This window comes from Coregonus clupeaformis, chromosome 37 (assembly GCF_020615455.1).
Source record: "Coregonus clupeaformis isolate EN_2021a chromosome 37, ASM2061545v1, whole genome shotgun sequence".
NCBI lineage: Eukaryota > Metazoa > Chordata > Actinopteri > Salmoniformes > Salmonidae > Coregonus > Coregonus clupeaformis.
Window position 1 is genome coordinate 7,345,365 of NC_059228.1, and position 72,089 is coordinate 7,417,453.

At 42.0% G+C, this 72,089-nt stretch overlaps 1 protein-coding gene across 1 annotated transcript; it reads left to right on the plus strand.

Moving 5' to 3' along the window:
• The first annotated feature begins 1,448 nt into the window (after positions 1-1,448).
• On the plus strand, positions 1,449-25,151 carry LOC121553544 (brorin-like). Its single transcript, XM_041866729.2, has 4 exons — positions 1,449-1,719; positions 7,960-8,720; positions 10,488-10,617; positions 24,054-25,151. Exons 2-4 carry the CDS (start codon positions 8,040-8,042, stop codon positions 24,203-24,205), a joined length of 963 nt encoding a protein of 320 aa, XP_041722663.1. The 5' UTR covers positions 1,449-1,719; positions 7,960-8,039; the 3' UTR covers positions 24,206-25,151.
• The last annotated feature ends 46,938 nt before the right edge of the window (positions 25,152-72,089 follow it).

Consider the following 72,089-nt stretch of genomic DNA (forward strand, 5'->3'; position numbering starts at 1 on the left):
AATCAATTTAATTGACGACAGGTGGACTCCAAGCAAGTTGTAGAAACATCTCAAGGATGATCAATGGAAACAGGATGCACCTGAGCTCAATTTCGAGTCTCATAGCAAAAGGTCTGAATACTTATGTAAATAAGGTATTTCAGTTTTTTATTTTTAATACCTTTGCAAAAAAACAAAACTGTTTCCGCTTTGTCATTCTGTGGTATTGTGTGTAGATTGATGAGGATTTATTTTATTGTATCTATTTTCGGATAAGGCTGTAACGTAACAAAATGTGGAAAATGTCAAGGGATCTGAATACTTTCCGAATGCTCTGTGCCTTCAGAAAGTATTCACACCTCTTGACTTTTTTCACATTTTGTTGTGTTACAGAATGAATTTGAAATAGATTCAATTAAACATTTTTGTCACTGGCCTACACACAATAGCCCATAATATCAAAGTGGAATTGTTTTTCAACATTTCTACAAATTCATAAAAAATGAAAAGGTGAAATGTCTTCAGTCAATAAGTATTCAACCCCTTTTTTTATGGCAAGCCTGTGCTGTGTGCCCTGGGCAGTTAGGAGTTCACAGACGTTTGTTTAATGCTATAGCAATGATTTCCCTTCTCACCCTGTCACAGGGGGAAAATGAATGGGCACTCAATTACTCTATTGATCAATTATATTAATGTAGTACACACAGTGTTGGGAATTAAAAAGATTTTAAGGGCTTAATCACTCTGCAGCGCTACTCTATGACATTGCATATTGCCATACTCTGATCATTTCCTAGAATTTCCAACAGTGAGCACGGAGTAAGACATTGACCAAATAGCTTAATTATGGTACTGGAAAGCTTTATGAATTAAATTATTTTTTCTTGTGGTAAAAGGGTAAGGGGTCCTAAAGTTTATGAGGGATGCGTGTGTGTGTGTGTGTGTGCGTGTGTGTGTGTGCCTTCCAAAGGCAAACATGAATTTGTAATTTTACACAACAAGTTTTTCAAATTCAGGTCACTTCGAGCAGACTTTGTATGTTGAGTGGGCCGACTTGGTTACGTTTGTGTGTTTGTGTGTGTGTGTGTGTGTGTGTGTGCATGCATGTGTGTGTGTCTGTTATTTGACTTTAGCATTGATCCGTCTGGGCACAGTCTCAGTTCACTATGCTTTTCTCATATCAGCCAAATTAAATTACTGTAGTGAAACATTACATTAGGGACCCTCAAAGAACAGGATAACCTGCTATAATCAATATCTTTGTTGGTTAGTTAACCTGAGTGTCTTCACAGACTCCACTCATGCTTTATTTGTTTAATTTTCTATAAAGAAGCCATACATAGCCCTTCTAGTGGTCAAGTCAACGCTCCTATTTAATTGAACACATGAATATGTGACGTAAGGACCCTAATGTTTTTTTTTTGTCACCCATACGAAAAAAGTGCCAATGTAGACCAGGGAGAGCATTGGCGCCACACTCTCCTCACGGTGTATCGAACGAACGACAGAACAGTTGTTATAGAAACGAAGACCATAACTTGCGCAAGACACATCTAGACAATGTGTCTGCAATAGTGTTTGTATTATTGGTTTGTTGTAGGCTATAAACGATCGTTTCTCTGTCTCTATAGGGATATGTTGTTACCGTGGGCATCTTAAAGCCTGCAATAAAAAAGCTTCGACTTCTACCTCAACCCAACCGTCACCCAACGGATAAAGGACACATGCAGAAGCTTACAGGTAACATGCATTTATATTCTCTGCCACTTTCAATTGTTTCTCAATTTAAGAGGTGAATACTTCACCAATTAATCCAATATGAAAGCTTCATTCATACCAATTTACTTTGTTGCAATAGGAGATAGTTGTGTAAATATCTGATGATTCGTAGCATCACGCCCCTGACATCTATAGTATACGGAATGGATTTAAAGGTAGTAAATGCACATGAAATGTTCATGCAAATATGCACAGATTGGAAACCAGTGAGGTAGCAATAAGATAATAAAACATTCGAAGACATTCTACCTGCGTAAAGACTGTTGCGCTCTAATCTGCCGATCAATCTAATAAACTAATTGTGTATGACGCTATAATCAGAATAATGAAAGGTTTTATTTTTATTTTGAATTGGGCAACAATGTGAATTCGCTGCCAAATAACATTCGTGCCTCCTGTTTTGAGATGTCTGGCAATGTCTGAAGTGCATTTAATAGCTGAGAGGCTATAGGGCTGTAACAGGTGCTGGAAACTGAATAAACATGTTGAGGTGGGGATGTTAAGACTAAGCGTAATCTATTTGATCATACTGCAAATGCACTTCTTGGAATAAGCAATTGCAATATAAAACATTGTATTCTCCTATCACATGCATCATTTGTCATCAAGTCATATTGAAAGATATGAACCATAAAAACCTCATATGCTCATTGACAACCAATAGGTCAGTGTGCTTAGTAAACATCTCTCAAACAATCCGTTCTGAAAATGGTGTGTCTGTCTCTTCCCAGCTTACCCTGCTATGGTCTGTTATAAACTGTTGATGATATTCAACCTCGGTGGTAAGGGCAGACTCCACTACATTCCCATTTGCATAAGACTACATTTGATCATTTGGACACTCCCAGACAAAGGAGGCTGAACAGCATAGTGTAGAGAAGAGAATCATGAATAAACAATTGTGGTCATTATTCTCTAATTTCCCCCAGAAGATTTTGGCCTGAAATGAGAACACTCAAGAATAAGAGATTGCCCCTTCATAGATGAGAGTTGGACCAACAAGAGCATTAGAGCAATCAGCCACGGAACAACCCTAGGCTCACAACAAAGAAGGAAGGAAGGATGAGGAAGATCAGGTCCCCAAAAGTGCTCATTTGAGCAGTCATCCTCTGAATCTAAATCATTTGTATTGGCCAGCCAGCCCTTGGCCAGCCAGCCCTTGCCAAACCAGTCCAATTAAAGTATGATACATTAATCTATAAAGCAACAACTATACAGTCTTCACATTTTATTAGAGCGCCCATCATCACTATGACATATAGTTAAGTTATGATGTAGCCTTCCTTGCCAGGCTGGCTGATGAATAAGACTATAATATAACATATGTCACAATTTCAGTGTCTGATTGAGTGTTATTGAACCTGGCAGTCTCACACTCTTAAATAGCTTGGCCAGATGAAATGTTGCCGAGCCCGATTTAAATGTTCAGACATTGCATTGTTCAGTCAGATAGGCACTTTGAGATGTGAAGACAACCTCGACTGAACCTCGACTGAATTACAACTCAGTCAACAGTAACAACTAGCCTAAACCTGCCCTCCTTAAAAGACAAAACCTGTTCATTCATTCTAAAGCGGTAGAGTACTACACCTTTAAATGTCACTGGAAACATTGATAGTCTTCTCTCATTCAGACAGGCATCAATAAACTATTCATTCTGTGCTGATACAACCACTATTGTTGTACTGTGTTATACAGAAATAGCTAATAACAACTGTTTGATAATCATTGGGATTATTTCCACATATGCCATTGACTTCCACATGCAAAACAAAGATGAACATACAGCTGACTGTCAGCTGAAGGTTATGGTTGATGATTAGCCTGAGGGCCTACCAGAGTCCAGAAGGAGGGGAAGACGACAGCTAGCAGGCAGCAGTAGCAGTGGGACTGTGACAGCCAGGCACTAGCAGCTTTTAAGGTGGTGAGGTTACGGCAAACCGAGCCAAATGATGTCCTTTTACTAATGAACCACTGGCTCTGTCTGCTGCGGCACTATCGGTATGCACCTCGTTCTGCCACCTCTCAGAGCCCAGTCTCAGCCTTGCTTCTTGGATTTTGCCTCTAGGCTCATACACAACAATTTAACAGAACAGAATCACCTCACAAATACCAAACGCCACTGGCATACCATACCATTCATTTTCAATTCAAGTCTGTTCTGTGAATAGATTGGAATGGTTTTCGGGCATTGCAAAATTATCATTATTTTAAATGCAGATTTTGAAGTAACCTTGTCCCCAGGCTGGACGTCTGGGTCTGTTGTGTCGAGACTACACATTAAGTGACTTTCAATTTATGTTTAGAATTGTCTAGAATTGAGTTTGAATTCACCACAGCCCTTATCTCAATATATACTTCCCTGAGGTGCCAGGACCATCCATGTATTAGTGTGGTATATCCTAAGAAATGACATTGTTATGTTGTTACTGATAACATAAGTTTCTTGTTCCCTTTATATTACCGTAAAGCATTTTTTGAAAGGCTGACGTGCTAAGGGAAAGCTTCAAGTATTTATAAAGCTTCTATTCTTTCATGAAAATCCTAATTCGGAAACGGCAGTTGCACCTACTCTGTTGAAAACTAATTCAGTGCCTGTGGAGTTGATATATTAATCAATACTGCATGGACTCTTTTTAAATGGTCCAGATACACGTCTACAGCTCATTGTTAGGTCAAAGTCAATACAGGGGAATCTCACCTTTTTACACAAAGATAGACATATCCTTTCCAATGCAGTGTCGAAAACAAAACACAGAAAGGCATTAAAACACAAAAATAACACGTTATGATAGTTTAGTAAATCAAATAATTTGATTAGTAATGAAACAAAAAATGTCTTCATCTCTGTCACAAGACATTGCATAAGGGTGTCATCAACATGACCTCATCAACTCAATGCATTAATTGACGTCTGTCCTACTTACCTAGGACCAACATTGTGGTTAGAGTGTCCACCCTGATATTGGAAGGTTGGGAGTTAGATCCCTGGCTAAGTCATACCAAAGACTATAAAAATGGGACCCGATGGCGGTAAGGACCTGTGATAGACTAACGTCCTGTCCAGGAGGTGTACTTGAACACTGCAGAAACAGCAGATAGGCTCATGCGCCTATGAGCTGTTCCATCTTGCACAAGCTGAATGTATTCACACCCCTTGACTTTTTTCAAATGTTGATGTGTTACAGTCTGAATTTAAAATGTATTCAATTGAGATGTTTTGTCACTGGCCTACACACAATACCCCATAATGTAAAAGTGGAATTATGTTTTATTTTTATTTTTACACATTAATTAAAAACACAAAGCTGAAATGTTTTGGGTCAATAAGTATTTAACCCCTTTTTTTGGCAAGCCTAAATAAATTCAGTAGTAAAAAATTGCTTAACAAGTCACATAATAAATTGCATGGACTCACTCTGTGTGCAATAATATTGTTTAACATTATTTTAGAATGACTACCTCATATCTGTACCCCACATATATAATTATCTGTAAGGTCCTCAGTCGAGCAGTGAATTGCAAACACAGATTCAACCACAAAGACCAGGGAGGTTTTCCAATGCCTCGCAAAGCGCACTTATTGGTAGATGGATACAAATAAAACAAGCAGACATTGAATATCCCTTTGAGCATGGTGAAGTTATTAATTACATGTTGGATGGTGTATCAATACACCCAGTCACTACAAAGATGCAGACGTCCTTCCTAACTCAGTTGCCGGAGAGGAAAGAAACCACTCAGAGATTTCACCATGAGCCCAATGGTGAGTTTAAAACAGTTACAGAGTTTAATGGCTGTGATAGGAGATAACTGAGGATGGATCAACAACATTTTAGTTACTTCACAGTACTAACCTAATTGACAGCGTGAAAAGAAGGAAGCCTGTACAGAATAAAAATATTCCAAAACATGCATCCTGTTTGCAACAAGGCAATAAAGTAATACTGCAAAAGATGTGGCAAAGCAATTAACTTTTTGTCCTGAATACAAAGTGTTATGTTAGGGGCAAATCCAATACAACACATGAATTAGTACCACTCTCCATATGTTCAAGCATAGTGGTGGCTGCATCATGTTATGGGTATGCTTGTAATCGTTACGGACTGGGGAGTATTTCAGGATAAAAAATAAACGGAATGGAGCTAAGCACTGGCAAAATCCTAGAGGAAAACTTGGTTCAGTCTGCTTTACAGCAGACACTGCGAGATTATATCACCTTTCAGCAGGACAATAACCTAAAACACAAGGCCAAATCTACACTGGAGTTTCTTACCAAGAAGATAGTGAATGTTCCTGAGTGGCTGAGTAACAGTTTTGACTTAAATCTATTTGAACATCTATGGCAACACCTGAAAATGGTCTTTAGAAAAGAATTATGGGCAAATGTTGCACAATCCAGGTGTGGAAAGCTCTTAGAGTCTTACCCAGAAAGACTCACAGTTGTAATCACTGCCAAAGGTGCTTCTACAAAGTAGAAGGAGTGTGAATATTTATGTAAATGATATATTCAATACATTTGCACACATTTCTAAAAATATGTTTTCACTTTGTCATTATGGGGTATTGTGTGTAGATGGGTGAATTATTTTTTAATTGTAATCCATTTTGAATTCAGGCTGTAACACAACAAAATAATAAGTCAAGGGGTATGAATACTTTCTGAAGGCACTGTACTTACCTAGGATGGTGGTGTCATGATAAGGTCCTAGCAAATGTCATACAGTAAATAGTCATGACAGTTGGTGTCTGTTATGACAACTGAACACTGTCATGACACAACCATTGTTTGAATATTGAATTTGGTAGATCATGATTACTGAATTTGGCAGATATGGCCATTGTTTGACAAATATAAATAATGAATCCAAAGGCTTGATTTGGATTCCCTTTACATTAGTAGTGTCAAACTCCTGGCCAGCGGGGCACATCAGATCCGTAAGCCGCAGTTTGGTGGCCCCGTGTCTGGAGTATTGAGACCACTGCACCAAACAGGAGCCAAAGTTATAGAATATATAATGGCACACTTCATTTTTATGTTCTTTACAACACTGTTCACTGATCTAAGTTGGTCTGGTCATTTCTTCAAGCTATTGTAAATTCATTCTTCCTGAAGAGAATCATGATCTCTTTTCTAATCAATTTCTCCCTGTATACAGTTCTCTGATTTATTACAACTGTAATCCATTGATTATTTTTCCTTTGTTCCGAGTTGGGAGTGAGAGTGTTAGATTCAAGTTATTTTTTGGCCATTTTCTCCTCAGTCTATCTCTGCTGGAAGTATTTGATGCAAGGAAGCGTTAATGTAAGAAAGCCTATTGATTTCCTGACATAGGCCATATGAATACAGTCCAAGTCAATAGGCTTTTCTTTAGATCATGTGAGGTGTTTCTTTGATAGGATCTGACATTGCAATGAAAAAACAGAATTCTTACCATTATTGGGGCTAACATGGAGACAATTAGTCATATCTGTTTATGCTGTATAGCCAACTCCTATGTTTGGCCGTGACAACGACCAGAGGAGTTGGTTCTAGATGCGCAAAGAGGTCAATGGAACTCGACCAAAACAATGAAAATGTCATGGAAACACGTGGGGGAAAGATCCCGAATCTCTTTATTGCCCCCTGCAAAATTAGCCAACAAGTAGTCTATTGTTTATATGTGTATTTCACACTATGTTGAGGTAAACATCAGAGTATAATGCTTGTATGGATGTCAACCCCAATACATGTTAATGTCATTGTCAACAATAAACTGCATTACAGTTAAAAACGACTTTGACTACCACCACTAATTTCTGTATGCTAGCTATGCTACCAGCTTATACGAATGGGAGTTAGCGTTTAGCAGTCACTTCTTCTAAACCTGAAAAAGGACAACTTCTAAATGTTATGCAGCGAAAACAGCCAAATACCCTGTATATCCAAATCGGACTTTAGTAACCACACTGTGGGCCTGTTACAATACATAAATCATGACGGATTTGAAGAATATCCACTTTGTTAAATCAGATTTCTTGAAACGTGCGCCAATCCAGCATCCTTCTTCTATCCCCCACGGTATGTGTTCCATTGACCTCTTTACCGCATCTATACAGCACAAACTGATTTTGGACCAGGCTAGGAGACAATATCAATGTCTATACTAAATGTGACAATACTGTCAAATACTTAATTCCGGTTTCATTCTCTTTTTCCAGATGGACTGGCTCACACCGGAGATGTGAAGTGTGTTATGTGAAGCCAAGGTGTCATCCCACCTTGCAGGTGGTGGGGAGAGATGCTGCACTCTGTTGCCATGACAGCAGAAGTCCTGTTTGTTATGTGGTTTCTCATGACCAGTACTCAGTGTAATCCCGTGGCAAACTTGTTGGTGAGCCGGGAACACTTTGAGCGCGTCCTGACCCAGGCCAGAGAGGACAAGCATGAAAGGCAGCAGGCCTCGGAGGGGGTGCTCAGTTACAGCACCCAACAACGGCTGGAGGAAATCAGCTTCATGGGCCTGGAGGCCAACAGAGGGGCCAGCAATAGAACCTCTGTCAACAAATCCAGGCCAAACTCCAGCTCCCAGAAACGTGGGGGATCCAAGGGTGGAAAGGCATCACAGGAGTTGTGGGGAGAGCAAGAGGGGGGCCTGAGTCGAGTAGACGAGGGCCCCACGAGTGAAACAAACCTCTCTCTTGACGCTATCGACGAGTACGCATATCCAGATTACAGAGGGAAGGGCTGCATTGATGAGAGTGGCTTTGTGTTTGCCATCGGGGAGAAATTTACTCCGGGGTCCTCCACGTGCCCTTGCCTCTGCACGGACGAAGGACCCCTGTGTGCCAAGCCTGAATGTCCCAAAGTTCACCCTCGCTGCATCCGGGTGGACACCAGCCAGTGCTGTCCAGAGTGCAAGGAGAAGAAGAACTACTGTGAGTTCAGGGGAAAGGTCTACACAACGCTACAAGAGTTTAAGGTGAGTCAGGAAATTAGGTCTTTAAAGATTTACAGGGTAGTATTCTCTAGGAACCAAACGAAAGCAAACGAGCCAAAACGGGACGGGATTACCTGAACGTGTCCAATAAGAAATGCTTGTGTTTGTTATCCGTTGCAAAACGTTTGGCTACATGAATACAACCCATGTGATGTTGACACACCAATCCATAGGCAGCTTTTTTTCATGGTGCTGTTTATTTTCAGTGTGTTAAATAGGGTTTCTTTGACAGTCTGTGCTTCACGAGATCAACCTCTGAATTGAAAAGAAACTCCAGCACACTGGTGATCTACATGCGCCACAGATTGAATGTATCTTGTTACCAACGTTTCGATCTCAGTAGACCTTCATCAGGGAAACTGTTGATAGCCTGCCAGTTGTATACTGGGTTCATCGTGAGCACTATACCAAGACAAATATACTTTTCAATGCAGCAAGTAAACAAGCAGCCAAGCACATTTAAAATGGCAAAAATCAGCATTTATTTTATTCACACAAAGCTTGAATATTACTTGGGGCTGCTGAATTGAATAGTACTGTTTAAGCTTTTTTTCTTCATATTCTTATCTTGATACACTTGCTAGTCTTTGTGGAGTTATCTATTTTAAGCCAAGCTCAGGGGACCTCAAAAGGCCTTATCTCTTGATTTCTCGTAGAAGCACCTTCCACAACTATACCATCAGCTTTCTATTCTATATTTGATAAAACATTTATTATATGTGGCTGTTTAATGCGTCCCTTTGTGCTAGCACTGGAGGGTCACACCAGGAGGTTAGGTCTAAAATGGGATTTATTTCTGCTAACGCGGAGTGATACAAGCAGCTCTGTATTGAGAGGCACAGCTTGTTGCTCTGCTGGGAGAAGTCTGTGGAAAGAGAGAGACAGACAGAGAGAGAGAAGAGAGAGAGAGAGAGAGACCGACTTCCACTAAAGTAAATGGCACTATCCTCCGTGGATGCCTGCCTTGGGGATTAGAAGCAAAGCAACAGGCAGAGCCTTCTGGTTGATTGCTGTGTTCTGCGGTAGTACAGTAAGTGGCGTCTCTCTCTCGACGGTTTTCACAGTGGAATGCCAAGCCGAAGCTCGAGACGCTCTGCAATCAACTTGATCCATGCTGTTAGGATAAACCTATGGTCTCTCATTAAAAGGAAAGGCTCACATGGTCACGAGTGGCTTCAGACTGAAACCTACAGCGGTAGCATCTCCAGTCGAGGGGGGTGACTTGCTTGAAGGTGTATTGTCGACACAAGCTGCATCAGACAGTCTTTCGGACCTGTTTTTCTCCAATACTTTCAGAAATGGAAAGCTCCATTAAACAAACAAACTGTTCTCTCTACAAACTGTTCTCTCTTGTTCACAAAGCAACAAAATTGGAAGCTTCTATCTTCTGTTCCCCACTGAGCACACAATCAGCACATTGATTTCCCCATTTTCGGTTGATTGTGCATGCACTGAAGTTCATTTCTAGTCTCCTTCAAATTAAGTATTTATTTCCAATAATGTTCTGTAAGATAGGACCTTCCTGTGTTCTAAGCTTTGTGGCTGAATGTTCGATGTTCAATGTCATTATGTTGGCTTGTGGCCGGGCAGGTGTGTGTGAGTGTGTGTGTGAGTGTGTGTGTGAGTGTGTGTGTGTGTGTGTGTGTGTGTGTGTGTGTGTGTGTGTGTGTGTGTGTGTGTGTGTGCGAGTGAGTGCTTGCATGAAAGAGAGATTTTTTAAACAAATAGTCTTTCTCTCTCTGCCCCCAGGTGTCTCCGTGTGAGAAGTGTCGCTGTGAGGGGAGTGGAGAGGTGTTGTGCTCTGTGTCAGCATGCCCTCAGACAGAGTGTGTGGACCCAGAGTATGAGCCCGATCAGTGCTGCCCCATCTGTAAGACCGGTGAGGGATCATGCTTGTCTCAAAACACTTACGGTACCCGTCATACCGAACACACAGCATGCACACGTGCAGCACTGAGCCATTTCATTTACCATTTGGATTTTAGTGTATGTCTTTGAGAAATCATACGTGATTGCCCAGAAAAGTCATGCCTTATCATAGTTTGTTGCAGTGCTGTTCATTGATATGATAGTGTGTAAGTGAACATGTCTCTTTATTACCCAGCCCTATTTGTTTCCAATGTGAACAGATGCTCCTGGTAAGTTGCCACTATGTGCTGGTGTGAATAAAAGGCGAATCAGGGTTTGAGAATCCTGGGTTAGTGTGTGAGAGCCCTCTGATTTGAAAGCATTACACTGTCTTATAGGAGCACTTCTCTGGCTCACTGTGGATTATCTGAAGTTGTTTCAGATGATTTTAGACAGCATGTCCTAGATTGTGTCCCCTTGTTTTTCTTGGCGTGACTCTAATGCAACTTGGCAATGTCAGCAACGTTGCCTCCTTCAGCAGAAATAATGATGACTGGTGATATGTATCTCGGATGTGGCCTCTTAAAGCGATGCTGTACCACAAACAAGGGAAATGCAATCAACATGAAATTAAATATCTTCATATTTACCCTATTGCTGCAAACACTCAAAGATAAGTGGTACCAACAAAAAGTAACCAAATATATAAATATATATATATATATATATATATATTTATTGATACACATAAATAACCAGTGTTGGTGTGGTATTTCAAGTGAAGTTGACAAAGGTGACTATGAACCTTGTCAACATCACCTGACCTTTGTCATCTTCACTTGTGAAATACCACCATTTAATATTAGTACTGCATTTTTTTCTTGAAAATACATTTAATTGCTACTGCTATTTTTCCAATAGCTATTATTGCGTACATGTGCATCCTGTCTCTTCAGCAGTAGCACTCTCTCTCTGAAGTCAGTACAAGTTCCTTGGTGCCGAGATTTGAACTACTCAGTGTTTACCCCAAAGTCAGGATTTGGTGGGTTCCATTTTCGGAGTTAAGAATCTGCAGAGAAGAGTCACAAGGACCTGCACTAGCAGAAATACGGCATACTGTATGTAGTGTCCATGTATATCAAAGATCCAAACCAATCTATGCGCTCATTCAGGCAATAAGAGCTTTGTAGTGTTATGGTTTTAAAATTAATCAAGGCCAGGTTCAGTCTCTCTATTACCATAAGATGACCACATTACAATTTTTTCCTGTTTTAGAGTAGCACTGTAAAAATGTCAAGTGGTACTTGACTGTACATTTGACACAAATTTTGTCATGGCTCCATTGAGAAGTACTTGGGTCAGTAGATTGTTACATGGGTCTCCTCCACATGGGATTGGGTGTCTTCATTGTTTCATTATGTTCCATAGGCTACATTTACGCTGTCTTGTAACAAAAATACATGTTACTCATTTTCTGGAGTCTGTAAAGGCCACTTATATCTGAATCAAGCTGAGAAGTTAACCTTTTTCTCATACGTCTCTGTTAATGTTGCGCTTCCAGCTGCTTTAAGGGACTATGCAAAAAAAACATGGGTGCTTCCCAATAATGATCTCCTTTCTCCTGAAGTGTACACTCATTCACTACTTGCCACAGAGCTAAAAGCATTGGATTGGTGGAGGAATTGGCTAGAGGGAGTTTCCACCCTATTTCTTATACCAATTATTTCCTTTCAAATCAGTGGTCAAGTGAACAAGTGCACACCTTGGGAGGAGGGAGACATAATTGGGAGTGTTGATGCAGGAAGTTGTGTTACTGGGCCAGTAGGCAGCATCTTCATTCTGATCTCAATGTCCCAGTGTTGCGCCATCATGGACACTAAGCAGTTTTGGTTCTCATGTATTTGATACCCTATCAAAGAGATGGAAATACATGAACACATGTTTGGTTGAGCTCATTTGCTTCCCTTGATGGTCCCTTCCCGCTGGGCACAGACATCAATTCAATGTCTATTCCACGTTGGTTCAACATGATTTCATTGAAATGACGTGGAAACAACGTCGGCTCAACCAGTGTGTGCCCAGTGGGTTGCCACCTCATTCACATTTCTTACATTTTGTGTCCTTGTATGTTAACGTGTAGGTAGACAACACGACTTTTCATATTTTCTTGCTTACAGTACTTTGTTGCTTACAGCAAGTGATCTTTACTTCCCTGTTCACTTCAATGTTGATTATAGATCAACCAATATTAAACAGCTTACCCATTCTCCAATGAGTTTGATTCAGGTAGTCTCTTGAGTTTTTCACTGTATCGTAGGAGTGTCAGGCTCACATACAGATGTTGTTTGAGGGGGAAACAGCTGTTGCAACCTCCTGAGAGCTCCATGCATCTGAAGTATGACATCAAAGCACCTCTCATTGCTAATGGCCATCATGATGCAGACAGGATGGGATACTCACATAAAAAGATTGTCTAGTCGTGGAAAATACCTTGTATTACTCTTTCCTTACTGACATGTTCACTATACATTATGTTTTTAGAAGAACATCTGAGAAATAGAAGTTGGTCAATTAACAAGTCATAGCCTACTTGACAAAAATGCTGTCATTTTCTTATCTCATTTTCACACACATTACATTACTATAATTAATTATGATAGTAGGCATTGTATTAACATAGTAAAAAACCTATGTGTTGGCAAGTTTGATAACTTCATCTATTATGCAGAAAGATAATTTTGGCCTTTCAGGCATGCAAAATAATTTGTGATCGTCAGCGAGAGCACCATGTCTCAGATGTGTTGTTCACGCTGTATGCAAAGAGACACTTGAGGAAGACCCAGGGGGAGAGATGAAAGTGAGAGGTATCGCTAGCATCCAACCCAGGCAGTTGTTCATGAATATCAAAGAACATCTGTGGCATTGCAACTTTGTGAAATTAAAACAGGTTCACATCAGGTTTTTACCAGTTCATTTAACCAGGGTAATCTATAATGAAGATACAATCATCACATTATATTTGGTTTCACATAACAACTAAAATACAGATGGCAGAATGCATGCACAGGTGCAGTCAATTTAAGTGTGGAAGAAAGAGAAAAACAACTTTCTCATCCTCTTAATACTTCTAAAGATTCCATTCCCATGTTTTATGCACATTTTCAATTATACCTGTCTACACAATGTATTAAAAGTATGCTGAGGAAATTCAGCATCACTTTTGTACGTTTTAAGTTTCCTGCTGCCTCCAAGAAGGCATGAAGAAGAAAGTCAATCCAGTAGTTGATTTGACTGACTCGCAATCCCTCTGTCCTCAATATCTCAGTTGTGGTACTGGTAGCCCCTCCTTCTCGACTTCTGCTTGTGCAGACCATTGCCTTGGCAACACTCGAGGAAACAAGTGGTGCTATCGAAGGCTCAGACATTGGGGTCGACTCATCTGAGGAGGTTGTAATAAACCGGAGCCAAAACCACTTCAAATTGCACAACACAAGAGGAAGAATCCTGGCCGCTGGGCGGGAACAGCAACTTTCTCATTTAAAATGAGGGAGGTATTGGTAAAAATATTCATTGAAGAGGTTTAGATATATTTAAGAGCACTTTCAAAATGGCAGGGGTAGGAGACATACATGGCAGTGGGGATATTAGACTGCATTGATTTCCCGCTTCGAAGCAGCTCTCGACCACCCTTGATTATGAAGGAAAGAAATGTCTTGCATGATCGACAATATGACTCCTACTCATTAAATGCAAATGCTCAGATGTCCATAACCATTCAACTGTGCACCAATTTGCTATTTTTATTTCAATAATGCTCCCCGCAGACTCTATTAGACTACTTGCAAGACTATTACGATGGCAATATTTGTAGGTTTATTTCAGGCACTTTTGATTTAGCTTATTTTTTACTGTATCTGATGGTATAATTGATTGGACAATGACAGCTTGTGAGATAAACAAGAATGGAAAATGCTCTACTACTAGATAAACACTAAAACCAAACATACCCTGTCGCTTCACAGAAGGTAAAACCTGGCACTGTCTTACACCGTTGACTGTTCCAAAATAAAAATATGACTTTTAGATGTGGCAGCATATATTCAAGACGGCACACTCATTCTAGTGCCAGATGTTGGGAAGTCAATTAATCATAGCATAGAAAATCACTGCTCCAAAGGCTCACCCCCACCCCAAACAATTTCACTTAACATTTTCACAAAGCCAAGGCATTTTGCTGCATTCATAATGCATATGTACTAAACAACTACATTACGGGAAGTGATTTCTCGCTATTCTGCTATTTCCCTTACCTCAACTCTCAGAGCCAGTAAAGTGGAGCATTAAGGATGTGTACATTATAAGGAGGTTTCCCTGATTTATTTATATCTCTCGTCTACCACCAGTAGTGTTTAGCCACAGGTGCTAATGGCTGTTTCTTTCACACGCAGCCCACCTGCTCAGTGTTCAGTACCTGCATATTACACAAGCACATTTTGGACTGTCCATTTGTGTTACAGGAGGGGGTCGCAGTTCCGGAGCGACCCACTAGGTGTCATCCTCCAACCACCTTAGGCACCTCCTCACTCACAGTTTGGACTAATCATTATCTTATTGGTGTCACTTGTGTCTACCTGTTCACCTGTGTATTTATGCCCTCACTTCCCTGTGTTCCCTTGCTCAGTTTTCTCTGCTAGTTCTCGATGCCAAACAGTACTAATCAGTGTCTGATCGCGAGACGTATGTACAGGTACTTGAGAAGTGTTCTCCCTGTTTCATTGTTGTTTTCAGTCATAGTTAGTATTTCGTATGTTTGCTGTCAGCCTGTTTTTGGAGACCAATTAGCTCCTCCTTTATTTTTTCGTGACAAGTCCGTTATTTTGTATCCTGGTTTTGGGACCACCAGTAAAGATCCTTGTTTCACCATCTCTGCCTACTGCCTACTGTCTATCCTGCACTGCACCTGGGTCACACCTCACACCAACCCTTACACATTTGTGTTTTCTGATATAGTCTGATGCTGGAGGTTATTAATGGTGGATAATGCTATTTTGAGGCCCATTTAATGTTTTTGGATAAAACCACTTTCTACTGTCAGAGAGAAGAGAGATGTTGTGTTAATGAAGCCATGGTAACTAAAAGGTTGGTATTCAAGTGATAAGCAGAAAGAAAGAGTGACAGCAATGAGAAAGCACAGTAGAGAGGCACATAATGGGTGCATAAATTAATAAGAATGAGTGTCATGCCAGACATTCTGTGCACAAATGGATGACAGGCTGTCTGTCGCTCAAGTCTTGGCAGCATAATAACTTTTCTCCTGATTTGTATTGGGGTGAAGTCTACCTCTTTATAGCATCACACTTATGATTATTTGCCAGTTTGTTCATTTATAAGCGCGTCTCAATCATTTTGATAGACTATCCTTGAGGAAATATTTTGCCTAATGTTATTAATGAATCAATTGCGACAGCAGACGGGGACATGTGGTGAGTTGTTATTCAGGGAGGGTTTCTTCAGTCTTCATCTAAAGAGTTATAAATGTGTGAGTGCTCAGATTTTGACAGCCCCAGCAAACTATTCACTATAGATTGATGCTCCAGCATGCTTCTCCTCAGTGCTTCTGTCCAGTGAAGATTACTTTGCTTCAGCTGAAAGACTCGCAATTTATCAGTGGCAGCAGCATCTTAATACCAGAATAGTTTGCTCAAGCTCATGTTTTTTTTTAAAGAAGAAACCATTCCCTGCAGCTGTATGTCATGTTGTGGTTGCAGCTCCAGGAATGGGTATTTGGGTCCATGCTGCTTGAACGAGAATGGATGATTTATGTGAATATCCTTTTAGCCAGTTGTGGAAGACGGATGGGGCTTCTTGAGACAATATCCATCGTTTCACACTAGGAACCAGAGCTAAGTAGGTTATAATGTAGGTTACATGTACACTACCAGTCAAAGGTTTGGACAGACCTACTCATTCAAAGGTTTTTCTTTATATATATAAAAAAGTACATTGTAGAATAATAGTGAAGACATCAAAACTATGAAATAACACATATGGAATCATGTAGTAAAAAAGTGTTAAACAAATCAAAATATATTTTATATTTGAGATTCTTCAAATAGCCACCCTTTGCCTTGATGACAGCTTTGCACATTCTTGGCATTCTCTCAGCAAGCTTCATGAGGTAGTCACATGGAATGCATTTCAATTAACAGGTGTGCCTTCTTAAAAGTTAATTTATGGAATGTATTTCCTTCTTAATGCGTTTGAGCCAATCAGTTGTGTTGTGACAAGGTAGGGGGTGTGTTCAGAAGATAGCCCTATTTGGTAAAAGACCAAGTCCATATTATGACAAGAACAGCTCAAATAAGCAAAGAGAAATGACAGCCCATCGTTACTTTAAGACATGAAGGTCAGTCAATACGGAACATTTCAAGAACTTTGAAAGTTTCTTCAAGTGCAGTCGCAAAAACCATCAAGCGCTATGATGAATCTGGCTCTCATGAGGACCGCCATAGGAATGGAAGACCCAGAGTTACCTCTGCTGCAGAGGATAAGTTCATTAGAGTTACCAGCCTCAGAAATTGCAGCCCAAATAAATGCTTCACAGAGTTCAAGTAACAGACACAGCTCAACATCAACTGTGCAGAGGGGACTGTGTGAATCAGGCCTTCATGGTCGAATTGCTGCAAAGAAACCACTACTAAAGGACACCAATAAGAAGAGGAGACCTGTTTGGGCCAAGAAACACGAGCAATGGACATTAGACTGGTGGAAATGTGTCCTTTGGTCTGGAGTCCAAATTTGAGATTTTGGGTTCTAACCGCCGTGTCTTTGTGAGACGCGGTGAGGGTGAACGGATAATCTACGCATGTGTAGTTCCCACCGTAAAGCATGGAGGAGGAGGTGTTATGGTGTGGGGGTGCTTTGCTGGTGACACTGTCTGTGATTTATTTAGAATTCAAGCCACACTTAACCGGCATGGCTACCACAGCATTCTGCAGCGATACGCCATCCCATCTGGTTTGGGCTTAGTGGGACTATCATTTGTTTTTCAATGACCCAACACACTTCCGGGCTGTGTAAGGGCTGCAAAAGATGACCTGGCCTCCACAATCCCCCGACCTCAACCCAATTGAGATGGTTTGAGATGAGTCGGACGGCAGAATGTTGGAAAAGCAGCCAACAAGTGCTCAGCATATGTGGGAACTACTTCAAGACTGTTGGAAAAGCATTCCAGGTGAAGCTGGTTGAGAGAATGCCAAGAGTGTGCAAAGCTGTCATCAAGCCAAAGGGTGTCTATTTGAAGAATCTCAAATATAAAATGTATTTTGATTTGTTTAACACTTTGTTGGTTACTACATGATTGCATAAGTTTTATTCCATAGTTTTGATGTCTTCACTATTATTCTACAATGTAAAAATAGTTTAAAAAAAGAAAGAACCTTGAATGAGTAGGTGTGTCCAAACTTTTGACTGGTACTGTATCTGAAGATTGATGAACAGAGATTTTAAATTTCAGTGCAACTGCATTTATTAATTGAATATCGATGTTTTACAAAGTTTTATGTCTGATTTAATAATGATGTTGAAATGGTTTTGTTTGGATAATCCCTCAACTATAACATATTTTTGGTTAATGATCATATGTGCATCAGTAACATCATTTTTAATCGGAGAGACAATCCAATGAAGGTCAATGAATTTGAGCATGTCTTCCCTTTTACCACCTGTTCAGGGTTTCGGCACCATGAAACTTGTCACGGTTTCGGCCGAGGCTGCGCCTCCTCCTTGTTCGGGCAGGCTTCGGCGGTCGTCGTCCCCGGAGTACTAGCTGCCACCGTTCGATGTTTCATGTTTGTTTGGTTTTGTCTGTTTGTACACCTGTCCCTTGTTAGTGTTTGATTTTGTTTCCTATTTAGTTATCGTGTGTTGGGTCAGGTGTTATGTGTGATTATTATTGTCAGCTGTTGCCATTGTTGGGTTTTCGCTCTCGTGTTGTTTGTATTCGAGAGTCCGCACTGCGTGCGCCTTTTCTTGTTTTTGCGCACTGTTGGTTGTGTGCGTAATTTGTTCATGCCTCCCGGTCGGGTTGGCTATTTCACCTGTGTGGAGCTACTATTTTTGGATTACTAAAGTCTGTTGACGAACACCCTTGTTCCTGCGCTTGATTCCCTGCACCACATCCACACTCAGCGCTCTGACAGAATCACACATCCGCTATGGAATCAGCAGGAGCAACCGCGCCAACGGACATTATGGAGGACCGTCTTCGTGGGCAGGAGGACAGGATCAACCAGATCGGTCACGCCCTGGATCGGGTGATGAACACTCTCCACCGATGGGAGAGCAGCGGGGTACCCACGCCCCCACCTACCGGACCATCCCCATCGGTCAGTCCTCCTGTCTCCCTTCCGGAACCCAGCGGGATTCGGCTCTCGCTCCCGAGGGCGTACGACGGCTCCGCTGCCGGGTGTCAAGGGTTCCTGCTGCAAGTGGAGCTCTACCTCGCCACCGTACACCCGGCGCCCTCGGGACACGAGAGCGTCTCCGCCCTCATCTCCTGTCTCACCGGCAAGGCGTTGGAGTGGGCCAACGCCGAATGGAGGAGAATAGACGCCGCTACTATTACCTATGCGGAGTTCTCCCGCCGCTTCCGTGCCGTGTTTGACCATCCACCAGAAGGGAAGGCGGCGGGGGAGCGTCTGTTCTACCTCCGACAGGGGATGAGGAGCGCACAGGATTTTGCTTTGGAGTTCCGGACTCTAGCGGCAGATGCAGGGTGGAATGAGCGGGCCCTCATAGACCACTTCCGCTGCAGCCTCCGGGAGGACGTCCAGAGAGAGTTGGCGTGCAGGGATACCACGTTGTCGTTTGACCAACTGGTCGACATGGCCATTCGGCTGGACACCCTGCTCGCCACCCGTGGACGTCCCCGGGTGGGGGTTGCCCATTCCACCTTCCGGCACCTCCGAGCCGAGCCCTATGGAGCTCGGAGGTGCTGGCGCTAGAGAACGGAGGAGTAGGAACCCAAGGGGGGGCCGTTCCCTGCACCAACTGTGGCCGTGGAGGGCACACCGCGGCTAGGTGTTGGGGAAGGTCCCCCGGTGGAGGTGAAGGCAGGCCACGCATTGGGGAGTCCTCCCAGGTGAGTAGGCGCCCTACTTACCCAGAGCTTTCTGTCGTTCACATAACCTTGCCTGTTTGTTTCCCACAGGTTGCACCTCGTTCCCAGCATAAGGCGCTCGTAGATTCAGGCGCAGCTGGGAATTTTGTAGATCGCCAGTTCTGTGTAGAGTTAGGGATTCCTCTCCTTCCCGTTGATAAGCCTTTCCCTGTACATGCCCTAGATAGCCGTCCGTTAGGATCTGGGTTGATTAGGGAGGTCACAGCGCCCGTAGGGATGAAGACGCAGGGGGGTCATGAGGAGACGATTCAGCTCTATCTGATTGACTCTCCTGCGTATCCGGTGATGCTGGGGCTTCCCTGGTTAGTTACCCATGATCCTACTATTTCGTGGCGAGAGAAAGCTCTTAAAGGGTGGTCTGTTCAGTGTGAGGGGCTATGTCTGGGTGTTTCCATAGGGGCGACATCGGTGGAGAGTCCAAATCAAATGCCCGCACTGCATATTCCCCCCGAGTATGAGGATTTGACACTGGTGTTTAGTAAGACAAGGGCGGCGCAGCTGCCGCCTCATAGACAGGGGGATTGTGCGATAGATCTCCAGTTAGGAGCAGCACTCCCCGCGGAGCCATGTGTATCCCTTGTCTCAAGAGGAGAGGAAAGCGATGGAAACTTACATCGCCGAGTCTCTGAGACAGGGATACATACGGGCCTCCACTTCACCCGCTTCCTCAAGCTTCTTTTTGTGAAGAAAAAAGATGGAGGTTTGCGCCCGTGTATTGATTACCGCGGTCTCAATCAGATTACGGTGAAGTACAGTTATCCACTTCCTCTGATTGCGACTATGACGGAGTCATTACACGGTGCTCAGTTCTTCACAAAATTGGATCTCAGGAGCGCATATAACTTGAGTGCGCATTAGAGAGGGCGATGAATGGAAGACAGCATTTAGCACGACCTCCGGTCATTACGAGTATCTCGTCATGCCATATGGGTTAATGAATGCTCCCTCAGTCTTCCAATCCTTTGTAGATGAGATTTTCCGGGACATGCAGGGGCAGGGAGTAGTCGTGTACATAGACGATATTCTGGTGTACAGTTCTACCCGAGCTGAGCATGTAGCCCTGGTGCGCCGAGTGTTGAGGAGACTGTTGGAGCATGACCTATATGTCAAGGCAGAGAAATGCCTGTTCTTTCAGAAGTCGGTCTCCTTTTTGGGTTATCAGTTGTCTGCGTCAGGGGTGAAGATGGAGGTTGACCGGGTGTCAGCTGTGCGTAATTGGCAAACCCCAACCACTGTGAAAGAGGTGCAACAGTTATTGGGTTTTGCGAATTATTACCGGAGGTTTATCCGGGGTCTTGGACAGGTGGCAGCTCCCATAACGTCTCTGTTGAAGGGGGGTCCGGTGCGCTTGCGGTGGTCAGCTGAGGCGGACAGGGCTTTTGGGAGACTGAAGGACCTGTTTACCTCGGCGCCGGTGTTGGCGCATCCGGATCCCGCTTTACCATTCCAGGTAGAGGTAGACGCGTCCGAGGCCGGTATTGGGGCCGTCCTCTCACAACGGTCTGGCACACCACCTAAGCTCCGCCCCTGTGCCTTTTATTCTAAGAAGCTCAGTCCGGCGGAGCGGAATTATGACGTAGGGGACAGGGAGCTGTTAGCCGTGGTACAGGCCCTAAAGGTGTGGAGGCATTGGCTTGAGGGGGCTCAACACCCTTTCCTCATTTTGACGGACCACCGTAACCTGGAGTACATCCGGGCAGCTAGGAGACTGAATCCTCGCCAGGCCCGCTGGACTATGTTTCTAGCCCGGTTTGTGTTTAAAATCACTTACATCCCTGGGTCCCAGAACGGGAAGGCAGATGCCCTGTCTCGGTGGTATGACACGGAGGAGAGGTCCGTTGAGCCCACTCCCATACTACCAAAGTCTTGTCTGGTGGCACCGGTGGTATGGGAGGTCGATGCAGAGATCGAGCGGGCGTTACGCACCGACCCAAGTCCTCCACAGTGTCCAGTGGGTCGGACGTACGTTCCGCTCGAGGTACGCGATCGCCTCATTTATTGGGCTCATACGTCCCCCCTCCTCTGGACATCCAGGTATCGGCCGGACAGTTCACTGCCTTAGCACTAAGTACTGGTGGCCAACGTTAGCCAGGGATGTGAGGGTTTATGTCTCCTCCTGTTCGGTGTGTGCACAGTGTAAGGCGCCCAGACATTTGCCCAGGGGTAAGCTACAACCCCTGCCCGTTCCACAACGACCCTGGTCCCACCTCTCGGTGGACTTTGTTACAGACCTTCCCCCTCACAGGGGAATACTACCATCCTGGTCGTTGTGGATCGGTTCTCGAAGGCCTGTCGTCTCCTTCCCATGCCGGGTCTCCCTACTGCCCTACAGACCGCTGAGGCTCTGTTTACCCATGTCTTCCGGCATTACGGGGTACCCGAGGATATAGTGTCTGATCGAGGCCCCCAGTTCACCTCCAGAGTGTGGAGAGCCTTTATGGAACGGTTGGGGGTTTCGGTGAGCCTTACCTCGGGTTACCACCCGGAGAGTAATGGGCAGGTTGAACGTGTCAACCAGGATGTGGGTAGGTTTCTGAGGTCTTATTGCCAGGGCCGGCCGGAGGAGTGGGCGAGATACGTTCCGTGGGCCGAGATGGCGCAGAACTCTCTCCGCCACTCCTCCACCCAACTAACCCCTTTCCAGTGTGTGTTAGGGTACCAGCCGGTTCTGGCACCTTGGCACGAGAGCCAGATCGAGGCCCCTGCGGTGGATGAGTGGGTGCGGCGCTCGGAGGAGACATGGAACGCTGCCCACGTCCATCTGCAGCGGGCCATCCGTCGGCATAAGACGAGCGCCGATCTCCACCGCAGTGAGGGGCCTGTATACGCACCTGGAGATCGAGTCTGGCTCTCGACCAGAAACCTGCCCCTCCGCCTGCCCTGCCGGAAGCTGGGTCGGCGGTTTGTGGGGCCATTCAAAGTCCTGAGGAGGTTGAACGAGGTGTGTTACAGGTTAGAATTGCCTATTGATTACAGTAATATTAACCCCTCGTTCCATGTGTCTCTCCTCAGGCCGGTGGTAGCTGGTCCACTCCAGGATTATGAGATAGAGGAGATTCCTCCGCCCCGTTGGACATCGAGGGGGCTCCGGCGTACACTGTGAGGTCCATCCTTGATTCGAGACGCCGGATGGGGGTCTCCAATATCTCGTGGAGTGGGAGGGGTACGGCCCGGAGGAGCGGTGCTGGGTGCCGAGGAGGGACATATTAGACCTGTCCCTGCTGACCGAGTTCCATCGGGGTCATCCTACGCGCCCTGCTCCGCGTCGTCCTGGTCGTCCCCCGAGGCCGGGATCGGCGCACGGCTGGAGCCGCCGCGTCAAGGGGGGTACTGTCACGGTTTCGGCCGAGGCTGCGCCTCCTCCTTGTTCGGGCAGGCTTCGGCGGTCGTCGTTCCCGGAGTACTAGCTGCCACCGTTCGATGTTTCATGTTTGTTTGGTTTTGTCTGTTTGTACACCTGTCCCTTGTTAGTGTTTGATTTTGTTTCCTATTTAGTTATCGTGTGTTGGGTCAGGTGTTATGTGTGAATATTATTGTCAGCTGTTGCCATTGTTGGGTTTTCTCTCTCGTGTTGTTTGTATTCGAGAGTCCGCACTGCGTGCGCCTTTTCTTGTTTTTGCGCACTGTTGGTTGTGTGCGTAATTTGTTCATGCCTCCCGGTCGGGTTGGCTATTTCACCTGTGTGGAGCTACTATTTTTGGATTACTAAAGTCTGTTGACGAACACCCTTGTTCCTGCGCTTGATTCCCTGCACCACATCCACACTCAGCGCTCTGACAAAACTGCTCAGTGGGACCGTTGTTGGAGTGGGTGGAATTCTAATACATCAGGGTGTCGGCATCTCAACTCTCCAGTGTTCTTACCGATATTCTACTGTGTTAAGGCGTCCGCATGCTTACCATCCGAAACAGTTTGGAACAGTTTGTGCATATATTATGACAACATTTGGTGACGTTCTGGTTTGTTTTGGTCTTCAGCAAGGTTTTTTTTGGTTGTTCATGCACACATTTTTTCAGTGAGGCAAGCCGAATTTGGCAGCCGAAGTCTACGTCCCTTCGTTGGTGGTTGGTAAACAGTAGGGATTCTTCAATTAAGTGTTTGTTGTCATTCAAGCACACTTGTTCGGTTCGCCCAGCCGAGTTCGGCTAGGTGCCAGCCCATCCACTCCATCTACAATCCGACTAAGCTATTTTTCAGGGTAGATCAGCTCTTGGATTGACTGTATACAAGATCATTGAGATTGACTGAGAACACTTTAACACTTACCTTGATTCTTCTTTTGCCAGGGCCAAACTGTTATGCAGACACACAAGTGATCCCAGCTGGGCGCGAGGTGAAGATTGATGAGTGTACAATCTGCTACTGCACGTATGAGGAGGGCACGTGGCAGATCGAGCGTCAGGCCACCTGCAGCAAGAATGAATGCCAGGTGAGCTAGAGACTGGCCCTGGCAGTGGGTATGAGGGCAGCGCCTATGGGCCATAGGTGCTCCCGCCGTGTCCATGCCAGTCAGCACGCAACTCAATGCTAGCCTGATTGAACCAGACTGAACGCTGGTGAGCACAAACAATGGTGAGTGCAGCGTTCAGTCTAGTTGAACCAGGCTAACTCAACACAGCCTTCACCCAGTCTATACCAGACATCAGGGTCACCCCCCAGACCGTATGATTTCTGCATTTATAATGACATGTATTATTAAATCAAGCTTTGTATGAAGAGTTTTAATCCACATACAGAATATTTATTTATCTATGTACTGAATTATTTATGGAGATATATAGAAGAAAAACTTTGAACTAGCCAAAACATATTTTTTATAGCCACTGCATTTTATTAAACTGCAATGTATTGGGTTAGAGGTCAAATAAACATTATGGAATGTATAGAATCTTTACTGTACAGCTATCTGTGTTTTATGGAGTTAGAAACCATAGCATACTGACAGGTGGTGTCATTCTTACATGATGCACCACCTGAAGTAAAACAATGGATAAAACTTGTAAGGTTTCAATATGAAAATTGTACGTAATTTTGAAAATAACTTCATGAAGAAATGTAAGAAATGACATGACTGTTTAGTGATTTAGTTATATTTTTTTGCCATTTCAATGTGTTTTGATTTTATGTGCTTTTTGTAAGCAGTTCTCTTTGTATTATGGATTCATGTTTAGAATAAACAGCAACCTGTGCGCTGTAGGTGCTTGTATGATAATATCAATCAATTTCTTGAACCAAATACATAAAAACGAAAAAGTATAATATATATTGTTTTCTATTTTGTAAAAAAAAATCCCACTCCAGATACAAACTTATACATATGAACAACAACTTACAGACACACAAACGATGACTACATGTCATCTGCCCAGACCCACATGCTCACACCTCCATCCCTAGTACCTACATTATTGTTTGCCAATTGGCCTTAAATTGTACCAATTTGTTTTTCTCGGTTGCCCATGCTATTTCAATAATAAATATTTAGATTTTGCCATTATGTTAATTTTTTCTAAGAGATTGTCAGTTGGATAGGCTCTCTGCAAGGTTTCGAATATCTTCCCTATCATATGAACATCCTTTTCTGACTTAAATAAGATTCCCTCAAGGTTGCTCTGATGTCCAAAATATTTCAAATCGAAATTTCGTGATATGTAACTTTTAAGTTGCATGTATTTGAAACTATCTACAGTTAGTCCAAAATTACTTTTTAATTCTGTCATGGAAATAAAAGTACTTCCTGTTACCAAGTAATGTACGGTTTCTATGCCTTTCTATTTATGTTTTCCATGTGGACCAATTTTTCTGTGAATTCTGAAAATATTATTCCATAAGGTTGTGTTTTTATGGAGTGATATTGGTTCTTGTAGAATACGTTTCATTTTCTTCCAAATTGTTATAGTGTTCTTAACTATGAATTTGTTCATGTTCTTAGCTTTATCCTTTGAAAATAGACACGTAAAAAGATTCAGGGGATGAGCATGCACAGCTTAAATATGTACCCATTGTTCCTCTTTAGTGCATTTAAATATATGTTGCAAGTAAAAGCCTTAGGTAGCGAGTTGATACAATTCCTGGAAGGTTAAAACCAGATTTAGGAAGATGTAAAACTTTCCTTTTTATTCTATGAATTTTATTTGCCCATATAAAGTCTACTTTATACTTTTTTAAAGAATGTCTTCGGTGTTACCGAAAATAAATACAAAAACTTTGGCAGTCATGCCATTCTAAAGAGGTTTATTCTACATGTAAGATTTATGGGAAGATTATTCCATTTAATTAGATCTGCTTCATATTGTTGTTTGTTGTCACTTATTATGCATCCTAAGTATTTCATATTTGTTGTGGTCCACTTAAAGGATTCCTATTGTCATTGTTTAATTTCTTTCCACCTTAATTTTACATCCTGAGATTTTTGTGTATTCAGAAAATATTTTTAGCGAAGGGAGCATTGAGTTTTCAATATTGGTCAGGTATATCAGGAGAACATCAGCAAATAAGTTTATATAGTTAAATTGATATTTACCAATACTGATACCTGTTACATTTGGATCCTGTCTAATTAATTAATTAATTGTAAACTCTCCTTCCAGACTCACATTAAGCATCTCCAATCCAAAGTGAAATCTAGAATCGGCTTCCTATTTCGCAACAAAGCCTCCTTCGCTCATGCTGCCAAACATGCCCTCGTAAAACTGACTATCCTACCGATCCTTGACTTCGGCGATGTCATTTTTTAAAATAGCATCCAACACTCTACTCAGCAAATTGGCTGTAGTCTATCACAGTGCCATCCGTTTTGTCACCAAAGCCCCATATACTACCCACCATTGTGACCTGTACGTTCTCGTTTGCTGGCCCTCACAACATATTCGTCGCCAAACCCACTAGCTCCAGGCCATCTATAAATCACTGCTAGGCAAATCCCAGCCTTATCTTAGCTCATTGGTCACCATAGCAACACCCACCCTTAGTATGCGCTCCAGCAGGTATATCTCACTGGTCATCCCCAAAGCCAACACCTCCTTTGGCCGCCATTCCTTCCAGTTCTCTGCTGCCAATGACTGGAACGAATTGCAAAAATCTCTGAAGCTGGAGACTCTTATCTCCCTCACTAACTTTAAGCATCAGTTGTCAGAACGCCTTACCGATCACTGCACCTGTACACAGCCCATCTGAAATTAGCCCACCCAACTACCTCATCCCCATATTGTTATTTATTTTGCTCATTTGCACCCCAGTATCTCTATTTGCACATCATCTCTTGCACATCTATCATTCCAGTGTTAATACTAATTGTAATTATTTTGCACTATGGCCTATTTATTGCCTTACCTCCATAACTTGCTACATTTGAACACACTGTATATATATTTTCTGTTGTATTTTTGACTTTATGTTTTGTTTTACCCCATATGTAACTCTGTGTTGTTGTTTTTATCGCACTGCTTTGCTTTATCTTGGCCAGGTCGCAGTTGTAAATTAGAACTTGTTCTCAACTGGCTTACCTGGTTAAATAAAGGTGAAATAAAATGACATTAAAAAATAAAAAATATTTCTGCAAGTGGTTCAATTGCCAGTGCGAACAGAAGGGGGGAGAGGGGACATCCATGTCTTGTGCCCCTTTCTAAAGCAATTTCATCAGAAAATGTATTATTTGTGTATATGTTTGCTTTAGAACATTTATGCAATTATTTTATTAAATGTAATATTTTAGCTGGAAAGTTGAAAGCTTCCAAGGTTTTGAATAGAAAAGGCCATTCAAGATGGTCGAAAGCCTTTTCAGCATCAACAGTCATTATTGATACATCTTTATCTTCTTGTTTTGTGTATTGTATTAAACTGAAACATGTTCTTGTATTTGTTTGTGTATATTTTGTATAAACCCTGTTTGATTGATATGTATCATGTCTGTTAAGACTTTTGCCATTCTATTTCTTATATGTTTTGTTTTTATTTTATTGTCACAATTTATTAAACCTATGTGTCTATAATCGGCAGGGGACTCTCCAGATTTTCCTGGTTTTAATATAACTGAATTAACTGTTTGATACATGGAACTAGGAAGTACTGATTTGAGTGACATGTGTGTTGTCATTTGTGTAAATAGGGGGGCTACTTTGTGCCAAAATGTTGAATATAATTATTTGGTTGGCCATCCATTCCTGGTGATTTTCTCAGTGTGAATGTTTTAACAGTATCTAACATTTGTTCTTGGTTGATCTCTGTTTTTAGTGATTATTTTTTTGTCTGCTGATAATTGCTTCAGAGTTATGGAATCTAAGAAGGCTATAGGACAACTAAGTGTTGTTTAATTCTAATTTATATACATTTTCATAGAAGCTTTTAAAATTGTCATTAATTGCGTTGTTTCTAATTACTGCTCTTTTATCTTTATCTTCTTAAATTATAACTGGTTTAGCATGTATTCATTTAGTGAGAGCTGCAAGATATTTACCAGGTTTATTTGCCATTAAGTACACTGAATAAAAATATAAATACAACATGGAGGAGTATTTCTGTCTGTAATAAAGCCATTTGTGGGAGGAAAATAATTCTGATTGGCTGGGCCTGGCTCCCCAGTGGGCTCACCCATGGCTGCACCTCTGCCCAGTTATGTGAAATCCATAGATGGGGGACGTCTGCATATGAAGTTACGTCTTGGCTCAGATTAGGAGAAAAACAACTATCTCCTGGAGTTAACTGTTTCATTCATAAATTGGCGAGAGCCTGTAGGCCGCTAGCATTTCTTAATTAACATGTGTAGGAGCCAAAATCAAGGTCTAAGTCGAGCTCTTTATGGAGAGAAGTTTGACATTTTGCAAACTAAACACAATGCAAAGGCAGATAATTATTATTTTTGCCCAAAAAGCCTTTTTTACAACCTATGTGTTTGCACTGCTGATTGTATCAGTGTGTTGTTGTTGGAGTCCAGAACATCAGCCCAGTCAATGCATTACTCCAAATTCATCTAGCAAACAAGTTATCTATTAATCTGTTCTAAACAACAGCCGAGCCATCACACCGACCAAATGTACAAGCACAGCGGGACGAGCAAGGCCAGTCCGGCCCTACAGACAGCTACTCACCTACAGTTGAAGTCGGAAGTTTACATACACCTTAGCCAAATACATTTCAACTCAGTTTTTCACAATTCCTGACATTTAATCCTAGTAAACATTCCCTGTCTTAGGTCAGTTAGGATCACCACTTTATTTTAAGAATGTGAAATGTCAGAATAATAGTAGAGAGAATGATTTATTTCAGCTTTTATTTCTTTCATCACATTCCCAGTGGTCAGAAGTTTACATACACTCAGTTAGTATTTGGTAGCATTGCCTTTAAATTGTTTAACTTGGGTCAAACGTTTCAGGTAGCATTCCACAAGCTTCCCACAATAAAGTTGGGAGAATTTTGGCCCATTCCTCCTGACAGAGCTGGTGTAACTGAGTCAGGTTTGTATGCCTCCTTGCTCGCACACGCTTTTTCAGTTCTGCCCACACATTTTCTATAGGATTGAGGTCAATGCTTTGTGATGGCCACTGCAATACCTTGACTTTGTTGGCCTTAAGCCATTTTGCCACAACTTTGGAAGTATGCTTGGGGTCATTGTCCATTTGGAAGACCCATTTGCGATCAAGCTTTAACTTCCTGACTGATGTCTTGAGATGTTGCTTCAATATATCCACATAATTTTCCTTCCTCATGATGCCATCTATTTTGTGAAGTGCACCAGTCCCTCCTGCAGCAAAGCACGCCCACAGCATGATGCTGCCACCCCGGTGCTTCACGGTTGGGATGGTGTTCTTCGGCTTGCCAGCCTTCCCCTTTTTCCTCCAAACATAACGATGGTCATTATGGCCAAACAGTTCTATTTTTGTTTCATCAGACCAGAGGACATTTCTCCAAAAAGTACGATCTTTGTCCCCATGTGCAGTTGCAAACCGTAGTCTGGCTTTTTTATGGTGGTTTTGGAGCAGTGGCTTCTTCCTTGCTGAGCGGCCTTTCAGGTTATGTCGATATAGGACTCGTTTTACTGTGGATATAGATAATTTTGTACCTGTTTCCTCCAGCATCTTCACAAGGTCCTTTGCTGTTGTTCTGGGATTGATTTGCACTTTTCGCACCAAAGTACATTCATCTCTAGGAGACAGAATGCGTCTCCTTCCTGAGCGGTATGACGGCTGTGTGGTCCCATGGTGTTTATACTTGCATACTATTGTTTGTACAGATGAACGTGGTACCTTCAGGCATTTGGAAATTGCTCCCAAGGATGAACCAGACTTGTGGAGGTCTACACATTTTTTTCTGAGGTCTTAGCTGATTTCTTTTCATTTTCCCATGATGTCAAGCAAAGAGGCACTGAGTTTGAAGGTAGGCCTTGAAATACATCCACAGGTACACCTCCAATTGACTCAAATGATGTAAATTAGCCTATCAGAAGCTTCTAAAGCCATGACATAATTTTCTGGAATTTTCCAAGCTGTTTAAAGGCACAGTCAACTTAATGTATTTAAACTTCTGACCCGCTGAAATTGTGATACAGTGAATTATAAGTGAAATAATCTGTCTGTAAACAATTGTTGGAAAAATTACTTGTGTCATGCACAAAGTAGATGTCCTAACCGACTTGCCAAAACTATAGTTTGTTAACAAGACATTTGTGGAGTGGTTGAAAAACGAGTTTTAATGACTCGAACAAATTACTTAAACAAATTATAGTCCCTCTAAGCCCAAACCAGATGGGATGGCGTATCGCTGCAGAATGCAGTGGTAGCCATGCTGGTTAAGTGTGCCTTGAATTCTAAATAAATCACAGACAGTGTCACCAGCAAAGCACCCCCACACCATAACACCTCCTCCTCCATGCTTTACAGTGGGAACTACACATGCAGAGATCATCCGTTCACCAACACCACGTTTCACCAAAAATCTCAAATTTGGACTCCAGACCAAAGGACATATTTCCACCGATCTAATGTCCATTGCTCGTGTTTCTTGGCCCAAGCAGGTCTCGTCTTATTATTGGTGTCCTTTAGTAGTGGTTTATTTGCAGCATTCGACCATGAAGGCCTGATTCACAAAGTTCTTGAAATGTTCCGTATTGACTGACATTCATGTCTTAAAGTAATGATGGACTGTCGTTTCTCTTTGCTTATTTGAGCTGTTCTTGCCATAATATGGACTTGGTATTTTACCAAATAGGGCTATCTTCTGTATACCCCCCCTACCACAACACAACTGACTGGTTCAAATGCATGAAGAAGGAAATAAATTCCACAAATGAACTTTTAAGAAGGCACACCTGTTAATTGAAATGCATTCCAGGTGACTACCTCATTAAGTTGTTTGAGAGAATGCCAAGAGTGTGCAAGCTGTCATCAAGTCAAAGGGTGGCTATTTGAAGAATCCCAAGTATAAAATATATTTTGATTTGTTTAACACTTCTTTGGTTACTATATGATTCCATATGTGTTATTTCATAGTTGTGATGTCTTCACTATTATTCTACAATGTAGAATAAGTAGGTGTGTCCAAACTTTTGACTGGTAGTGATGTTTTTCAACTGTGCTGTGATGTTTCACAAAAGTCCTGAACCTTTATATTCCCATAGTTTCTAGAGATTGCGCTGCTTACACCTAATGATAAAGATCAACTGTATTGCTAAGAGTGTTATTGTATTATTGATCGATTGACTATGACTTTTCAAATCACCCAGCAGTGCTATTTGCGAATTTAGGTCCAGGTAAATGTTGTAATTCTTCAGCCATTCCTGGAACCAAAAACAAGCTACATATGGGCAGTACTAAAACAAGTGATCTAATGATTCTCTTCGCAGCAAAATCTGCAACATTCTATTGGTTGCAAGAATTTTATATTGCGCAGGCTGTACACACCTCGTCAGTCTCTCATTCACAATTTGAGGAGCACTTGATAATGCCTCGAATTTCCCGGCGGCATCCCCTTTGTGTGGCCATAATGCACCCTTAAAAAATCCATGCCTTTTGCAATCCTTCTCCCTAAATGCTGCCCGCTCCGAAGCACCTCTCATCTCACTCACACAGCTCTGTCAATCTACTATCCCCTATAGTACAAAAGTTGACCTATTCTATTCTGTGCGAGAAATAAATATTCCAAACATAGTCTGGGACAGTTGTGGGATGCGATAGATCCCAAATTAATACAACCACTAGCATCAAAAAAATGTTTTACGCAATGTGGCTGACGCAACAGATCAGAATGTTTAGCTTAAAATGTTGACAAACTATTAGGCTATTTCTTCACATTATAAGTGCAGCAATGCGCACATGGTAGTAGGCTATGAGCACGAATGTTCCATTAGCGGGAAAACACCATTATCAATATAATTCACAAGTGATAGGCTAATATTGTCACCCATCAGACTATTCTTGATTTAATCTTGTCTTTACATATACTCAATAATATATGTGTGAAATTTGTTTTGATTTAGAATGGACCATTATCATGCACTTGTATCGAAACAGGGGCAGCGGGAAAAAATACATGTCATCTATGCACTTAAATAACGAATGAAGGATGCTTTTCCCCATGGTTTATTTTCATGCCAGCCAGGTAGGCTATACTCCTGGTAAATAAAAGCAATGTGCTTAATGTTAGCAAAGTTGAAAAATAAATATAGTAGGCCTAGCCTATAGAAAGCTGATCCTGCTATTTTCAGTAGAGGCCATCACGCAATTGCATAGCTTATTGAAATGTTGCACAACATGAGCTCATGGGCTCTCGTGAAGTGTTTGATTAGATTTTCGAATACATTTGCATTGATGTCAGAGTAATTAGAGGGACAATATAGTGCTGAGTACCAGGCAGTTAGCACGTTTAGTTGGCTACTAATGACCATCAGCAGCATCAGAGCTTGGAGAAGCCTAATTACCGTGACTAAACGGTCACGTGGAATTTGACTGCCTTCATGACTCGTGACCGCCGGTGTGGTGGTCATACAGTCACCGCAACAGCCCTACCGACAGAAAAGTTCCTTACCTTCTCCCTCTTCCACTTGCCTCTTCCATTTTTGCAGTAATGCTGCAATTAGTTGGTTATAATTGTAAATAGAGCAGACATGTCCATATGTTTTTTTGTTAGCTGCATGCGTGACATAACTCCAACAGTCCCATTTATGATATAATTTACAAAGATTATAACATTTGTAAACATTTTTTCCAAAAATAACATTTTTTTAAAATCAATTAGTATATTTGAGTTTAACAATAATATTTGCTGTAATATTTGTTCTGTATTTTCTGGTGGATTAAACTGAAATAGCAACCAACTTTCTATGGCTTGTTTAAAAAAATAGCTATATTTTGGAGATTATTTCATTTTCAAATAACTGAAAGTGAGAGGATGTAATCTGAGTAAAGGGAAAAAGGCCATTCTTGAACACTGGGTGAACCATTCTTACTAATCTGCTAGAGAACCAGTTCGGATTTAAGTATAGTTTTTGTATAACTGAAGCCTTTAGTGAGAGGTCTAATGCTTTAATATTTAATGATTTCTGCCCTCCAAATTCATATTAATTATATCAATAGGCCCGTTTAATTTTGTCTGGCTTGCCATTCCAAATGTATTGGAATATTCTTTGCTCACATAATTTAAAAAACAAGTCATTAGGTGTAAGCAGGGCCATAAGCAAATAGGTCAACTGGGATATGACTAGTTAATTAGGGTGATTATTCCACAAATAGACAGGTATTTTCCTTTCCATGGTAGCAAGATCTTACCTATTTTTGCTAACTTTTTATCAAAATGTATTGTAGGGAGATCATTTCTTTTGTTTGGGATATGAATACCTAGTATGTCCACTTCACCGTCAGACCATTTTATTGGTAAACTACTTTAATAGCTAACATTTCGATGGCCATAATAAATATATATGCCGATAGTGGACAACCTTATTTTACTCCTCTTGACAGTTTAATACTTTCTGAGAAGTAGCCATTATTTACTATTTTACACCTAGGGTTACTACTATACATACCTTTAACCCATTGTATAAGAGATTCTCCAAAATTGTAATATTCCAGGCATTTACATATAAATTCCAGTCGTACTTCATCAAAAGCCTTTTCAAAGTCAGCTATGAATACTAGGCCTGGTTTCCCAGATTTTTCATAGTGTTCAATTGTTTCCAGTACTTGTTTCCAGCTTTTCTTAGCTTTTCTTAATTTGAGAAAAAAAGGAATAGTATTTTGTAGTTGGGAATAGTAATCTACAGGTCTCCTGTAAATTATTTGTAGAGATGGAATATTTTCAGCCACTTTGGAGGCGCCCTAAATTTGCCTTATTTATTACTAATGTAGGTCTGTCAATCTTATCAAATGTATGATTTAGGTCAACAGCTAAAATAATATTTCCTGTCTGGATTTGATCAAATGTAGCTTGAATTCTATCTAAAAACACCAGATTTGACCCTAGTGGGATATACAATGAAATCAATGTGTATTTTTCACCATGTAAGGTACAATTAAACATTAGAAAACGGCCTTCTTGGTCCATATGTTGGGACATAAGGGAAAATTGTATTTTTAAAAAAGGAGAACATTTAAAGAGGAGCTGTTTTGGAGAGGCCTATGCTGCCACCTACTGTAGTAACAGCAGAGGTGTAGGCATCCTGATAAATAAGAATACAACTCTTGCAAGAACTCTGCTGACAATCTCTTTAAGTGTTCGAGAACCATATGCTTTACCCCCCATCATGGAGCCCGTGCACATTCCATATGATTAGGTGGATTTTGTTGGTCTTTACTTGTTTAGAATCAAAGTTAACCTTATCTGTTCCATCTATCATTAAAGAACCAAGTAAAACATTTTAGGAGACTTGACATACAGTAAACCAGAAACCGTGGATAGATGGCAGCATTCGCACGAAATTGAAAGCGCGAACTACCGCATTTAACCATGGCAAGTTGACTAGGAATATGGCAGAATACAAACAGTGTAGTTATTCACTCTGCAAGGCAATCAAACAAGCAAAACGTCAGTATAGAGACAAAGTGGAGTCGCAATTCAACGGCTCAGACACGAGACATATGTGGCAGGGTCTACAGACAATCACAGACTACAAAAGGAAAACCAGACACGTCGCCGAGACTGACGTCTTGCTTCCGGACAAGCTAAACACCTTCTTCGGCCGCTTTGAGGATAACGCAGTGCCACCGACGCGGCCCGCTACCAAGGACTGTGGGCTCTCCTTCTCCGTGGCCGACGTGTGTAAAACATTTAAATGTGTTAACCCTCGCAAGGCTGCTGGCCCAGACGGCATCCCTAGCCGCGTCCTCAGAGCATGCGCAGACCAGCTGGCTTGTGTGTTTACGGGCATATTCAATCTCTCCCTATCCCAGTCTGCTGTCCCCACATGCTTCAAGATGGCCATCATTGTTCCTGTACCCAAGAAAGCAAAGGTATATGAACTAAACGACTATCACCCCGTAGCACTTACTTTCTGTGCGTATGAAACATTTTTGGGATCTTTTATTTCACCTAATGAAACATGGGACCAACACTTTACATGTTGCGTTTATATTTTTGTTCAGTGTACATTGTACAGTGAGGGAAAAAAGTATTTGATCCCCTGCTGATTTTGTACGTTTGCCCACTGACAAAGAAATGATCAGTCTATAATTTTAATGGTAGGTTTATTTCAACAGTGAGAGACAGAATAACAACAAAAAAATCCAGAAAAACAAATGTCAAAAATGTTATAAATTGATTTGCATTTTATTGAGGGAAATAAGTATTTGACCCCCTCTCAATCAGAAAGATTTCTGGCTCCCAGGTGTCTTTTATACAGTTAACGAGCTGAGATTAGGAGCACACTCTTAAAGGGAGTGCTCCTAATCTCAGTTTGTTACCTGTATAAAAGACACCTGTCCACAGAAGCAATCAATCAATCCGATTCCAAACTCTCCACCATGGCCAAGACCAAAGAGCTCTCCAAGGATGTCAGGGACAAGATTGTAGACCTACACAAGGCTGGAATGGGCTTCAAGACCATCGCCAAGCAGCTTGGTGAGAAGGTGACAACAGTTGGTGTGATTATTCGCAAATGGAAGAAACACAAAATAACTGTCAATCTCCCTCAGCCTGGGGCTCCATGCAAGATCTCACCTTGTGGAGTTGCAATGATCATGAGAACGGTGAGGAATCAGCCCAGAACTACACGGGAGGATCTTGTCAATGATTTCAAGGCAGCTGGGACCATAGTCACCAAGAAAACAATTGGTAACACACTACGCCGTGAAGGACTGAAATCCTGCAGCGCCCGCAAGGTCCCCCTGCTCAAGAAAGCACATATACAGGGCCGTCTGAAGTTTGACAATGAACATCTGACTGATTCAGAGGAGAACTGGGTGAAAGTGTTGTGGTCAGATGAGACCAAAATGGAGCTCTTTGGCATCAACTCAACTCGCCGTGTTTGTAGGAGGAGGAATGCTGCCTATGACCCCAAGAACACCATCCCCACCGTCAAACATGGAGGTGGAAACATTATGCTTTGGGGGTGTTTTTCTGCTAAGGGGACAGGACAACTTCACCGCATCAAAGGGACGATGGACGGGGCCATGTACCGTCAAATCTTGGGTGAGAACCTCCTTCCCTCAGCCAGGGCATTGAAAATGGGTCGTGGATGGGTATTCCAGCATGACAATGACCCAAAACACACGGTCAAGGCAACAAAGGAGTGGCTCAAGAAGAAGCACATTAAGGTCCTGGAGTGGAGGGAGCTGAAGGTTTGAGTTGCCAAACATCAGCCTTGAAACCTTAATGACTTGGAGAAGATCTGCAAAAAGGAGTGGAACAAAATCCCTCTTGAGATTTGTGCAAACCTGGTGGCCAACTACAAGAAACGTCTGACCTCTGTGATTGCCAACAAGGGTTTTGCCACCAAGTACTAAGTAATGTTTTCAGAGGGGTCAAATACTTATTTCCCTCATTAAAATGCAAATCAATGTATAACATTCTTGACATGCGTTTTTCTGGATTTTTTTGTTGTTATTCTGTCTCTCACTGTTCAAATAAACCTACCATTAAAATTATAGACTGATCATGTCTTTGTCAGTGGGCAAACGTACAAAATCAGCAGGGGATCAAATACTTTTTTTCCCTCACTGTACATACATTTGAAGAAAGACTGCCACTTAAGTACTTTGGTTGGTTTGCATTATCTTAACAATTAAATTAAAGTATAGTGGCTGGTGGGGGTCTACTTGGGGTGAGTGGGTCCTCCAAGAGACTGAAATGGAATGAGTGGAGGCCCCACATACACCTCAGAGAAGGGTCTGATGTCCTCCCAGTCACCCCATCCCAATCCCCCAGATATAGCACCTCTCCATTCTCACCAATTACTGCCATTAAATCTTAGTTTTAATGACAAACAAGGAATAATAATGATTCGACATCCTTTCCTAATCTGTCCAGAACACTTATTCATTTTACAATGGGTTTACAAGTCATAAAAAATGAAATACAATAACATTGCAGTGTAATTCAGTCCTTCCTTGTCTCACTCCCAAACCAAATCCATCCCTCCCCACCACCCCTTCCCTGTGCTCCCCCCTTTACCCCACCCAAACCAAGTTTATCCCAACCCCCCATCTTTACTCCTCCTTGCCCCCACAAGCCAAGCTTGTCCCACCCTCCCATCCAACCCACCCTTGCCCCCAAGCCAAGCTTATCACCACCTCCCCTTCCACCATCTCCCCTACTTGCCCTCCCTTACCCACCCAGGCCCAGTTTATCCCAACCTCGGTCCCCCCTCCCCCTTCTTATCAAACACATTTACACCCCGCTATACATCTACTTACTCATCCATTCTCCTTCATTTACACACAACAGACGGTGCATTCGGAAAGTATTCAGACCCCTTGACTTTTTCCACATTTTGTTATGTTACAGCCTTATTCAAAAATTGATTACATCGTTTTTCCCCCCTCATCAATCTACACACAATACCCCATAATGACAAAGCAAAAAACTTTTTAAAAAATAATTGTTGCAAAAAAAACAACGAAAATATCACATTTACATAAGTATTCAGACCCTTTACTCAGTACTTTGTTTAAGCACCTTTGGCAGTGATTACAGCCTCGTGTCTTCTTGGGTAAGACGCTACAAGCTTGGCACACCTATATTTGGAGAGTTTCTCCCATTCGTCTCTGCAGATCCTCTCAAGCTCTGTCAGGTTGGATGGAGAGCGTTGCTGCACAGCTATTTTCAGGTCTCTCCAGAGATGTTCGATCGGGTTCAAGTCCGGGCTCTGGTTGGCCCACTCAAGGACATTCAGAGACTTGTCCCGAAGCCACTCCTGTGTTGTCTTGGCTGTGTGCTTAGGGTCATTGTCCTGTTGGAAGGTGAACCTTCGCCCCAGTCTGGGGCCCTGAGTGCTCTGGAGTAGGTTTTCATCAAGGATCTCTCAATCCTGACTAGTCTCTAAGAACAATGGAGTCCACTGTGTTCTTGGGGACCTTTAATGCTGCAGAAATGTTTTGGTACCCTTCCCCAGATCTGTGCCTCGACACAATCCTGTCTCTGAGCTCTACGGACAATTCCTTCAACCTCATGGCTTGGTTTTTGCTCTGACATGCACTGTCAACTGTGGGACCTATATAGACAGGTGTGTGCCTTTCCAAATCATGTCCAATCAATTGAATTTACCACAGGTGGACTCCAATCAAGTTGTAGAAACATCTAAAGGATTATCAATGGAAACAGGATGCACATGAGCTCAATTTCTAGTCTCATAGCAAAGGGTCTGAATACTTATGTAAATAAGGTATTTCTGTTTTTAATGTTTAATACATTTGCTAAGATTTGAACTAAAACCTGTTTTCACTTTGTCATTATGGGGTATTGTGTGTAGATTGATGAGGACATCTTTTTATTTAATCCATTTTAGAATAAGGCTGTAACGTAATAAAATGTGGAAAAAGTCAAGGGGTCTGACTACTTTCTGAACGCACTGTATACTCTAAGCCTCCGCACACCCATTCGCTTCTGCCCTCCTACACATATTCATATTCACCCTCCTTCACTCTCCCATTCATATGCACAGACACATACCCACACATACACCCACTCACACCCTCTCGCCCACACACACACACATCCATAGAACAATTATTGAGAATTATTTACTATGCTATATTTTCTCTTTTATATTGTCTTTTCAGTGTCCATGTATCTCATTGGCATTGGCTAATTCTATCGTTACTTCCTAGAGAAGAAGAGTACTTGGGGACAATAGAGTAGATTGTATTGGGGGGAGGGGGAAGGAATATTGTCTTGGGCATCATTGTAGCCTAGTGTGCGTATCAGGTTTTTTTCCACTTCTGCCTCTCCTCAGGGCACTGCGCTCTCTTTCAACTGGTAAGGTTTCCTGCTGCCTGTTCAGGGCTTCATTGGCGCTTGTGAACTCCTTTCTCTGTGTTCCCTTCAATACCCACAATACTGCCGGGAATCGGAGTTGAGACTTGATTCTTTTTTCCTCCAGTGACTGTCTAATCGGAATTAATTGCTTGCGTTTTTTTCCTCAGCCTAGCAGACAGCTCCTGGACGAATCGAATGGACTGGCCCTGGACCTTGATCTCTTTTCCCCCCTTTTCCCCCCTGTGCCCATGCGAGGGTATTTAGCATTCATCGCCAATCCAATGTCATCAATCCAGATCCTCCGGTAATACATCCACACCGAGTTCCTCCGATATCAGCTTGATCACGTAACTGGAAAGGTCCCCTTTTTCCTCGTCTTCGGATAGGGACAATATTCTCATAGCTCAGTTGGTAGAGCATGGCGCTTGCAATGCCAGGGTTGTGGGTTCGATTCCCACGGGGGGCCAGTATGAAAAAATATATGCACTCACTAACTGTAAGTTGCTCTGGATAAGAGTGTCTGCTAAATAACTAAAATATATACTTATTTCCCTCATTAAAATGCAAATCAATTTTTGACATGCGTTTTTCTGGATTTTTTTGTTGTTATTCTGTCTCTCACTGTTCAAATAAACACACCATTAAAATGATAGACTGATCATTTCTTTGTCAGTGGGCAAACGTACAAAATCAGCAGGGAATCAAATACTGTTTTTCCTCACTGTACATACTACTACAGATGTTCTGGACTTCATAAAAAGTACCCCTCTTCAATACTGGTGAAAGAATAATAGCCTAATCCCATTATGGTTTTACAGAGTAACAGTACAGAACAGTGCATGATAAAAAGGAAGCACAGGGACAGATGTGGTGTTGTTTTATAGGAGAGGGTCTCTGTCGGCTCCGCTGCTTGGTTCTCAGTGCCCCGGTCCCTAATGTGCGAGCCACACAGCAGCGCTCTTTGATCCAGGGTTGCCAGACAACGGTAGTGTGCCTCCAGCAGTGAGATGTGCCTGTGAGCCAGCCTGCAGGATTGAGGTAAATAACCCCAAATATGTGCATATACATGACGAGCTCCGCTCAAGCAGCAGGGGAGCAATGTCACACATCAGCTTCTGTCTCTACTTATCTTCCAATCAATTCTCAATTCACTCAAGATATATGAATTGGGAATGTGCTTGTGTGAAATGAATGCTTCTTCTTTCCCTCTTGTTCTTTGCCCGTATACAGTAGGTTACACTTACTGGTGTGCACTGTGCATACTCCAGTCCACATCTGATTTACATCGCTCTCTCTCTCTCTCTCTCTCTCTCTCTCTCTCTCTCTCTCTCTCTCTCTCTCTCTCTCTCTCTCTCTCTCTCTCTCTCTCTCTCTCTCTCTCTCTCTCTCTCTCGCGCTCCCCGTCTTTTCGATGGGTTGAGAGTTCCGCTCACTTCCAATCTCAATATCAATTACTGGTGTGCATTGGGCATACTCCAGACTACATTTACATCCCTGCAACTAGATGTATTGGTGCCTTTCAGGCAGTTCAGAGTGTTGATTGAGGACATCTTTGCTGAGGAATGTGATTGTTTTTCATGAGTGTGTTTTGTATTTTTCTATTCTCTTTGTATGTTTATTTAAAATGTTCTGGTGCATTTCCTTTGTGTAATTTGTTGTGTAATTGTAAGATGCAGAGCTCCCTTGCAAAAGAGAACTTGGTCTCAATGGGACTCTTGCTATGTACATCTTCCTCATGCTCTCTCTCTCGATCTCTCAGTTAGCGTTGGAGAAAAATATAAGATTCGCTACAAGAAGACTCATTCCCAAAACAGAGGAGAAGCCTGCTGTGTATCCACTCCGAAAGTACTGAATGTGTGCAGGGACTTTATTTTCTATCTCTGATGATGGTGGATAGATTATTAATGAAATATTGTTTTTTAGATACAGTCATTTATTCAACAGTTATCTATTCAAAATGTCAAAGTTGATTCAAAGTTGTGTCTGACATGAAGTTTTAGATTGAAAAACAGATTAAAACCATCTCTTATGTCTACATACTTCAAGAGAGACTAAATTAGTCATTTACTTTGAAATGAAATTCCCAAAGTATCGTGCTTACAGACTGCCGAGTCTTCCTTCAAAGAGAGTACATTAATTGGAGACATATGTCTGGGAAAAACACAAGAGATTATCCTGGTCCTCTCGACACAGTCACAATTAATCCCAATAGTTCTGGACAATGTTCATATCAGTGAGCCTGCCTTTGTTCCTATTAAGTGATGAAATTCATTATTAATTTATGGCAACCAACCATGACCCTGAAAAGAGTGCCTGCAAGGGTTGAAGGACCATTTGTGTAGTGTTCATGAAGGCATCATCAGTAGTATACCAGTATCTGAGACAGTATACCAGTATCTGAGACAGTATACCAGTATCTGAGACAGTATACCAGTATCTGAGACAGTATACCAGTATCTGAGACAGTATACCCATTCTCTTACGTCAGATAGCGCAACTATTCGCCTGACGGACGAGTGTCGCATACCATCTGAGACTAGCATCTGGCATTAATTACATTTTATTAGAATTACATCTCTGAGGGATAATAATATGTTAACAATATCTACCTACAGATGTAGGATCTTAATTTGAGCATGTTTGCTACAGCAGGATAATAATCCTGCAGGAACAGGAAATGTCAATTATTATGTGGGTTATAATGAATGGACATTTTTGTAGGGGTTGATAAATTTTTTGTAAGGGAAAACCAAGTCTGAAATTTCAAAGTGGAAATTACAAACTTCAGAAGCTTTTTTAAACCTCAAATACACTACAAGTGAGCTCTCCTGCGACAGGGTGATAAAATGTAGATCCTACATCTGTAAATGAATTACAATATCCATACTGCTGTGGAATAAACAAGTCGTGATGAATACCATTTACATAATAATAATATGCCATTTAGCAGACGCTTTTATCCAAAGCGACTTACAGTCATGTATGCATACATTTTTACGCATCGGTGGTCCCGGGTATCGAACCCACTACCCTGGCATTACAAGCACCATGCTGTACCAATTGAGCTACAGAGGACCACACATGTGGGTGTCAATGTAGCTAATCTATTTAAACAGTACAAGTCAGCATTCAAAGTCTGCGTTTACACAGGCTGCCCAATTCTGATTATTTTTCCGCTAATTGGTCTTTTGACCAATCAAATCAGCTCTTTTGCCAATAATTGATCAGAATTTGGCCTGTGAGCTCCTCAAAGGTTCAAGAGATGTTAGGCTGCGTTTGCACAGGCAGCCCAATTCAGATCTTTTGTCAATTATTTGCATATCTGAAACCTATCTGATCTTTTCCCCAATGTGTAAACAGTAAAGAAACACATGGAATCTGAACTTTTGACTTCCGATTTATACCACCTCCATATGTGGATCTTAATCCTGATACAAACCCAATCCTCCATACGTGACATCTGGCTGGACACTCAGATCTGATATTCTTTGCTCTGAAATGTACACTACCAGTCAAAAGTTTGGACACACCTACTCATTCAAGGGTTTTTCTTTATTTTTACTATTTTCTAACATTGTAGAATAATAGTGAAGACACCACAACTATGAAATAACACATATGGAATCATATAGTAACCAAAAAAGTGTTAAACAAATCAAAATATATTTTATATTTTAGATTCTTCAAATAGCCACCCTTTGCCTTGATGACAGCTTTGCACACTCTTGGTATTCTCTCAACCAGCATCACCTGGAATGCTTTTCTCATAGTCTTGAAGGAGTTCCCACATATGCTGAGCACTTGTTGGCTGCTCATAATTCATAGCATCTGCAAAATATGTGTACGCGACCAATACACTTGTATTATATTTTATTAATCATTGCCCCCAGTAGCTAAATCAGGGGAGAAAATCCAGAGTTAAGTACTAGAGGTTTGAAAACAGCCCAGACATAGGCTAGTCCATGTCCTTGCTGCTGCCTATGTGTGCCAAGAAGAGTTTAGGCATTTTGTTGGTTAATCTGTTAGGAGTGCATATCATGCAGCTTGTCAGTTCTCAGAGAATAGGATGTAACATTGCTGCATTCTGAATTATGCTCACCACAGATATTTGTAACCAATGCTTGTGTTGAAATACCTTTTTTTACTCTTTTGGTTTAGGAGATGTGAGTAATTCTATGAGTCTCCTTTCTATCTATGTATGACATTGAAAGCAATATTGTTTACCATTGTCCATCTTTATTCAATCATGACCTGTACCTTGCATGGGAGCTAGGGGGCATATTTCCATGTTGTCATGTAAAGGCCAGACATTTGATAGGATTTCTGCTTCTGGCTGAGTTCACTTCCACAAACAAATCTACCTTTATACATTTCAGTCTGAATAAAAGGAATGTGTGATGTTTGTGAGTGCATTGGGGTGTGCTGTTTTCTGTAATTTGTGGCTGTTATTATCAATACTCTGATTCATTAAGAGATAAACACAGACTTCAAGACTAAATTTGCAGTGATTCAGTCTGTTCAGCTTCATGTAAAGATAGAAAAGCTTTTCAGTCATGTTCTTCACTTTATTTTCGAAGAAATTCTGCAGTATAGCCCACTGTACATTAATTTCACCAGACAGCCAACCATCCGTTCAAATCCATTAAATCCAGCTCTAGAAATTCAATGCTGGTCCTGCAGCAACACAATCACAGAACTTGTACATTAACATTCCCTTGTGTAGTACAGGGGGACCAGTATGAAAAAATGTATGCACTCACTCACTGTAAGTCGCTCTGGATAAGAGCGTCTGCTAAATGACTAAAATGTAAAATGTAAATAATTATTATGGCACTCCTTAATCAATTTAAGTGAATCATTTCATGATTGAAGGCTGAGCTCAAGAGAGTCTGACTGGCCTGAAATAGTCCTTTATAGATTCAGTTTTATATCTCGTTTTCTGCCATCAGCCACATTTTCAACGTCACATTTGTGTCTGGGGTTACCTTAAGATGAGGTGGACACAGTTGTCTTTTAAAGCCAACATCTCAGTAACATACCCTGCCATAGCTGAGATAAGAGTTAGATAAGTTATTTCTTATATCCTGGAATCCCAGTCACCATGTTTGATTGAAAAGGGTCCATTTGTAAGGTGTGGTATCAGAAACAGGCAATGCTTTACCTCACCCATATTAACATAAATCCCAAAAGTACCTGCCTAATGGATATTGGGGAATCAATCTAGCTCTATCCATCATGGCTTGTTTTCCATCCAGATGGGTGAATGATAAGACAGGGACTACACATCTACTAAAGACAACACCACAACATTATTTCCTCCAGAGAGAGGCAGTTAACTCCAGTGTAACCTGATTACCGGATGCATGCCAGGGAGTTGAATTACGGAGAGCATTGTTTTGATAGGCACATATGCATAACTAGCTGTCAGACAGTCAGATGGTAGGGAGGATTGTGTTATCGTAAAGAAAGCAGCCCTTCTCTTTGCTCGACTGAATACCAAATGTTTGTATTTGCAACATACCATTCATCTAGGGGATTTTTCATTTTATGTGGCCCCCGTATTGTAATTCATCATCAAACACTTGATACACACTGTCAGTGCACACAGTGCATATATTACTTGGCCTACAATATAATCAATGGCCCATATTCTGTTGTAGCCTCCCGCGGGTTCTCAGTTTGTGAACACGGGTGTCAGAATGACATACAAACTCTAACGCATATCAAGCATATCAAGCATCCAGATACCTGACAGAAATGATGGGTTCAAAGAGTGCCCTTGCAAAAAAACACATAGCATTTTCACATGTGAAATAGCTGTTTTCACATGTTGAGTTTAAATTTCACATGAAGCCATATTTTCACGTGTTAACACCACCTTTTCACATGTGAGATTAAAAACATGTTTTCACTTCACATTGCAAATTCACATGCGAAAATTGGATATACATTTTCACATGTGAAAGCTTTTTCATGTGAAAATCTCACATTCACATGTGGAATTGCAAGCTCACATGTGAAAATCAATCACGTGAAAATCTAATTTGCAGTTTCACATATAAGAAAAGTCTATATCTGAAAATCTAACTTTCACATGTGGAACTGCAAGTTCATATGTGAAAACCATTCAAATGTGAAAATGTAATTGCAGTTTCACATGTAAGAAAACTCCACATGTGAAAATGTTACTTTCTATTTTGGTGTTGGCATGTTGCAGTAGCAATGGAAACCATGTGTTTGATGGATTTGATACCATTCCCCTAATTCCGCTTCAGTCATTAACATGAGCCGTTCTCCCCAATTAAGGTGCTACCAACCTCCTGTGCTGAGTATAATAATTCAAGTGCGTTAAAATGGATCATTTCATTTCTTAATATTTATGAGCCATCCATTTGGAGTGTTACTGCTGCAGGCACATGCCTCTCTTCTTCTTCCGTTGGTGAGTGACCGTTGGACGAAGCCCAGTGAAAAGAACAGAGAAGCTAGTTATCCGTGTCTCCTTATTTATCTTGCTTAACCTCTTAGACAACTTGTTTTGACATCACATTGTTGTTTTTAGCTGTACAGATTAAATGTGAAAATGCACATGTGAAAGAGTAGGGGTGTCACGTTGTATAATGATAGAAGACAGGCGCAGGAATACGTTATCGTTTTTTTTATTTCTCTACCCAACATAAGGTACGTCATGAAAAACGACGGGGACGAAGCCCCCAAAAAACACGTATGTATGTATATATATATATATATAACACAGGGATGTATCCCAAACAAAAGAGCGAGGTGTAAATCTCTAAATAATACATGGGACGAGACCCGTAATAACAAATGCACAATTACACGGTATGTAAACCGTAATACAATGTACAGTAGCATGAAAGCCGATATAACAGAGCACAGGTACTCACGAGACCATCGGACATGGGACAATAATCGACAAGGACAATGGGGAACAGAGGGCACATATATACACATACTAATCAGGGGAAATGGGAACCAGGTGTGCGTAATGAGACAAGACAGTCCGGTGTTGGTGGTAATGATCCAGGTCAGTGACGCCTAGAAGGCCGGTGACGTAGACCTCTGGTGCTGGTGAACAGAATGAGCAGCAGTACCGGGGGGATCCGTGACAAGCGGACATGACTCGGTGATAAAGTAGCCCCGCCTACGACTTAAAAAGTAATATTGGCACTCTTGGTCAAATTGTCAAGATGTTGGCTTCTCCCATGGGAGACCCCGGTTCTAATCCCAGCAGTTACAAAAGCACACGTGAAATGTATAATATTGGGAAACTACTATGTGTCTGAGTCATTAAAAAAATCCATGTGAGACTTCACACATGTCTGTTTTTCCCATGTGACATTTGTTCACGTGAAAAATGGATGTGAAACATCACACGTGTCCGAAAACCACGTGTCTGACTTTTTTACATGTGATTTTTTCACACGTGTGTCTTTTCACATGTTCTTTTCACATGTGAGTAACACATGTAGTAACATGTAGTAACAGGTCCATGTAGAATAAACAACCATTTACATAGAAACAGTGTTCTGCTAATATAACAATGTTCACCTTTCATCTTTCATTGTCATTCCCAGCTGATACAGATACTGTGCCTATCGGCATTTTGTCTGGTGGTAATGGGGCTACCTTGTCAAACATGTCAGAGTGGTCATACCTTCCTGTGTGGTGTCCCATATACAACAGGAGTTCCCTGATCCTGGTGCAGAATACACAGGGTTTCTCCCTCCACATATTGACTGACACCATTCAATTTCATAATAAAAAAATTACTCATTACTCGCACCCCTCTCCATGCCACCCTGTTGTAGGGTGACCAGGTCAAATCACTCTGGGTGCTCATTGACTCTGGGGCCGATGAGAGCTTTATCGATGCTACATTGGTGTCGGAGATGGGTATCTCCACTCAACCCCTCTCCATTCCCATGGACGTCAGAGCGCTGGATGGGGGCTCTATTGGCAGAGTCACCCGCAATTTGATTCCTATCGATCTACAAGTATCAGGAAATCACAGTGAGTGTATGCAGTTCCTGCTCATAGAATCTCCCCATGTACCCGTGGTTTTGGGATATTCATGGCTCCAGAAGCACAATCCCTTGATCGACTGCGCTACTGGTTCAATCGTGGGTTGGACCCCATTCTGCCATGCTCTAGTCTTAAGTCGGCCCAGCCTGCCCCAGGACGTCTTCCTGCAGGCTTAATAGAAGCCTTGGATATCTCCGCCATTCCCGCGGAGTACCTGGACCTCTGGGAGGTCTTCAACAAGGCCCGCGCTATGTCTCTCCCACCACATCAACCCTATGACTGTGCCATTTACCTTCTCCCGGGCACTACACCCCCTCGGGGGCGGCTTTACTCCCTGTCGGGTCCGGAGACCAAGGCTATGGAGGAGTACATTGAGAACTCTCTTGCTGCAGGGAGTATTCGTCCATCGGCCTCTCCCGCCGGCGCAGGTTTCTTGTTTGTGGAGAAGAAGGACAAAACCCACCACCCGTGTATCGACTACAGGGGCCTTAATGACATCACGGTTAAAAAGGTTTACCCTCTACCACTCATCTCCTCGGCTTTCGAACCTCTTCAGGGAATGACCATCTTCTCTATGTTGGTCCTTCGGAGCACCTACCATCTGGTTCGGATACTGGAAGGAGATGAGTGGAAAACAGCCTTTAACACGGCTAGCGGGCACTATGAGTACTTAGTTATGCCATTCGGACTGACCAATGCTCCTGCTGTGTTCCAGGTCCTGGTCAACGATGTGCTCCGGGACATGCTGAACCGGTTCGTGTTTTTCTACCTCGATGACATCCTTGTCTTTTCCCGTTCAGCTCAGGAACACGTCCTCCACGTCCTCCAGGAGAACCAGCTTTTCGTTAAAGTGGAGAAGTGTGAATTCCACCATCTCCTTCCTAGGATACGTCATTGCTGCAGGACATATATTATCCCCTGTGCATTTATACCTGTGTTCTCTGTTTGTCTGATGCCAGTTTGTGTTTCCCGTTTTCCTGTTTCTCAATGGATGAAATGAATTGGCGAATCCCAGGAAGCTCTGTAGTCCCTTGATGGTGGTGGGGACTGGCCATGACCTGACGGCGTCCGTCTTCTCTCTTTCCATAAACACCCCATGAGGACTGATCTGTTTTCCCGGGAAGGAGATGGCCTGTTGGTGGAATTCGCATTTCTCCCCCTTCACCAACAGGCTGTGTTCCCGGAGGCGGAGTAGGACCGCTCTGACGTCCCTGACGTGCTCCTCGAACATAGCCGAGTAGATCAGGATATCGTCAATGTACACCACCACCTGTCTACTGTTAAGTTGCGTCAATTCAAATCTGGTATTAGGAACAAAAGAGGTCAATACACGTCTTCTAAAATAGACTAGTATTTTAATTAATGCAAAACACTTCAATGGTAAATATGATGTTCGTATATACGGGTCCACTGAAATACCACGCAGGGCACTCAGAGAACTGATCCATTGTTCTGAGTTCTTCTTCAAATACTCTGACAGAGATAGTTCCCGCTCCCTGCTGGGCCTATCAGAGTATAGACTGAGCGTGGTTTAGACTTACTCAGCCAATCGTTGGCGCACAGGCTGGTCCCAGTCCCTTGGCGCTCCACTGTTGCCAGGTGTCTAGTTGTTTTGCAACTTATCCAGAAAGTCAGCACTTTTTGCAGTACACATGTCCTTGAGTATGATGGTTTAACAAAGAGGCAGTGTGTATGTGTCTGTGAGAAATACAAGTCTTATCTCATCCTACCCCCTAACGTTCCTCACATGAATCACAGCTTGTTATGTGAAACAATTTATATCAGTAGAGTACAAACCTTTTATGTTTAATCATTAATGAATTCTTTCTAAGCTAGTCATCACATCTAGATCCCCACACTACTCAGCATGTCTCGGAACACGTCATTGACGAAGGACTGGAACACAGAGGGTGTGTTGGCGAGGCCGTAGAGCATGACGCAGTATTCACAGTGGTCTGAGGTAGTGCTGAATGCCGTCTTCCACTCGTCTCCTTCTTGGATTCGGATCAGCTTGTAGGCACTCCTCAGGTTCAACTTGGTAAAGTACCGGGCCCCTCCTAGCTGCTTGATGGCCGACGGAACCAGAGGGAGGGGGTACCGGTACTTCGTGGTGACTGCGTTCAGCCCCCTGTAGTCAATGCACGGCCTCAGTCCTCCGTTTTTTTTGGCCACGAAGAAGAAGCTGTCGGAGGCAGTAAAGGTAGAGCGTCTGATGAACCCCTGTTTCAGGGTCTCCGCCACATATTTCTCCATGGCCTCAGTCTCCGCCATGGAAAGGGAGTAAATGCGACTCTTCGGGGGGTGTTGTCCCTCCAGCAGGTCAATGGCGGAGTCCCAGGGCCTGTGAGGAGGGAGACACATAGCCTTTGATGACGAGAAGACATCGGAGAGATCTGCATACTCACGTGGAATGTTGGGCTGGAGGGCGGACTCTGGACTCTCCACTGACGTGAAACAACAAACCACCGGCAGGCAGGTCTTCCGGCATGAGGTGGACCAGGCTGTGATCCTCTTGGTGATCCAATTGATGGTAGGGTTGTGTAGTCTGAGCCAGGGCAATCCCAAGACGATCCAGTGAAGGGGTGATGTGATGATGTGGAATGACAGCTCCTCGTGGTGCTCCAGTAGTGTGGGAATGGTAATGGTGATTGGGAGAGTGACGTGCGTAATGGTGCCTGATCCAAGTGGTTTATTGTCCAGCGAGGTGACGTGTAGCAGAGAAGGCAGTGGCACGGTGGGCAACCCCCATTCAGAGACCAGCTCCCTATCTATAAGGTTCCCCGCTGATCCGGAATCTATCATTGCAGTGGAAATGGAAGAGAAGGAATAACAGATCACCGTTACGGGAACTAAAAACAATGGTTTTGGGTTAGGAGATGACGTAACACTCACGGAGCGGCGACAGGAGTCATACCGCCTAGATAGGGAGCCGCCAGGAGATCTGTGGTCCGTGGTGGTGTAGGGGATGCTGCCCACCTCCATTGGTGATGACTCGGAGGCAGGGCGGCTTCCATTGCTCAGATGGGTGAGCGTCTAGACCTGGGAGGTGTTGGGAACGCCGTCTGTCTCTCAACATGTCGTCAAGACGGATGGACGTGGCGATGAGGGTTTCAAGGTCCATCTCGTCATCCCGACATTCGAGTTCCATCTTGATGTCCTCCCGTAAGCCTCTCCTGAAGGCCGTGCGCAGAGCACACTCATTCCAGCCAGAAGACGCCGCCACCATGCAAAAGTTCAGAGCGTACTCGGACGCGAGCCCCTGTCCCTGTTGTAGCTGGAGGAGACGCTCAACCCCGTCCTTTCGCTCCGTGGGATAATAAAACACTGCCCTGAACAGAGCGAGGAAGGTGGAGTAGGGAAGCGTCGCGGCCTCACCTCCTTTCCAGACTGCCATGGCCCAATCCAGCGCCTTTCCTTTAAGTAGCTAAATTACCAGCGCTATCCTGGCTTGGTCAGATGGATATGCCCCAGGCTGACGCGCCAGATAAAGGGAAACCTGTAGCAGGAAGCCGCTACATTTAGTAGTTTTACCGTCATAGTGCTCCGGTAGGGCGAGGGGTCCCTCAGAAGTTGGTGATAGCACGGGAACAGGTGGACTGGGTGCACTCGCCGTTCCCTGAGGTGGAACCGGAGCGCTGGGCAGATTATGCAGAGTTTGGAGCACTTCCTGCATGGCGGCATTCAACTGGGCAAGCTGCTGCTGGTGCTGGTCGAGGCACTGGGAAACTCCTGGAGGATTACCTGCTGCATCCATTTCCGTGAGAGGTGTCTAATTCTGTGACTGAGGATACGAAGAGGATACGAAGAGGCAGGACGCAGACACAGGAATCAACAAGGTAAAGGTTTACTTAACAATGAGAAAGAGAATAACAAAGAGTGAGTAAATGACACAACACTAACAATTACACACAACAATGACTGAACAGTCCAGGGCCTGGTGGTGATGAGATGATGAGGTGCAGGTGCGCTGGAGGTGATTAGGGTGCGTTGGGTTTCCATTCCTGTGTTGCCGATGTGGTGCGCTCAGACCAGTGGCTCAGTAGACCGGCGAATCAGAGCGCTGGAGGGGAGCAACGGGAGGATACGTGACACTCAAGTGTTTATTTCCTGGTTTTCCCGGTTCTGACCATTCTGCCTGCCCTGACCCCGAGCCTGCCTGCTGTCCTGTACCTGCCTGACTCTGACCTGATTACGAACCTCTGACCCCGAGCCTACTTCCCGTCCTGCTTCCCGTCCTGCTTTTTAGGGGCAGTCGACCTTTTATGTTTCAAAAGCTGGTAATTCCACTTTGTTCGGTGGGAATGAAAACAGCTTGGCTAGGCAATAGTGGTGGTTTAATAATGGAAACAGAGGTCTCTGGACACAAGCCTATTTCTCTGAGCAACAGAGAAAGTCCATTACCATCAGTTCAAACTCTTACTCTCTGAATTCAAAATCAGAGATGTATTATTGCACACAGATAAAGAGCATAGCCACATCCAGAGTTGTTTCTTTCAGCTGCCTCACCGCTGGAAAAGACTACTCTGAAAATAATATACCGGGAAATCGGATCTGAAAATCCTTTGGGTAGATTGTCTCCTATGACCACTCCTTTGGGTAGATTGTTTCATATTGTTTCCTATTGTTTCCTATGAGAAAACATCTGAATGTAGTTTGTTTCTGAGGAATAATTTATGCATAATATGTTCTGAAGCCTTGTAATGCTGGGTCATGGTCTACATACTAAAAACTCATTTTATTTAAGTTAAAATGGGTTTAAATATCGGGCGCTTGCCAAAAATGTAGTCATAGACCATTGACCTAAACAGTTACACATGTGCAGTCATTGCAATTCTATTACTAAAATAATGCATCAACATCAACCAATATGTTGTATTTTCTGCAGATGAATTTGAACAGTGTTTATGTACAGTATATTTGCATTATTCTTTGAAGCAACATGCTTCAGTTGCATAATCCAGGTTAAATTGGACACCCACAACAAGCTTTAATTAGCAGTATGTTTAGTGAAGACAATTAGTGATGGGAATGAACCGGAGAAACTTCATGAGGTTACTCATCACTTTTCTCCAGCAAGGTTCACCTATGTTTGCGTAGCTAGGTTACTTACTTTTCCAACTGTGTTTGAAAAGGGGACTATCATGACTTCTAACTGCTCATGTATTTCTCATCTGTGTGTGCTCTATGTTTTCTAGTCAATGACAGCTTCACTGAGTGTGACATTGCTATATAATGATTTTCAATAATATTCAGCCTTGGAGAATGTGAACATTAACCATCATGCTCATGCAGCATCATCATAGCGCCTTAGAGGGTGGTTTGGGGGAAAGAATATGTGTGAAAAGTTCCAAATTAGAAGCATTTTAATTTGGAGATTTTTCACCCCCCACCTCCTTCATGAAAAATGTACAGAGGCATATTCATGACTTCATTGAACTAACGAAGTGTGACAAGTACAGAGCAGGATCGACTGAGGGCAGGAAAGCAGTAGCACAATAAAGCACTTGGCTACTCTCAGAGGACATGACTGCCCCTGGTGCTCATGGGTGTTTTCATCTCAGCATTCTGTTAGGATCTTTATAAGACAGAATCTGCTACATCCACGTTACCCTGAGTCAACGCTAATACATGGCCGGTGTTCAATTCACTGCCTCTTCACCGTATGATGGATACAGCCCAAGAGCCATGATCTAGAGCACAAGCCTATAAATACATGGCCGTATATTTTCATGAGTTTAGAAAGACATACTAAATACTGTGGACATACTCCCGGACATACTGTACTCCAACCAGTACAAAAAACACCATATATGGGCAGTGTTTGAGTCTCTTTATTTCTAGCCTATATTAAGGTGCATGTACCTCATTCATAAGAATAAACCATCTTAAGATAAGGACCCCTATACAGTAGATTTGATTTCTCCCTCAGGCCATCACGAGACCCAAGAGCTTCTTCTGGAATTAACTTTTTCTCCACTATTTCCTTTTTACCTTTTGGTTATCAGCTTTTAAAAATTATCTGGCTAAGTTACCACTATGTACACTACATGGCCAAAAGTATATGGACACCTGCTCGTCGAACATCTCATTCCAAAATCATGGCATTAATATGGAGTTGGCTATAACAGCCTCCACTCTTCTGGGAAGGCTTTCCACTAGATGTTGAAACATTGCTGCAGGGACTTGCTTCCATTCAGCCACAAGAGCATTAGTGAGGTCGGGCAGAAGTGCAAGCGGACTTCGGTCGTCAGTTGAACGATGTTTCCTCCGAATACATTGGTGCAGCTGGCTTCCGGGTTAAGCGAGCAGGTGTTAAGAAGCGTGGCTTGGCGGGTCATGTTTTGGAGGACGCATGACTCGACCTTCGCCTCTCCCGAGCCCGTTGTGGAGTTGAGAGAAGATCGTAATTGGATCGCAATTGGATATCACGAAGGGGAGAAAAAATAAATACAAGAAAAAGTAACTGAGCTCTTCAGTAAGGCCAGTCTACTGACAATGTTTGTCTATGGAGATTGCATGGCTGTGTGCTCAATTTTATACACCTGTCAGCAACAGGTGTGGCTGAAATAGCCAAAATCACTAATTTGAAGGGGTGTCCATATACCTTTGGCCACGTCGTGTATTTCTGTGTTACATTGAGACTTTGGAATTCCATTCAAGAGTAAAACAATATCCAAATAATTATTGCTGGACCAGTTTTCTTTCTAGGTTTGCTATGCACTCTTTAACCTGACTCCACAGATCCATGCCTGATCTGTAGATGTCATTTTGGGTGACCATCAGTCTTCATCCAGTTGTCTGATTGCTTAAAATAATCCCTGCCCAGGAGGAGAATCAACCCCACACACATTGCCTATGACAAAAACACTGAAATCATGACTTTTGAGTTTTAATGACCCTCTGCATCACAACATCTCCAAATTCTAAAGCTGTATTTCCTTCCAGATGAATGCGGTCTGTTCAGATTAGCCGCTGCGGTGCGGTAGTATTAGGCCCGGCGCCATGGGATAGATGTGAGATTTAAATAATTTGCGAGACTGCAGAGGAGGAGAGAGAGAGGCAGACAAGCTGACTAATAACATAGGCTCTATAACAAGGACTGCTCCAAAGGAAACTATTTCTCACTCCAGAAATACCCATGTCCCTACCAAAAACACATTCATCCTGGGGCAGGGGGAGGGTTTCAATTCATTACTAGCTTTTCTTGCTCCAAAACTGGAATAGAAAATATATGAATTGAAATAAATGATGGAATAACATGTAAGAGAAATGTTGAATGTGAAGTTATAAATAGGGTGGTGGGTGGAATGAATGATTTGACCTCGGGAGGAATGGACATTGAACATTTCTTCAATATTATTCTACGCCAGGGCAAATATAATGTACCTGACCTTAAAGGGGCAATCTGCAATTCAATCAATAACAAAGTGGCCACCCCACCATTTTGGTTAACAGCTGAGGAATGGGACTGGAGAATTGTAATCGCTCTCAAATTCATAGACAGATCTATGGATGTAAGGACTGACCATCCATGATATCACAATTATAGTTTTAACCATGTTTTGGGCTAAACAGTGTTTGTTTACAATTGCATTGTTTACAAACAATATAGTAAAACAAGCTTACATTTTTAATTCTGATGGGGTACGACAGTTGAACTAAGCACATGAGGCACATGAGGCATTTATAAGTTATACTGGGTATATGTAATTATACCCATTATACCATAATGCCCATTATACCGAAAAATTAATTAAATCCCAAAATGTATGTAGCAATTCCAGGTTTCCCCTTAAAACACATACTACAACATGTACAGTGGGGAAAAAAAGTATTTAGTCAGCCACCAATTGTGCAAGTTCTCCCACTTAAAAAGATGAGAGAGGCCTGTAATTTTCATCATAGGTACACGTCAACTATGACAGACAAAATGAGGAAAAAAAATCCAGAAAATCACATTGTAGGATTTTTTATGAATTTATTTGCAAATTATGGTGGAAAATAAGTATTTGGTCAATAACAAAAGTTTCTCAATACTTTGTTATATACCCTTTGTTGGCAATGACACAGGTCAAAGGTTTTCTGTAAGTCTTCACAAGGTTTTCACACACTGTTGCTGGTATTTTGGCCGATTCCTCCATGCAGATCTCCTCTAGAGCAGTTATGTTTTGGGGCTGTCGCTGGGCAACACGGACTTTCAACTCCCTCCAAAGATTTTCTATGGGGTTGAGATCTGGAGACTGGCTAGGCCACTCCAGGACCTTGAAATGCTTCTCACGAAGCCACTCCTTTGTTGCCCGGGCGGTGTGTTTGGGATCATTGTCATGCTGAAAGACCCAGCCACGTTTCATCTTCAATGCCCTTGCTGATGGAAGGAGGTTTCACTCAAAATCTCACGATACATGGCCCCATTCATTCTTTCCTTTACACGGATCAGTCGTCCTGGTCCCTTTGCAGAAAAACAGCCCCAAAGCATGATGTTTCCACCCCCATGCTTCACAGTAGGTATGGTGTTCTTTGGATGCAACTCAGCATTCTTTGTCCTCCAAACACGACGAGTTGAGTTTTTACCAAAAAATTATATTTTGGTTTCATCTGACCATATGACATTCTCCCAATCCTCTTCTGGATCATCCAAATGCACTCTAGCAAACTTCAGACGGGCCTGGACATGTACTGGCTTAAGCAGGGGGACACGTCTGGCACTGCAGGATTTGAGTCCCTGGCGGCGTAGTGTGTTACGGATGGTAGGCTTTGTTACTTTGGTCCCAGCTCTCTGCAGGTCATTCACTAGGTCCCCCCGTGTGGTTCTGGGATTTTTGCTCACCGTTCTTGTGATCATTTTGACCCCACGGGGTGAGATCTTGCATGGAGCTCCAGATCGAGGGAGATTATCAGTGGTCTTGTATGTCTTCCATTTCCTAATAATTGCTCCCACAGTTGATTTCTTCAAACCAAGCTGCTTACCTATTGCAGATTCAGTCTTCCCAGCCTGGTGCAGGTCTACAATTTTGTTTCTGGTGTCCTTTGACAGCTCTTTGGTCTTGGCCATAGTGGAGTTTGGAGTGTGACAGTTTGAGGTTGTGGACAGGTGTCTTTTATACTGATAACAAGTTCAAACAGGTGCCATTAATACAGGTAACGAGTGGAGGACAGAGGAGCCTCTTAAAGAAGAAGTTACAGGTCTGTGAGAGCCAGAAATCTTGCTTGTTTGCAGGTGACCAAATACTTATTTTCCACCATAATTTGCAAATAAATTCATAAAAAATCCTACAATGTGATTTTCTGGATTTTTTTTTCTCAATTTGTCTGTCATAGTTGACGTGTACCTATGATGAAAATTACAGGCCTCTCTCATCTTTTTAAGTGGGAGAACTTGCACAATTGGTGGCTGACTAAATACTTTTTTCCCCCACTGTATATATATCGACTTGGGAAATTGTTTTATTATGATTAAGGTAGGCCTATTCAGTTTTGTGAAAAGCCAAATCAAGATAAATATTTTTTAAGTCACAAGTGTCATTTGGGACACCCTTGAGTGAACCACACTGTGAGAGACAGGCAGTGTCATTTTCACAGCACCAGTTATCAGAATAACTCTAATGAGGCTATTTTTAACACAGCACTTTTAACATGTACAGCTCTTGGGATGTTTACATGAGCTAAATCCAGCCTGAGTAAAAACCATCCATCAACAGACATCACCATCATCACTATGACAGCCTAGATTAGAATGAATTATCTCTCAACATCAGAGCATAAATAGGCCTACATTTAGCCACAATAAACAATAGAGATTGAGATGACCATATCATTAATTATAAGATACTATTTAACATGGAAAAGTTTCAATTTATTTACACAAACATCACATTTCAAATTGCAATTTTAACATCCCAAGCATCTCGTAATGTCTGTGCACTGAAGCGGACTGTATGTGATGTATTTTTGCTCCCCTGCACACAACAAAACAGCCCTTTGCAGTCAGAACAACAATATCACCAGATCAAGTAATTTACAAATGAGCTATCCTTGTGTATCCAACTGACATAATTTTCTTTCTTCAAATTAAAAGTCAGCTATTTCATACATTTATCTTGTGTCAGTCAGACTGTTAGCACTATCTTTGTTTGAATATTAAACATGCAACTTTAATCTTCACAGTGGATAGTTAACATGCAACAACTTCAACTGTATTATATTATTGTCCCCATTGTTTTGTCCAAGAAAATGGCTTTGGTAGTGTCACATATCCACAAGTCCTAATTGTAGGCCTACATGTGGGCTACTGAATGGTCATAGATAGTGGATCTGTGACTCCATCTAGTGATCATTTACAGGTATTGCTGAACGTAATGCACAAAGTCAAAGATAATTCAATGAGAAGGCCCGCTGTGCAGTGTGCACACATACTGATGTGATCACATTTAGTACAGGCCTAGTTTTGAATATATTTTATTATTTAGAATTTCCTACTAATTACAGGGGAGGTATTTTCTCCGAATTCCCCTTCCTTGGCATAGATACTTTTTGTTCCATGTCACACACTATATACAATTTAAATACATTCTATCTTATTATTATTTTCTCTCTCTGATTAAATTCTTGACTTCATTAAATCCTTGAAAGGCTGCTCATCTTTCCAAGTCAGTAATTTGACCCCAGCAGCCAACAATACCAGTCTCCAGGCAACAAGACACGCAAAAAGAAAAGTGTCATGCCTGCCTTGACTTTGTCATAGCTTTCCAACAAAGGCTCTGTGACTCAAGCAAAAGTTGGTCTAATGAATGTTTTCTGTAGGTCTGTCACTCGGTGTCTGACTTGAACGATGCCTGGAGTGTGCGTTCCATCTGCGCTATCCTCTGCAGACTCGCACCAGATCAGACTTGTGCGATCAATTGTAAACCAAGTTGGTGCGAGATGGATGCACAGGCAAATGAACTTGCCCTGCGAGAGAGGTCCCGAGAGACGATATTACTTTAACAGCTTACTAGAAAAACCGGGTAGTGCATTCCCGAAATTCAACCCACTGGCCCATCCACCTGCCGACAATGATCTCTTGGCACCTTCACGAGATGAGGTCTTGTTGATTGATCCATGCTATTGGCATCTAAGGCTGCGTTTACACAGGCAGCACAACTCTGATCTTTTTTTCTCTCACTAATTGGTCTTTTGACCAATCAGATCAGCTCTGAAAAAGATCTAATGTGAAAAGAGCTGATGTGATTGCAGATCAAAATAACAATTAGTGGAAAAAATATTAGAATTGGGCTGAGGTGCGGGGGCTGAGGTGGATTTGTTAATTTAAGGAAGACATAGATTTATAGATATCCCTTATATTCCCTCTGGGTTATGGGTCGCCCCCGCTTCCAGAGAAAGGCCCCAGACACCCCCAGTCAGGCCATCATAGGGACATGCGACCTGTCAGAAAACAAGGCATGAAACTCAAGGAGAATGACAGACGAAGCTCTTCGGGCCAGTCATGGACATAACATTTGAGTTTAAAGTATGTGAAGTACACTTATAAGGCTGGCAATTACCTACACATAAGCCTACCCATAGGATTTCTCTCATTTATTTATTTTTGTTATTAAGATTTTATTCAACATTTCACTGTAGCCTATGCCAAATAGGCTTACAGTTTCCCACTCTTTAATAGTCCATGATGTCGCTATGCAACCTGGTCTCAAAGCATTTCGTATTATTCCGAGACACTCCATTGAGTATGATCTGTTATGTTTCGTATGGTTTGTATTCATTTCTGGATGTCCATCACCCAGCCGCTTCTTATTTTAGCTGATGGGAGTGGAATCCGCTGTGGTCGTCTGCTGCAATAGCCCATCCGTGACAAGGATTGACGAGTTGTGTGTTCCGAGATGCCGTTTTGCACACCACTGTTCTACTACGCCGTTATTTGTCTGTTTGTGGCCCGCCTGTTAGCTTGCACGATTCTTGCCATTCTCCTTAGACTTCTCTCAGCAACAAGCTGTTTTTGCCCACAGGACTGCCACTGACTGGATGTTTTTTGTTTGTCGCACCATTCTCGGTAAACCCTAGACGCTGTTGTGCATGAAAAGCCCAGGAGGGCGGGCGTTTCTTCGATTCTGGATCCGGCGCGCATGACACTGACGATCATACCACGCTCAAAGTTGTTTAGCTCACTCGTTTTGCCATTCTAACGCTCAATCAAACAGTAACTGAATGCCTCGATGCCTGTCTGTCTGCCTGCTTTATATAACAAGCCACGGTCACGTGACTCACTGTCTGTAGGAGTGATCTATTTTCGTGAACGGGGTGGTGTACCTAATAAACTGTCTGATGAGTGTAACTAGGAATAAAATGACAACTCAACACCATAGATAATAAACAGCAGCAGCAGCGTATGTGATGAATAAAAAAAAAGTGAGTGCAAAAACGGTCAATGCAGATAGTTAATTAGTTAACCAAATAGCTACCCGGACTAACTATTTAGTCTGATGGCTTGGGGATAGAAGCTGTTCAGGGTCCTCTTAGTTCCAGACCTTGTGCATCGGTACCGCTTGCCGTGTGGTAGCAGAGAGAACAGTCTATGACTGGTTGGTTGGTTGGAGTCTTTGACAATTTTCTGGGCCTTCCTCTGACACCGCCTGGTATAGAGGTCCTGGATGGCAGGGAGCTCGGCCCCAGTGATGTACTGGGCCGTACGCACCATCCTCTGTAGCCTTGCGGTCGGTTGCTAAGCAGTTGCCATATCAATCGGTGATGCAGTCAGTCAAAATGCTCTCAATGGCGCAGTTGTAGAACTTTTAAAGGATCTGAGGGCCCATGCCAAATGTTTTCAGCCTCCTGAGGGGGAAGAGGCATTGTCCTCTTCACGACTCTGTTGGTGTGTGTGGACCATGATAGATCCTTAGTGATGTGGACACAGAGGAACTTGAAGCCGTCGACCCGCTCCTCTACAGCTCTGTCGATGGGAATGGGAGCGTGCACGGCTCTCCATTTCCTGTAGTCCATGATCAACTCCTTTGTGTTGCCTACATTGAGGGAGAGGTTGTTGTCCTGGCACCACACTACCAGGTCACTGACCTCCTCCCTATGGGCTGTCTCATCGTCGTCAGTGATCAGTCCTACCATCATCGTGTCGTCAGCAAACTTAATGATGGTGTTGGAGTCGTGCATGGCCATGCAGTCGTAGCTGAACAGGAAGTGCAGGAGTGGACTAAACACGCACCCCTGAGGTGCCCCCGTGTTGAGGGTCAGCGTGGCGGATGTGTAGTTGCCTACCCTCACCACCTGGGGGTGGCCCATCAGGAAGTCCAGGATCCAGTTGCAGAGGGAGGTGTTCAGTCCCAGGGACCTTAGCTTAGGGATTAGCTTGGAGGGCACTATAGTGTTGAACGCTGAACTGTAGTCGATGAACAGCATTCTCACATAGGTCTTGCTCTTGTCCAGGTGGGAGAGAGCAGTGTGGAGTGCAATAGAGATTGCATCATCTGTGGATCTGTTGGAGCGGTATGTGAATTGGAGTGGGTCCAGGGTGTTTGGGATGATGGTGTTGATGTGAGTCATGACCAGCCTTTCAAAAATGTCATGTCTACAGATGTGAGTGGTACAGGGCGATAGTCATTTAGACAGGTTACCTTGGTGTTCTTGGGCACAGGGACTATGGTGGTCTGTTTGAAACATGTAGTTATTACAGATTGGGTCAGCCAGAGGTTGAAAATGTCAGTGAAGACTCTTGCCAGCTGCTCTGAGTACGCATCCTGGTAATCCGTCTGGCTCTGTGGCCTTGTGAATGTTAACCTGTTTAAAAGTCTTACTCACATTGGCTACAGAGAGCGTGATCCCACAGTCGTCTGGAACAGCTGGTGCTCTCATGCATGGTTCAGTGTTGCTTGCCTCAAAGCTAGTGTAGAAGGAATTTAGCTGGTCTGGTAGGCTTGCGTCACTGGGAAGCTCACGGCCGGGTTTCCCTTTATAAACGTGATAGTTTGCAAGCCCTGCCACATCCGACGAGTGTCAGAGCCGATGTAGTAGGATTCAATCTTAGTCCTGTATTGACACTGCCTGTTTGATGGCTCGTCGGAGGTCGCAGCAGGATTTATTTTAAGCGTTCTTATAAGTGTGTTTGATTTTGAAGGTTGTCAGCCCCTCTGGCTCGATTCAGTGGAAAGAGAAGGCAGCACGGCGTTAAACTGCAGTGGCTCAGAGGTAAGGAGCAGCAGAGTATAGTCACTGTGTTCCATACTGATGACGTGACATGACTTATATTAATATGGTGACTGTTATTTATCGAATCAATTAGCTATCGTATTTGTCACTCAATTAACTCATTAGGAATTTGGGGCACCACAGAAGAAGTTGTGTAACGAGTTACCATCTCCCGTATTAAGAGACAAAGGAATTCACCTATCGGACATGTAGTGTATTAGGATTATGTCTTTGTTAATGGGTTTTTAAGTGGAACTGAAAGAATGTTTATCTTAGTTCAAAAGTAGCCATTTTTAGGGTGACGCCCCAGGGGAGACCGGTGATTGGACAGCAGAGGGAGCAACCCATATTTGTACATTGTTTATAAGTATATGCTGGAGGCACAGGGGGGCAGAGCGACCATTGCAATCTGAGGCGTCGCTCTCCGGGTGGGCATGACACCTGTAACTCATGCTGAAAGCTTGTGATATGAATAAACGTATGATCAAAGGTTCAGTATGAGCGGACTCCTTTGTTTATCAGCAATAACTAGCAACATTTACTCGATACTACAAATGGCGTCACGAAAAGGGAAGGACTGCATTTACTTCTTTGTTCCATTCATTCAGCCGCCAAGCTAACTCGTTCTGAAGTCATGGCCAGACAAGGGTGAGTTTTTCTTACCGCTTTGGGAGTTTGTTAGTTTGGATGCTATTTGATTGTGCACTGGAGAAATGTACCATTAGGACCGAAGTGTGCTTAATGTTGCGTTATTGCTGAGAACTGGTCTGGCAAATCATTATAAATTTCTTTTTGCACTGGTAAACAGTGCAAAAGGGGGGAGAGCCTATAAATTGGCTATAGAGATGTGTTGCTTGAATAGGAAGTCAAGAACAATCGGGGGCCAAGATATGTATACAAGTTAGGACATTGCAGGATTTGATAAGCCCTCGGAACAAACGAGGCGACCCCTATGGTGGGCCATAAATCCTGGTAACACGCTAGGTGTTGTCAGGTCAGTCTTGGACTGGGGTTGGGTTATAGATTTATTGTAAGTTGCTGCTCAACTTCTATCCGACGGGGTATCTGCTTGGGGGGACCGCTCATCAAATATCCATACTCACGGCAGCCTAAAGTTAGGAAAAAGGAAAAAGTAATTAAAGACGCAATGTCGGGTGCATTGTTTTCATGCCACATGGTACTTACATGCTAATGCTAATGCTAAATGCTATCTGCTGCATGCGAACATGTGACCGTAGAGGTCCACTGCGATGGAATAAAGCCTCTTAAATTATGTTTGTGTGTGTGTAGAATTTAGGCTCTATGCTTTGTGAGTTCTGTTAAATGTTGTTTGACTATGAGGAAGAAAACGGAGGTACAGCAGGACTGGTAACTGTCTATTTGGGTTGGGGAGACAGCTGAGAAGCTGCCTTCCATGGTGAAATCGTGGTGATGAATGTATTTGCGCATGCGTTTGATTTTACTACACTAGATTACGACACGTGGGAGTTTACGGCACGAGATTATGAGACGTTTTGTTTTGCGGCACTAGACTACAACACGTTGGTTGCTAAAACTACAACACGGGATTGTGGGTAAATTGGTCATATTTCTGTTAGACTGGCCTGCAGGGGGAGACAGAGAAACACACAGAAGAAGGGGAGATTTGGACACGAATCTCCTAGTTGTTAAAGCGGCTGTGGTTTGAAAATGAAACTATTTGTTAGGATGTAGTGAATTTATAAATTAGATATATGTTGACGGATTATAATAAATTAAATTAAATGACGGATTAAAATAAATAAAAATGTTATTGAGCTATTTAGTCCTGAGTTAAGTCTTAGAGCGAATATGAGTGGGGGAATATTGAATGTGGATAACTCAGTGATTGCATGACTGCTAAATTCTTTTTCTGTTTCTATGTTCTTTTGTCATATGAGAGGAACGATAGGACGAGACGAGAGGAGAGAGAGGGAGAAAGAAAGAGAGGTGCTGACGTGACATCACGTGACAAGGGGAGGATCGAGTCAAAAGGGTTTTTTGGTACTGGTCTGTTTGCAAAATCTTCCCCTACAGGATATTTGATGTTATGACAATTTCACAGGGGCTTGGCAACAGACTGATCATTTGAATAAAATTTGCATTTTAGAGTCTCTGGCATCACTTGGGTTTGATTACAGTTGTGTTGGGAATCGAGGACTGACATTATTCTGTAAAATTAAGATAATTAGGTGCTTATAGAGCAAGGGGGTTTATGGGAATTGTAGTGTTGTAAGGTTAGAGGGCTTTGTTTTTAGGATTGGTAAGATAGCCACTAATTGATAAATTGGTAAGATAGGATATAGAAATAAAAAATTGGTTTTAATTATTCATAATTTTTAGTTGATTTTTTAATTGATTTTTTTATTGTAATTAAAAATATTTTTTGAATAAAATTTTTTATAGAATTTTTTAATATTCATATTTTTGTTGATTTAGTTTATATTAATAATTAAAGGGGGGAAGCCATAGGCTATATAGTCTAAAATAAAATAATTCACAATAAAGGAATATAAAAGGGTTGTTACAATGGGGAGAAAGGACAGCAAGGCTATGAAAGTCATTACACCGGTTGATATTGTACAAAATAGTAATCCTTTAACTAAAGTATTGCTAGGTTATCCGGCAAATGAAACAAAAGTTGCCCTTCATTCTCAAACAAAAACTGATAAAAGATTCCAGCGATAAGATAAACAAAGGTATAGAGAAAAGGCTAAAGGAAGAGAAGGCGACAGAAAAACTAATGGCAGAAGTTAGTACACCTTTCTCACATACGGATTCAGCAAAAACACCCCCACCTTATGAGAAGGAAGTAGAGCTTAGGGATGTTTATCCTCAGCTTCCGGTGATCATCCAGCAGGGTGATTATTGCATCAGAGATGAAGATGAACGAATAATAGATAGAGGACAAGCAGAAACGACCAGAAAGATGAATCCAAAACTCCAGAAGTAAGAAAAAACCGAGATGTCTGGAAACTAAGAGAAGAATGAGGTTCGGAAAGATGAGGAAGAAGATACAGAAGAGAAGAAAACCTGCTGAGAAAAGAATCCCAAGAATTGGAGGAGAAGAATACATTGAGGTCAAGGAAAGGCCAATAGTAAGAAGATGATGGAAGATGATATTTCGAGGACAGAACTTAGAATATAAGCTGTTGAAGAATCCTGATATGTCAACAACAAGAAAGAAGAAGGAGAAGAAACAAGCTTTGGTTAGGAAGAATCAGAGTGCACCAAATCAACAATCACTGCCACAGCTTCAACAGGACCAGTTCCAACCGCAATTGTACCAGCCACCAAGGGGGGTACCAGTTATCCATATCCACAGCCAGTTTCTGGACAGACACAGAATTGGAGAGGAAGAGGACGAGAAGGCTTAGAAGAGGAGGAAGATTTCAGCTACACTTCCAGCAACTTTCAGAAGAGTGTTATAATTGTGGACAGATTGGTCACTTTACCTGTGAGTGCAATAAGTCAGGAGGAAACATCAGAGGGAATTTCAGAGGAAGATACAGGGGCAAGTCAAGATCATCTGGAGGACCGGTGAACCCCTACAGGGGTCCGGAGCAAGGATTCTAGAGGTGCCTAGAAGATACGAAGGGGGGTGTCAGCTGATAGCACCGATTAGAGAAGAAGAGAAAATATCTAACAATTGAAGTAAAAACAGAGGACTATGAGAAGTGATGGTGAATAGTGGAAAAACTTTTATCTGTGTTGAGCCTAAAGAGGTTAAACATCTCACTATGTAAAATTAACTAATTAGGATAGGGATTTGAGGTAGTAAAACAGCTAATTACTCTTAAGGAACCAATTGAGCTCTGCTATAAAAAATCAAAGAGAAATTAAAATAGACATACTAATATTAGAACATATACCTATTGCATTGTTGGAAAGAGATGCATTGTGTAAATTGAACTGTACAATAAGATGTACACTAAACGGCTGTCTGGTAGAAGATTTTAAAAGAATAGGGTTTTTGGGAATCATATTTGCTTGAAGATAATATCATAGGAAGGATGATAATCTATTAGACTGCCTATTAGACAATCTGTCTGAAAAATAAAGTTAAAAGGGGTGATTTATTCTGGGTTACATTCCTACACCAAGAGATTTCAGGCTAGGCTAAAAGATGTTTAGTCGTTTGCCAAGTCTGTGTGTGAAGAAGTCAGAAGCAGGTGGGGACTTCCCAATCACATATTCTAAAAATTGGTGGTAAAGGGATTTTGTGAATAAATCAGTGGAAAAGGTTTTTAAAGGTTAGGAGAAAATATTAGATTAAAAAAGTTAGGAGAACTAGGGTTGAAGGAACTCTAAGACAGTAAGCTAAGTTTCAATGTTAGTTAGTAGTAAAAGAGAGAGAACAGTGGTGAAGGGCATTTTAGAGTTTAGTGGGAAGATAGATATGGTAGGAGTTTAGATCTGTTAGGAGCAGATGCATTGAGAAAGTATGCGTTGCTGAATGATAAGAGAAGATTGAGGGTGATTGAGTATCTATATTTACAATTCCCAGCAGGAAGATCAAGGTAATTGTAGGTGTATTTTTTATAATCAAAAGTTTGAAAGTGAGGGTTTAGAGTAGGAAGAGAGAGTGAATGTAAGTTACATTTACGTCATTTGACACTAGTGGTGATAGATGGAAGTACAAGCAAAGAGTTCAAAGCTTTGGGGAAACTAGATGAAGTAACAATAAGGACATGAACACTTCAGCATATTAAAACAACAGTGAGAAGCAATTTAACTCTGTCAACATTGATAGTTATTAAAGCCATAAATATATCGCATTTGATTATAAGGGAACCAATAGCTCCAGCACCAATTTTAGAGGAAAAGACTGTTATTAGGGTTAGGATGAGTGATCCAGCTCATCTTCATTGTAGATGTGAGAGATGGAGTGGAGAGGGGACGTTCCTCCCACATGGAGAGATAATTATGGAGAAGAAGTATTGTTATCAGGACCAGATGTAGAAGCTGTTGCACCTAGTCAAAGGAAGTATATTTTGTACAACGATATGAAGTGGAAGAAAGTTATGAGTGATTGTTCATTTATTTTGCGTAATGTTACAGAGAAAGATCAGGGAGAATATATGTGTACTTATCTAGTGCAAGCATTAAAATTTGTTCCGGTTAAGAATTATTGGTTAAAAGGCTATGTAATTCGTAAAGTGACGCTTATAATGGAAGATTTGAAATCTGTTGAAGCTTCCACAGTCACCAAAGGAGTTCAGGAGAAGTATGTTACAGTAGCCACTCCAACAGTAGATAATACACAGAGGATATCGGTAGCTTTCCCACTAGAAGTAGTTAAGGGTGTTAATACATCAACTAAATCAACTACTTTAATGGTAACTTTGGAAGGGATTAATGGTACGATGGCAATAGCAAATGTAGGAAGTATGACACCGACACCGACAACAACTTTTCTGAAATTAAAGGGGGTAGCAAGAGGGACTCAGGGGTTTATGATACGGATAGAGAGTGCTGTCAATGGTAGTAAGGATAGGGTTAAAATAGGAGAGCAGATAGTGGTAGAGAACAATATAGATTCATCTGAAATAGTGAATGATACTATCATGGAGGTACAGGATGATGTCTTTGATTTTAATGACAGACAAGGAGAGGTATCTGATCAGTACCGCTCGTTAGGGAAGAGAGAAACTAAATGCATGTGGTTTGATTCTTCTGTTGTGAAAATTAAAGATGGATGGGCAGGTAGGAATCTTTGGTTCCAGCAGCTAGCTCATTCTGTAAGATCAGTGAGGAATCTTGAGGGTCCATGTCTGTTGAGAATTCCAGCACCAAACATTTTAGAGACGGTCGCTCGACCTCTATCAAGTATGTATCAGTCTTATGCTTTGTCATGACTGTTGTATCAGTAACAATCAGTAACAGATAAAATAATGTCGTTGTCAAAACATTTGTTTAGGCCTAGGTTTAGGTGTTCTTGGTTAAATGAATTACCCTATGTGAATTTGTTAGACGGTAGGGAAAGTCAGTTAACAGCGAACCCTGAAGCATTGGAGGTGAAACCATTGAGGGCTAAAAGTTGTTTTTGTTCTAATAAAACATATGATGTAAGGGGTATGTTTATGGGAATATCAGATTGTGATGAATATATATCATATATAATAACTTTGGGTATGCATGACCTTAAGGGTAGTAATGAGAAATATAATGTTACTTTTTATGTTCCAGTTAGTAAGAAGAGCAGGACTTTGATGGTGAAAGATTAGCTTTTGCCTGACAATGTGAATATTGGGAATTTTAGAGATATTTGGAGGGTTTGTGGTGATAAAGCGTATATATTCTTACCCTATGGATGGACAGGATGTTGTTACATGTCAACGTTGAAGCTTCCATATGAGGTTTCTACCATTAAAAGAGGGGTAGCACCGGACACAGATAAATCTGATTCTAGGTTTGGAAATAGGGTGAAAAGGGACATGGCGACATTTCATAGTCTTGAAGCCTATCATTGGAGGATAATTCTAAGAGAGAAGGGGGGACTTTTTCCATGGTATGGTGTAACATTTTTGGCAGATCATATTGATAATATTAGCTATACTTTGATTCCAGATAGTTCAGATAGTATCACTATGCGTTGAAGAATATAAGGGATGCGTTTGGTAGATCTGAAGGAGCTGGATGGTCAGCGAAGACTTGGTTGCAAGATCAGTTAGGTCCAGTAGGAGCAGTGATGGATTAGATTTTAATGGCAGCTTTGATAGCACTGTGTGTGATGTTTGTGATTTGTTACTGACCTTTGAGAAAGCTAGGATATTGAGATAGGTTGGAGTAGTGATGCCTGGAGACAACACTCAGATGCCGTTGTTGACTGTTCCTGATCTGGATGAAGAGGGACAAGGGGGACTGGATGATAAATATCCTTTTTGAATATTTGATCATTTTTAAAACAATTTTTTCAATATTAGGGTGATTTTAGTATGATTTTATGAATCAAAGGGGGGAAGTGTATGAATGAATCACATTATCCTATTTCATTATTCTATCATATATATTGATTCATACATCATTTATATATAATTTTTATATTCTTAGTTGATATTGATGTTTAGTTTGAAAGTGTTGTTTTGCAAAAGATACTGTTTGGTCTTTTCTTTTCTTCCAGAAGCATTTGGGGGAATATGTGGAGATTGAAATACTCAAACAAGGACAATATGAAGGGACAATATGAAAGGACAATGATCTGGAGGAGATGGAACAAGGAAGGTGTGGAAAGATTCCGATTCCATCATCAACAATGCATTGGAAGAGGAGACTACGGAGGAGATGAAGTGTAGTGGACTACATTCCAGTGTCTGCAATGAAATATAGACATATTTGCATGTGTAATACATAATTTGTGTCATATTCTTAGGTATTAATTTTTGTAGAATGATATTTGATGTTATTGGATACATGTGGGGATCTTAGATGTTTTTGTTTATTTCGTTGATGCTTAGGGACAGGGAGTCTAGGCAGGGATAGAGGTCCACTATAGGGTCCGATGGGTTGACCAGCCTTAGAGTGGACATTTTGGATAGTATTTTGTTTGCTGGGGCTTTCATGTGTATTTAATTGCATCATAGTTTCAAATGCATTTATAAAGATGTATGGATTCATCGGGAGTACCTAGGTGGTTGCCTGGGGCAGAGGGACCGTGAGAGAATTTTACTGTCTTGATTGATGGATGGATTTGGAACGAAGGTTGCCAGACAGTTTTTCGCTCTCACACTCCATAAAGATTTGTTCATATTTAATAGTAATGTATTCACACTTCATAAACAGTTATTCATATTTCATAGAAAGGTATATACACTCTAGAGAATAATGTTTTTTGGTTTAATGTTAAAGATACTCAATAAGATAAATTGTTACTTGTCATAATCCTATTCTGTTTGGTTTCGAGACTTTTAGTTTGTCTCGAAGGGGGGAAATGTAGTGTATTAGGATTATGTCTTTGTTAATGGGTTTTTAAGTGGAACTGAAAGAATGTTTATCTTAGTTCAAAAGTAGCCATTTTTAGGGTGACGCCCCAGGGGAGACCGGTGATTGGACAGCAGAGGGAGCAACCCATATTTTTACATTGTTTATAAGTATATGCTGGAGGCACAGGGGGGCAGAGCGACCATTGCAATCTGAGGCGTCGCTCTCCGGGTGGGCATGACACCTGTAACTCATGCTGAAAGCTTGTGATATGAATAAACTTATGATCAAAGGTTCAGTATGAGCGGACTCCTTTGTTTATCAGCAATAACTAGCAACATTTACTCGATACTACAGACATTTGTAAACTACGCTCACGGAAATACAAATGCTTTGGACCCGCTCATTCGGATTAGAAATGCAACATGTATTTACGTGTAGCTGTCCTCGATAGTTGAGTTGATGATGTAGGACTCTGGTTTGCCCAACAGAGATCCCAATGTCCTTGGTAGAGTTTCTGGTCGTAGTGGTGGTTAGAATGGATACTTCAGCGTACCCTGTAGTTCGTAGAGTTGATCTGTTAGAATAGTTACTTCAGATGTACCAACGGTTGTTTGAGAGGGATTGTCCTTCCCAACTCGTGTCTTTAGTGAAAGTTATCTAGACGACTATACATGCCAGCTGCAGACTGAGATGATAAGGTCTAGTGCATTGTCTTCTCCTTCACCTCGTGTAGAGGTTGAGAGTTTCAGAGTTTCACCATTTTGCCATATTCAGCTCGCGCTGCATGTCGGCTGGTCTGTAGAGTTTCAATCATTTTAAGCCATGGGGCTTCCTGGCCTTCTTGGTCTAACCATTTTAAGCTGTGTAGCTTCAGCTTCACGCTTCCTGGTCTAATAGAAATTCAACCATTTGCAACATCCGGCTTATACCGTAATCTGCTTGGTCTTCCTTTGGTAATGGAGTTGCAGTTTTAAACCATTTTGTAACGTTTAGCTCACGCTTCACGTCTGCTTGTCTGAGGTGAATTTCGTCACGAGGGGTTTTATACTTGAGTAGAAAAGGGGGCGTTTCATCATGCTTGTGCTCATCTGGGCGTGGCCACTGACTGAGAACAAATCAATATGGAAACAATCCTCTCATCTAGAATGCTAAAATCACATTGTTATCTTCACAAAAGTATTATTATACTTAATCATTTGTTTTATACAACAATTAGATGCAAACCTCATAACTGGGAAGTGTACACCCCAGAGATACAGTTATGTTGTTCCATCGTCTGTAATGACATCACAACATAGTAATGCATTTAAAAAATTGTTCTTTAAGTCGCCACCGACCATTTCCCACATTCTTTGAAGTATGAATATTGTTTCATTATCCACTTTTGGATGTTGGAGTCTTGGCGGGATGACTTCCTTTGTTTCACAGGGAAATTCCCTCTCCCAATACTGCATGGCACAGAAAAGAGAGTTTCTGCAAGGAATTTACGACCGGTCATAAAACTGTGTTCAAACTTTTGCCTAGCCGGCATCTTTGATCCTCAACCCATGAAGGCAAGTCATGACACTGATATGTATGGTTTCTTTGACCTTGTGCATGACCAAGACCTAGCAACCACAGCATCCAGTTATATGCACATTTTTGCACGCTTTTTTAATAACAAACAAACACTGTAGGCCTATAGAATGAGTGTGTCCCCTTACAAAAAATACACATGTCCAGTTTGCAGTTTAAAAATAGCTGTTTTCACATGTTGAGCTTAAATTTCACACGTTAACACCACCTTTTCACATGTGAGGAGAATAATATGTTTTCACCTCACGTGAATTGCAGTTTCACATATGAAACTGCAAATTACATTGTTACCAGTGATTGTTTTTCACATGTGCACTTGCCATTCCACATGTGAAAGTGAAAATCTAATTTGCTGTTTAATATGTAAGAAAACTCCACATGTGATAATCTCACTTTCACACATGGAATTCCATTTTAAAATGTGAAAAACATTCACATGTGAAAATCACGTTTTGAAAAACGTCCACAATTGTTTTTCACATGTGAACTTGCAATTCCACATGTGAAAGTGAGATTTTCATATGTGACATTTTTTCGCATATGAAACTACAAATTAGATTTTTACATTTTATTGTTTTTCACATGTGAACTTGCAATTCCACATGTGAAAGTGAAAATCAAATGAGTAGTTTCACATGTAAGAAAACTCACTGTCACATGTGCAATTGCAGTTTCACATAATGTTGAAATAATGTTATTTTCCTCACATGTGAAAAGATGGTGTTAACATGTTGCAGTAGCAATGGTGGAATTAGGGTCACCACATCTAGAAAGCGTGAATGCGGGACAAGGGAACGATTTTCCAGGACATTCACAGAACAGTGGACAGAACATACATTTTTTGGGGCATGTTAATGGATCACATTCAAATGGCGGCATAGTTCTGCTGCATGAATGTCACTGCCTGTTAAAGTGGCAATCCTTAGTTGCTACATCCATTTTTGGACTTGTAAATTAATATGTACCCACTGATTCGTGAAGAATATAATGTATATATGCCTCATGAGCCTAGTTCAACTGTCGTACCATTTCAGAACCCAAAATATAAGCTTGTTTTACTCCAATGTTTGTAAACAAAGTTAATGTAAACAACCAATTTATATGTCACCTGGTGGAAATGTGACAGGTTCTTTTGGATCTGGGTTGAGCAGGCAGAGTGAAGTAGAGATCAAACA

Bases quoted from the DNA above. Each gene is read 5' to 3' on its own strand.
- LOC121553544 (XM_041866729.2), top strand. From the start codon at position 8,040: ATGCTGCACTCTGTTGCCATGACAGCAGAAGTCCTGTTTGTTATGTGG. The intron at 8,721-10,487 runs GTGAGTCAGGAA...CTCTGCCCCCAG, and splicing joins CAACGCTACAAGAGTTTAAG to GTGTCTCCGTGTGAGAAGTG. The intron at 10,618-24,053 runs GTGAGGGATCAT...TTCTTTTGCCAG, and splicing joins CTGCCCCATCTGTAAGACCG to GGCCAAACTGTTATGCAGAC.